The 72,089-nt window shown below is 44.3% G+C and overlaps 1 protein-coding gene across 5 annotated transcripts; it reads right to left on the bottom strand.

Moving 5' to 3' along the window:
• Positions 1-12,534: 12,534 nt before the first annotated feature.
• On the bottom strand, positions 12,535-70,417 carry ARHGEF37 (Rho guanine nucleotide exchange factor 37). 5 transcript variants are annotated; one of them, XM_037801853.1, is made up of 14 exons: positions 68,713-68,748; positions 67,831-67,909; positions 55,136-55,332; positions 53,851-53,974; positions 41,284-41,431; positions 32,865-33,064; positions 31,159-31,289; positions 30,363-30,467; positions 28,436-28,546; positions 25,252-25,581; positions 22,684-22,812; positions 19,423-19,618; positions 17,789-17,946; positions 12,535-15,544 (listed from the first exon to the last, which is right to left on the bottom strand). In XM_037801853.1, exons 3-14 carry the CDS (start codon positions 55,319-55,321, stop codon positions 15,335-15,337), a joined length of 2,028 nt encoding a protein of 675 aa, XP_037657781.1. In that variant the 5' UTR covers positions 55,322-55,332; positions 67,831-67,909; positions 68,713-68,748; the 3' UTR covers positions 12,535-15,334. The 5 variants fall into 5 exon arrangements, with proteins under 5 accessions (XP_037657781.1, XP_037657782.1, XP_037657779.1 ...); XM_037801854.1 differs by lacking the exons at positions 67,831-67,909; positions 68,713-68,748 and adding an exon at positions 70,359-70,417; XM_037801851.1 differs by lacking the exon at positions 67,831-67,909 and having other exon boundaries at positions 68,713-68,824.
• Between the last annotated feature and the right edge of the window lie 1,672 nt (positions 70,418-72,089).

Here is a 72,089-nt window from a genome sequence, read left to right as displayed (position 1 = left end):
ACTACTCACAGAGTTATCCTGGGAGGAAGAACCCCAAGCAGGGAAGAGAGTCATTCTCAGGAGAGGTGGGATGGGAGCTCAATTCATTCAATTTTAGTAATAAACATTACATGACATAGCACCCTTCTACATGGAAACTGATTCTCAGCATCCTTTGGGTACCAGTCTCCTACTGACCACAATCCACATAGCTGTCCTTATATCCATCTCACGATTTTCCGTCTTGTTTGACCATGAGGATATCATGCACCTGTTTATCCACTGCCTTGTTCAACTCCAGACATCCTATGTCACTGTCATTTCCTTGTCAGAGAGGGAATTTAGGGGCTTACTATTGAAGAGGAGAGGGTACTAAACCCCTCACCTGTAAAGTCCCCTTTATTCCCAGGGGTGGACTGTAGGAGACTCACATTGCACTGGTCTTGATCCTTGGTCAAAGCTTGGCCATTAACTTGCTATGCCATTGTGAGCAAGTTGCTGGATCTCTCTGAATCCCATATTCCTCCTCACTCAAATAACCTCTGTGCTGCCCACCTGAAGGACCTGATTATTGGTTTGAACTAAGTTATGGTTGTAAAAAAAACTAGAAAAGACAAAACAGATAGATAAATATTAACAATAAGCAACTCCAGGGGGTTTCTGTGCAATCTTGGCTCTTCTGTGTCTGTAGTTGAGAAACAAGGTAATAAATAGGGTTCTGGTTCAGAAAAACAGCTATTAAATGATCTCTCTCTCTCTCTGTTTATCTCCCTTAATGCCCTCCCTCCCCCCGCCCCCAGACACACACACTCCTACCCATTCCCAGACTCAGCCAGGCCAGAGTGGAAGTGTTTTCACAAGTGGTAGCTCAGGACCCTTTTAGACTAGATATGCCCTACTCTAATAGCTGTGGTTCCAAGATCAGACCAAGTCAAGACAGCCTCTGGGTTTTTGAGGGGCTCTGGCTCCAGGCTTGAAAGACAGAGCATTTCAATCACATGCAAATCCCAGGAGGGTGTGGAAATGGGACCACAGATCAGGGAAGAGAGTGCACTGGGCTCCAGAGAGTAGTGACTGCAGGCCAAGTCAGGCAGCGCTGACCCCCTAGCTTAGCCGTGTTTACTGCCCCCAAGGGCTCCTCCAGCCCTCCTGCTGCTGCAGCCTCTGGGGTGCAAAGCTCAACTCTCCCATCTACTCACTATGGACCTTAGGCAAGTCATCAACCTATTCAAATCTCAGTTTCTTTGTTTGAAAAACAAAGATGGTAAGAGGGTGAGTTGTAAACATCGGGTTGAGCAGCAGCACAGCCTAGAGCAGGGGTTGGCAAACTGTGGCCCATGGGCCAAACCTGGCTCACTCATCTGTTTCTGTGTGACCTGCAAACTAAGAGTGTTTTTTACATTTTCAAATGGTTGGGGAAAGAAATCAAAAGAAAAATATTATTTTGTAACATTGGAAAGAAGGGAAAATTCAAATTTTGGTGTCCACAAATAAAGTTTTATTGGTACACAGTCATGCAACTCATTTACGTATTGTCTATGGCTGCTTTTGTGCTACAGCAGCAGAGCTGAGTAGTTGTGACAGACATGATATGGGCTGTATCATCTAAAATACTTATTAACTGGCCCTTTACAGAAAAAGTCTGCTGAACCCTAGCATAGGTTTTAGGGAGCAAATTACCTTGGGTTCAAATCTCTGTTCTATCACTTACTAATTTTGTGACTTCAGGAAGGCTACTTCATCTATATGTAACTCAGTTTCCTCTTCTGTAAAATGGGTATAACAAATGTTATTATGGGTGTCTTGATGACTAAATGAGTTAGTATTTGTAAAGCACCAGGACCAGTGTCTGCACACAGTAAACAGTATAGAAATAAGTAAACAAGGTCATGTATGTGGATTTGGTTTGGCCAGTGAAACAAAATCAGGAATAGTGGCTTTCTCTCTGGCATCATCTTTGGCAACACTTTTTTGTTAGGCATTCAAATGAAGACCTCAGAAATAAGATAGCAGAATATGCCCAGGGCATGTAGGGAGAAGGAAGTAGCTCTGTGGACAACAGAATCGGATTCCTACAGGCTCCACCAGGAGCAAATGCACTGACTACACCAGATGGTGATTCAGAGGAGTAGACCTAAGTTGTCAAGTTAAATGAAAAGTATAATGTACTGCCTCACAAGTGAATGCAATCTCAGGCTGCATTAATAGAAGGAGGTCCTGTAGAAAGAGGGAGGTAATGTTCTAGTTAGCCCACATCCTAGTCTGGGCAATTTAAGAGGGACATGGATGCACTTTATGGTATACTAAGAGCTTTGCATAGTTGCGTTTGGTGTCACCCCACCCTCATCATCCCTGGCCCTCAGGAGCAGCTGCTAAATGCTAGCAGCTCCTGTCTTCAAAACATTCTGTGATACAGAAGTCACATAACTCTCAGGTAGCCAAGGTGTGCCTGGGGGATGAGTCCTGCTGCAGGTCGAGTATTCCATTTTTTCAGCAGCTACTAAAACATTAACCTGGTCCCTGGGGGCAAAGTTTAACCTGTTTGGTCATTCCTGGGATGGCTGGTCTCGGGAGACCCTGCATCTCAGAGACTGGGTGGCCCGTGGCAGAATCCTCAAGGCCCCTACCGTGTGGCCCCAGCCTGATTTCCCAACCTTATCTCCCTTTACACATACACATCCCAGCCAAAGGATAGCATAGTTCAGCTTTTTCAAAACTGCATGCTATATTAGTTGCCTTCTGGTTGCAAGCGGCAGAATGCCAACTGAGACTCAATCAAGGAAAGGAAGTTATTGGCTCATCTGACTGAAATGTACAGGGTTGTGTGGCAGCAAGCCCAGTCAGATCCCGCAGCTTAGGATCGCTCTGTCTCCGTCTCTTGGCTGTGTTTTAGCTTTGTCCTTAGACCAGCTTTCTCCCAGGAAGTTGTAAAATGGTTGCTGAAAGCTCCAGACTCAAAGCTTGCAGCTCAGCAATCCCTGTGGAAATAGAACTTCTCTCTCCTAGGAGTTTGAACCCAAGGCCCAGCACTTGACTCTCATTGAATCAGACTGGGGTTAGTATCCACCCCAAATCAAGTCCTGTGGCAAAAGGCTATGAACACAGTGGTTGACTAGGCCTAAGTCACATGCTCTGGGGTGCAGGGGAGGAGATCCCATAAGAATTAGGGATGCCATGCAGGTCAGTGCCGCTTACCCCCCATGGCTTGAGATCAGGGGAGGTGAATCCCTAAAGGATGAATTAGAAGCAAGAGAGATGGGTGATGGGCACCAACAACACATGTCCACCACTGCACATGCTGTCCTAAGCCTCACAGCAACCCAGCAAAACTGCTCTTTGTCCAATGGAGGACAGAGGACAGTAAAGCCAGTAAGAGCACCTCTGACTGTTCTGAGACCAAGTCCTGTGTGTCCTCATCTCACCGGCTATGAGAGAGGACAGGAAAAAAGGATAAAGGAGCCAAGAGGAGGATTTTGAACGCTACCAGTTGACATTCTTGCAAGAACCACGACTAGTGGAAAGGGAGATGACTTTGGAACATGGGCCCAGAATCACGGAGGGAAACCCAAGGAGTTGGAGAGGAATCGTGCAGCAGACCTCTGTCCCCTTCCTTCATTTTGGAAGTCCTGAACTGTGCAGGTGTCCAGTAGCCCCAGACCCAGGGGTGATTCACGACTGGTGCAAGCCCAGCTGATGCCCCACCCCCTTGACAACGACAGGACTGGGTGTGGACCTGGGATGCCGTTCTGGGCAATGAAATGCTGAAGGCTTTCGGGAAAGGGTTTCTTCACTGATAAAAGGAACCACACAAGAAGAAACAGACCATCCTCCCATGCTGGAAATTGTCACGTCTGGAATTGCAGCACACATCTTGTAAGCAAGAAGAGAGCCCGCCTGGGCATGAGGAGGGCAGAGCAGAGAAATGGAAAGAAACCAAGCCCTTAATTATGGTTTTGAGCCCTTGGATTAACGAACCCTGGAGCCACCTTACTTCAATACTTCTTAAAATATGCTGTTGTAAATCCCCTTATTGTTTAGGCCCATTACAGTGGAGACTTCTCTTACTTGCAGCCATAAGCATGCTAAATGACACAAATAGGTCTCACTTATTGAGAAAGTCTCTGAGGAGAGAGGACATTTTCAAAGCACGTGGAATGGTTGAAAAAGGATGAGCTGCAGAGCCTCAAAGTCTTAGATCCATCACTTACCAGCTGTGTGTCCTTGAACACATTAATTTACCTCTGTAAAATGGGAAGAATAATATGTACTTCATCAGGTTGTTTGAAGATTGAGACCAGGTACAGGGTACTTGACATACAATAATACTGATGGTCATTTGCAGAAGGATTACTTTTATATGCACATCACTGACCAGGAGTTCAGTAATGTCCAAACACTGATTAATAAAATGATGACATCAGAATTTCCTTAGAAGCTTTTTGAAAAATTCAGTTTCCCAGACTCCATCAATGGAGATCATGACTGAATAGGTCTGAGATGGGGTCTGTGTACTAGTTAGAACTCTCTCAGTTGCAAATAGTATAAGCCCAATTCTAACTGGCTGCAGCAAAAAATGTAATATTGGCTCTTGGAGCTGAATAGCCCAGGGGATAAGCTTCGGGTATGGCTGGATCCAGGTACTTATTACCATATCACCAGGTGTTTGTCTATCTGTCTCTGTCTCTCTCTCATCCCTTATTGTGGCTTGCCTCTCTGTTAGCTCCATTCTTAAGCCAGCTGCTCCAAGCTGATAGCTACCAGCCTAGGGCCTCCAAGAAAAGAGTGCATCTCTTACTCTATAGCTCTGACAAAAGCCCTGGGGCTGCCTCTCCAACCCAGCTTTGGCTCCTGGGCTGATCACTCTGTCTGTAATTGTTCAGGCATGGGGAACATGGTCACCCCTGGAGTTTCAGGGGACTGCGTGGGGTCACAACCCAAACCATGTAGGTTGCATGTGGGGGAGGGATGACTCTCTAAAGAAATACAGGGGTTATCCTTAGGGGAAGAGGGAATGGCTACTGAGCAGGCAAAAACACCACAGGGCTCAGAATCTGCATTTCTTATCAAGTCACCCAGTTGGTTCTGACTCACAGGCAGTTTGGATACGACCGCAAGACAGATCACTGGTTTGGGAACTTATTGGAGCCATGGAATCCCTTTCTTCCTAGGAAATCTTAAGTAGAAGCAAATAAACAAAATAGACCAAAAAATGACCATGTCGTGATGGAAAGAGGGGCTTCGGGCCCTCCCACCATCCCCCAAGCTTCCCCTAGGGTACCCCAGGGGCTCCTCTGTGCTCTCTTTATAAACCACTGATTTCATTGTTTTCTGAGGCCCTTTGGGTTCTGATTTTCCATCTCTGCATTTGTTGTGACAGGGGGCAAGGCCTCAGCTTCCTGAATGCTATCCTCACCTCCGGCCCCTACCCCTACACTAGAAGCCAGTGCCAGACCAGTAAATAGGGACAAAAGGCTGGTGGCTGGCTTAGAAGGTGCGTCAGACGTGCCACATTGGATGCTTCTGGCTCTGAATGCCTGTCCTGGCCTGAGGCCAAACGGCTTCCTGAGCGCTGCAGAGCCTCCGGGCTCGGGGGCTGCGTGGGCGTCGATGACCCGCCTGTCTGCCAGTGACGGAGGGGACGGCGGCGGCGGTGCATCAATTGTAGCAGAGGGAGATGCTATGGGGACACACTGGCTGGGGAGACGTGGTGGAGGATGAAGCCAATTTCACACTTTATTAGTCAGTTCAGGGCCAATTGAGGCCATCCTGAAACTGGGCTGAGGCTTCAACTCTCCCTCCTCCCTTTTCCAGCAAGAAAGGCCTCTCTGGCCTGAAACTCTTCGTATTGAACGAACAGTGTTCTTGTCTGCTCAAAACCCCACAGCATTCAAACTAGGACTGGTGTCCCTTTTATTCTGCAAAAGAATGCTGCAGCCTAAGAGGCCTACTGGGAAAACAGTCAGGAAATTGGGAGGGCCCTTGAACCACACCATTCGTTCATTCATTCATTCATTCATTCATTCATCATCCTTTCAACAGACATGTATTGGGAGCCTACTATGTGCCAGCAAACTGAGCCGAGTGCTAAAATGTAAAAAAGAATAAAACAAAACAAAACCCTGTAATGTCTTCATGAAACTCTCACTCATTCATTCAACAGCTTTTTGCTAGGGATATGGTGTGAACAAGACAGACATAGTTCCTACCCTCATGGAACTGACTCACTGGGAGAGACCCACAAGTAAAAAGGCAGAGGGTAGAGTTACACACAGTACGAGCACCTGCACCAAGCAAGGAAGACTTCTAGAGGAAGTGACATGTAATGGAGACTTGAAGGATGACTTAGTTAGGGTGGCATGGGAGTGGTGTGGGAATGGGTGTTCCACCCAGATGGAAGAGCATGTGCAAAGGAGGGTGGAAGGAGCAATGTACAAGATTCAGAACACAGAGTTCTAGGAGGGGATGGACAAACAATTGCCAGACCATGGAGCCACGGTCATAAGCCATGGTAGGAGTGACATGGTCAGGTCTGTATTTCTGAAAGCTGACCCTGGTGGTGCCATGTGAAGAGCAGATCTGCCTCAATCAATTCCCAGGCTTGAGAAAGTTTACAGACCCAGAACCCTTTGAATGAGGGGAAAGCTAGGTGCCCCCACTCTTAATCTTCCTCCCAGCCTTCCCCAAAGGAAGTTATTGTTTTATTTAGAGATTAAGTGTGGTTTAAGGAGATACGTATGGGTGCCAAGTTGACAAGGGGTGGACTGTAATGGTTAAGTTCATGTGTCAACTTGGCTAGATTATGGTGTCTAGTTGTTTGGTTAAGCAAGCACTGGCCTGATTGTTACTGTGAAGATGTTTTGTGGATTTAAATCATCAGTAAGTTGATTGCATTTATGGCTGATTACATTTGAAAATCAACAAAGGAGATTGCCTTCAGCAATGAGAAAATTCTCATTCCATCAGTTGAAGGCCCTTGAGGGAGAACTGAGGATTTCAGCAGTCAGAAGGAAGAATTTACATCTCCACTTTAGCCAGCCAGGTTCTCCTGAGGAATTTATTGAAACTTTCATTGGAGTTCCCAGCTTGCAGCCTGCCCTATGGAAATTTGAGACTTGCCAATCCCCACAGTCATTTGAGCCAATCCCTATAGTAAATCTTATAATATTTACACACACACACACACACACACACACATCCTGTCCGTTCTGTTTCTCTGGAGAACCCTAATACAGACAATAAACAAATAAACAGCAAGAAATAAGAGAGAGTGATAAACTCTATCATGAAAATAAGATGTCGATGCCCTAGCGAGTGTCTAGACGGAGTGGCCAGGGAAGGCATCACTGAGAGCTGACGTCATGCTGAGACCTGCATGGCGAGAAGCAGCAGCCATTGGCAGAGCTGGGGGAGAAGTGTCCCAGGGAAGGGAACAGCCAATGCAAAGGTCCTTAGAGTAATTAATAAATACAAAGAAAGCAAATGTGGCTGTAGCACACTGATCAAGTGGGAAGGTGGTACAGGATGAGTGGAAAGATACTTGGGACCCAGATTCCACAGGGCTTTTTAGGTCAGAGCAAGGAGTTAGGATTCTGTTCAGTTTTAATCAAAGGCATGTTCTTCTCTAATTTCCTTTTTTGAAGAATTACTCTGACTGCTCTATGGAGAGGGGACTAGGGGTGAAGGACAAGGGTGGGAACAGAGAGACCAGTCGGGAGGCTCCTGCAGTGGTCCAGGAGTGGAGTGAATGGAGATGGAAAGAAGTGGACCAATGTCAGGAAGGTGTTGACGGTTAAGTTGACAGGCCTCACTGAAGGCTGAATGAGAAGGCTTGAGAGGAAGAGAGGAATCAGGGATGAGTCCCAGGTTTTTGGCATGAATAACTGAGTGGATGATGGTGCCTCTTACTAAAGGAGGAAGACTGAAGGAGGAGTGCCTTGGGATTGCAGCAGGGGTGGAGGGAGGGGAAAATCAAGAGTTCTGCTTGGTCTGACCATGAGCAAATGGATACCAAGCACTTAGCATGGGGTCTAGCAGAGAGACGTTTCCTCTTGCCAGATGTCTGTTGGCTGAACAGCCCTCACCTGATGCTGACCTCCTTCTACCCCTGGGGCCCTTCCAGGTGCTGATGGCTTCCAGTACAGGGAACAGCCTTTCTCTAGAAGCAAGGCCAGACCTGTCCAGGAGGAGTGGGAGGAGGGTGGAGATCCTGAAGAGAAGGATCCAGCTCTTTCCTCCAAATTCACCTTCTTTCCCTTAGGGTTCTCTGTACTAGTGTGGCATCCGCCACTCCATTCTATGGTATTCAGGAACCACTAAGACACACTGAGTTTCCAAAAGAACTTTACTGCCTACTGAGGAGCCAGAACAAGCCAACAGCCATGGAGACTCCAACCAGCACAAGTCTAGACAAGTTTCCAAAGTCTGGGTGTCTGATTCTGCAAGCCCATACTCTGGCCCCAGACTCCTCACCTGGTTTCCTTGCCCTGAGCTCCCTGCCTCCCTCTCCAGCCACCATTTTGCCTTCCTGACACCATCCCCTCAAGAGCCGGTCTAATGGCCATTCTGGCCCAGAACCAAGATGGCAAAAGGTTTCATTTCTTGATCAGTTGGCTGAGCCTGCCTGGAGCATTGTGTTGAGAAGGACGCAATGCCTTCTCAGGCTCTGCCTTTAAGAGTAAAATGATCGGTTATCAAAGCCCTGCACCTGGGAAAGGGACAAGGTCGCTAGTTGGATATTCACTGACTCTGTACCTTACAGGGGAGCTAAAGAAGTGTAGAAGTCTGTTGGAAGAGGAAGTGACATAATTCAAATTCAAGATTAATTTGATGACAAAATAACACGTTACATCCATATTGTAATACATTTAGGAAAACCAAAAGCATATGATCTTCACAATACAAACCACAGAAAGAAAATCGAGACAGAGTTTCAGGCTGGTAGCTGTGCTCTTCAGGGCAGGGGTGGGGGTGATGCATGACTCCTAAGCAGAGTATCCTGCCTGGGAATCTCTGGCCTGGCAGTGGGGACAGCTGGGGTAGGGGGTGGGGGATAATGAAGACAACAGATGCTGTGATTTTTCCCATTGTCAAAGGGGATCTATACACTCGCAATTCCTTGTGTGTGTGTGTGTGTGTGTTTGCATGAGTGTAATTATGTTTGTATTTTTATTTTATGGTTGCCATTCTGACCCAAGTCTTTTTTGGGGTGTGGGGAAGGGAATAGAGATAAAAAATTTGAAATAAAACATTTAGAAATATGAAGGGGAAAAAAAAGTGGGAGATGGGTATACTCACAAAACTCCCACCATTGCGGCAAGTCTATCTACAACTGCACTGTCAGCAGATTGTGAAAACGTCTTGAGAGACTGTAGTAATTCAAGATGGCTGACTCTAATCACAAGAGAGTATTTGAGGACATGGTCTATGTTCACAGGGTAACAAACTTTAGCCTATTAAGACTCTTTCAGTTTTGAAACAGTGAGCTGGTATTTTCCAGAGAGTTCCAGGTGGTGAAGGGTCAGGAACGCAGGCATTAGGGGAAAGGCTGAAGGCACAGGGAGTATTAGCACAGAGATGGAAAAACTCTGGCATGGCATCACTCACTGCCTGCAAAGTCTGAAAGGAGTATCGGGGAAGAGGGAGCAAAACTGGCTTGTGATCAAGGATCAATCATCTCTTAAGCACTTATACATCCCAAATAGGATGCCAAATGCCTCCATGCTGTATCCTATTTAGACATCCCCCAAACCCTTTGAGGTAGGACTATTTCCTGGTTTACCCACAAAGAGGAAAGTGAGGTTTCAGAGAGATTAAGTAACTTATTTAACGAGGTCAAACAGCTGTTAAAGGTGGAACCAGGGTTTTGTATTTTGCATGTGAAGTCTGGGCTCCTGACCACCACCCTGCCAGACCGCCTCCCTTTTTATCCCCCAGCCCACCTTGGTCACTGGGACCAATCCTTTCCCCAAATGGGAGGGTTTTAAGCAGCTCTAGGCCAGCACCACGATTCAGTGTGAAGTCCCTTGGGCTGCTAGCTGGACCCTGACCTGATGTCAGTTCTCACCTCGGTGGGCTTGACCCCTGAGCCCCCAGAACCTGGTCCTTGAACTCCAGCCCAAAGACCGGGACTGCTGCTCACTCCCTGACCTGACTTTGATGTCTGTCCTTCCTGGATGCTAGGAGATGCCTGCCCCCAAGTGCCCCACTGGGACTCTGCCTGCTGTGTCACCCCACACACCCTGGAATCGCCGTTCCCTCCCAACCTCACTGCTCCTTCACCTGGTTCCACCCTCTTTTCATTGGATCTGTGTCCCCAGCCCTGACTCCACCCCAGGGGAGAGGTCTGGGGCCCAAGCCCCACTGCTGCACCAGCTTGTCCTGTAAAATGCCTGCAGAATGAGGTCCATAATGGCTGGTCGTGTTGAGATTGTGCTTGTTTTTGTTTGTTTGCTTTGTTTCTGTTTTTAGCTTGCGGCTTTTGAGAACTTCCTATGTGCCAGGCACTAGTTAAGCATGTAAAGTGGATTCCCTCATAATCCTCAAACAGTCCTGTGAGTTAACTAACAGGAGCTGTGGTTATACTATTCATGCACTGGTCTGTTCCCAGACCAGAGGCTCTGCTGATGCCCCTGGAAGCCCTGAGACCTCAGAATCAGGACGGGCAGACTCTTCCCTGGCCAGAAGCCCCATCCCCACTTCCCATCAGAATATCTGGAACCACAGGGCCGCCATTCTGATGTGGCAACAATTGCTGGAGCCAAGAAGCTGCAGCTCCTTATAGGAATGTGCACGTGCAGGTCCAAAACAGTCCCCACCACTCCCTAATGCCCTTCACCTGGCCCCTCCTCTCATTTGCACTACCTGCCCAGGCCCCTGGGCATTTCAGCTGGACCCCAACGGCGCCTCCCACCCCCTCCCTCGGTTTATTGATAGCGCCCTGCTGCCACCTGGTGGCCACAGTTCACGCCTCCTAATTGCTCATCCAACTGTGATGTCCTGAAGTCATCCACCACCCTTCACATTCGCTGTCTCATTTAATCTTCTCACCCACCCTGTGGGGACAGGAATTGTACCCATTTCACAGACGAGAAAACAGAAAAGGTAAGTCCAGAAATTACAGATAATAAAACAGATGAGCACTAAAACCCTCTGATTTGAACACTTTAAAAAGCATAATGCTATGGTATGTGAACTGTATCTCAATAAAATTAATTGAAAAAAAAAAAAGAACAGATGACCAAGATTAAATGAATGGATTGTTTAGGACCCCAGCTCCTTGAGATGTTGCTGAGAGTGGGCTCCAGGTCCTTCCCATCCCCCGGCCACAGCAGGCCCTCAACTGACTTCCATGCCAGGAGTTAGGTCCTAGTGGAAGGAGTTGGGGGCCCTCAGGATAACCCAGAACTCTGCAATCAGTGGGGAGGGTAGGATAAGCTGGGGTTCTCATCAGCCTCTTCCCCTAATGAATCCATGAGGAGTGAGTTTTCTATTTGCCTGTGCTCAGGTAGGCCTTGAAACCCTGGTTTTCTAAGGCCAAGTGCTGGGCATTTTTCTCTGCAGCAGGCTGCCTCCCTGGGTGTGAGAAGACTTCTCTCTTGCCTCTGCTTTCCCCAATGCTAACATCCCACAAGGCCCGGCACCAGCCTCACCTCCTCCAGGAAGCCTCCCTTGACTGCCTCAGCCCTCCCCATCTCTCCCTGTCTGAGTGCTTGGTCCTGGCAACCCCTCTGGGGCCAGATGACTGCTTGAGACTCATCTGTCTTATCTCCCCAACTAGCCTGGAGGTTCCTTAAAGGCAGGGGCTGTGCTCCGATCCTCACTGGGATATTCTCCTCGGCAACATTTATCGAGCAGCTATCACTCAAGGCCCTGTGACAGATGCTTAGGGACACTCTGGGATGGGTCCTCCCTGCCCTCGGGAAGCGAGCAGTTGCCATGGGCACATCAGGCCTGCAGTCAGAGCCTAGCCATCTTCGGAAAATACATCTCTCTGCTTCAAACCCTTTAGAGGCTCCCTAGTGCCCTCAGATTACACCAACCTCTCTAACTCATCTCTCACTGCAGCCGTCATACCCCTCCCCACACGCAGGGCTCTAGCCATATGGCATTTTAGTTTCCCAACATGCCATGCACATGCTCATCTCTGGGCCTTCACATTGCCCTCCTGGCCACCTTCACCCAACCCCACTCATTTATTGGGCTTCATGTTGCATATTATTTCTTCCTTAGGCATCATGTCTGGGTCAGGGGCTGGCCCCTCCCCTGGGCTCCCCTGGCACCTGTTATTGCCCTATCCTGACACCTACGCTGCATGTGATTGACGGCTGCCATGTCTGTCACCCTCACCAGACTGCGGGCTCTGAGAGAACAGGCCTCCATCTGTCTGATTCCTCACTCTATCCCCAGCAGCTCAGGCCAGCCCCTGGAGGCACACAGGGTGCACAGGAGACACTTATTAAATGAACAAGGTGCCATTTATATACGCAGCAAGTGTTCAATGAATAAACAGCACACCTAGATTACCCAATGGTTCGTGTCACTCAAATTCCAGAGACGTTTTCATCTTTGAAGTCCTTTATTCCCGGCAATTCACATGGGTGACTCACTGAGCTAGTGCTCCTCAGATTAACCAAGCATTCTTTCATCTTTCTTTGGTACTGTAATCTGGTCTTCACGGCCCAAACTGGGTTGGGGCCCAAAGGGTTAAAGAGGACTTGCTCCATTACGGGGAGCAACGGGCACCCTTGTGAATCAGTCTTCAACACCCCAAACTCTTGTTCAGTTCACAGACAAAAATCTTAGCAAATTTAGCATGTGACAGCCTAACAGTGTAATAAATAAATAAGACACAGTGTAGTGGTTCTAGGCATTGGGTGGGGGGGAGGCACATTATGCAGAGCTCCCTGGAGAAAATTCAGGCCATTCTCCATCTTCTCAATATGCATTTGCTCACCCTTCGGTGGCTTTTAATCTCATTCCCTAGTCTATGAGAAACTATAACCCACATGCTATGGAATACATTTTTATTTGCCCTTCATGAGATAGACTTGGTTCTGAGCATATTTAGTTCTCTCCCTCATGCCCACAAGAACATCCAATTTGTGTTCAGCTCCCTTTTAATGGCACTTAATAAATACACATTCTGGGACCTGACAGAACAGGCTATCCTGTTGAAAACCGCCTCTAAAGCTGTCTGTTCAGCAGAAGACTTTCGAAACATCTGGTACCAAGCTCAAGCAGGGCATGGGCTTGCTAACAGCTCACAGCCATCTCGGACCCCAGGTCTATCTCAGGCAGCCATTATGGCATCTCCAGAGCAGAGGTTCTCAACCCTGACCGCACATTAGAAGCCCCTGGGGAGCTTTCTACCTCCCCTCGGCCCAGGCCACACCCCAGACACATGACGTCAGCATCTCTGGAGTGGGAGCCAGGCTTACAGCTCCCCAGGTGACTGCAGGGACTGAGAGCCGCTGAGCTGGAGCCTAGTGATGCGAGCACAAGCAGGCGCTCAGTAGGCATCTGTGGAACCCACAGATGGATTGCCTGTTTTACTTTCTGCTCCCCTAGGCTTCCTGTTTTTATGGGAAATCTGAGCAGGAAAGAGAAAGCAAAATGAGTCCACAGTACCTTGTAAAGCAGATTATGGAGCTGGGAAAGGGATTGTGGGCACTGAATTTCTCTTGTATTATGAAGGGTATTCATGCTTTAACAAGCCCAGAGCAGGTAAATTACAAACTGACACAGACATGTATATAATTTTTAAAAGCCCTTCAAAAACCAGCGCTAATGGCTTTAGGCACTATGGTTATAATAACATGGAAATGTTCTTGGAAATAAGTCTAAACTGCCACCTGTTTTCACACACACTCTAACTTGGGTTGGTTCCAAACTGTAATTTATACAAAAGCCCACACTGGATCACCTTTTCCCCCTTCTGTGAAGCTTGCACTGGCTTTGAGCCCAAAGCAACATACAACCTAGACATAATGATCCAACAGCAACCCAAAATTGCTCCAGTGGGTCAGTCTTCCCCAAAGAGAAACTTTTTTGAGGAGCATCAATTTCCAGGTTCTAGAGAGGGACGGCAAATAGGTTTGATCTTGTTTACCAAGTTCAAGAGATTGGCAAGCTGGAATGCAGTATCGAGAAGGATCCTGAGGTGGAACCTGGGTTTATGGAAAAGGGCGCCATGTAGACAAACAATGCCTGCCCTGCCCATGGGAACAGGGAGTGGTGCATGTGTGCTTGCGTGCCTGGGCCAGGGGATGCTGTTGCAACCTACCACCAAGGGTAATTTACATTTGTTTCTCACTTCACAGTTACAAGGAGCCTCCACATCCTTAGCCTCAAGTCATTCTCACCCCAGCATGGTGAGGGAGGACTTTATGGTGGGAGACCTGAGGTTGTCTCACATGTCTAAGCCTCCACAGCCAACCCATCATATTGCTCCTCTGCTCCCCCAGGCCTTCCGCTGCTTCCTGAAGCCACCGGGGATTTCCTGCTGGTTCCCCTTTGCCCCAGAAACAGGAAACCTACCTGAGCCATTACCTAACCTTCCCCACCCAGGTGGCTTTTAATCATCTACTTCACAGAGTTTCCTCTATGATTTGCATGCCACTTTGGCTCCTCATCCAGAGAAAGCAGCTACAGCGTACAGCTGCTGCCAACAGCCCCATGCACCCTCAAAATCCCTTCTTCCCTGGAACAGCTTCTGCATGGGCCCACACACATTCCAGAACTGTGACTTGACCACACCTCACCCAGTGCCCAGCCGAGTCTCCTGGGAACCCCACCCACAGCGCCCCCCTTGAGAGGGCGCCCAGCGGTTCGCTGCCAAGATAATTTGGCTCCCAGCATGGAGAAATAAAAGGCGACTGCTCAACTCTGGTGTCTCCTGATACTACATCTAGGGAATGAACTGTCAGGCCAAGCAGCTCTTGACTTCCCCAGCTCCCCTCCCTGAGACCACACAGCAGACAGGTAACTGTCATCTGGGCAACCTCTCCAATGGGCAGGCAATGGTAATGTTGGCCATGTGCCGTGTACATGTCCTGGCCAGTCAGCTAGAACCTGCCGGCCAGGGTGCTGGGACCCCAGGTGGGAACTACTTCCTTATGTGGACATAATGGGAGCTCCCGGCTGGAGCCTGGGAACGCCACAGGGCCTTTTGTGCCCACCCAAGCCGTACTCTGGAAGGTCCACCCACCTCTTCTGGCAGCCTCCTGGGTGCCCTTTCTCCAGCCCTGACCTGCCCTTCCCTTCCACACCCATCTCTTCTTTGTTCCTTTACCCTCCCAGGGTGACAGTTCATACGCCTTCCCCATGCCGGTGGCAATGTGAGCTCCAAGAGGGCACCCTAAGAGGGCAGACTCCAGCCCCAGGGAGCTGGACTTGGGGCCCAGGCCAGGAAGCTGGAAGGCACATATCCCCTCTGGCCGTTCACTTCCACAAGGCTCCACTCCGTGTTCCCCTTCTTGTCCTGGGCCTCCAGGACAGTCACTGGCTGGCCTGCCTGCACGGTCACTTCGTGGCTGCTTCTGGCCACAAAGGGGTATACTGCCACCACCTGAAACAAAAGGGGAGCAACACAAGGTAGTCAGGGTGGGGAGACAAGACAAACCACACCACAGAGGCTGTTCACCCAAGTTCCTTCCCACCCGACTCGCCCCACGGCTGGCCACACGTCACCTCCAAGTACATCCTCAGTGCTAAACAGAAGAACAAATTCTATTACTCCTGCTGCTGAAACTTACTATGTGGCAGGCACTGTTCTAACACTCCCTGGTTTGGGTTTTGACAATTCTATGGTCCTATCTGCCCCAGTTTTCAGATAAGGAAATTGAGACTCAGAAACATCAAGGACAAGGAACTCATTCAAAATCACACAGCAGAGCTGGAACGGGAGCCCAGGCCTCCCTGAGCGGGAGCTCTCGAGCCTGCCGCTGCCACCTCACTGAGCAGAGGACTCAGCGCCCTTTCCCTCCCTACCTCCCCAGCTCTAAGGGTTTCATCTGCCCAGGCCAGTTTCCCCGAGTAGAACAGAGACAGGGGATTGAGCGGGCAACTTGGTTACTTTTTAGGAAAAGGCATTTAATTGAAGAAAAAATTGGATAGGAGGACATTTGTTAGGCTAATATGCAACTTCTCTGGGCATCACTTTCCTCATCTGCAAAATGGAGTAATGACACCCTCCCCTCACCCCCACCCCAGTTAACAGTGGGAATTTAATGAATGAAGGCGTGTACAGATAGGGCTTCACACAGTGCCTGGAACACAGTAAGGGCCCAATAAATGCAGGCGGCTTCTTTATTTTCACCATTACTGCTATTATTATTAGCCAAGCCTCAGGAATAAGAAGCAAGGAAGGGGGTGGTCCTACGTGAGTCCCATGAGCCCTGCCAAGGACAATGAGGAAGCAGCTGATGTGTCTGGGCAGATAGATAACTGAACCAAGATAAGGGTCAGAGGCAGGGCCTTGACCTGAGTTTCTGTCATACCACAGGGCCCCAGGGCACTGCCCCTTTCTCTAAAGGTGGGCAGAGAAGGAAGGCCCAGCCCCCCCCCTTGGCTTCAGCATTTCCCCTGCACCCTGATGGGCAAAGGTGGGACTGGGCAGCATGTACTTCTACCCCTACCACCCAGAGAGGCAGAGGGTGGCTTGGCTCTCCCTCCCCATCTGAGCCCCTGAGTGGGGGTTCCCAGAGATGCCTCCCACACTGGCGGGAGCTGGGTGGTGGGGACAACCTTATCCCCTTCTCCAAAGAGGGTGAGGCCGGGGTTGAGTTGGGCAGCCAAGCCCTCTAGTGGGATCCTTGTGCAACCATCACCTCTATCTAGTTCTAGAACATTTTCATCACTCCAAAAGGAAACACAATACTCATTAGCAGTCAATCCCCATCTCCTGCTCCCCTCCACCAGCAACCACCAATCTACTTTCTGTCTCTATGGATTTGCCTATTCTAGACATTTCATATAAATTGACTCATGTAATATGAGGCCGTCTGTGACTGGCTTCTTCCACTGAGTAATGTGTTCAAGGTTCATTCATGTTGTAAAATATATCAGTACTTCATTGCTTTCTATGGCTGAAAAATATTCCATTGTATGGATAGACAATACTTCGTTTATCTATTCATCAGTTGACAGACAGTTGGGTCGTTGCCACTTTTTGGCTCTTAGGGATAATGCTGAGATGAACATTCATGTACGTGTTTCCCATCACCTTTAAGACACAGACTGACATCCTCGCCCAGGCCACGAGGCCCTGCTGGCCAGGCCCCTGCCCACCCTCCCCAGCAGCATCTTGCTCCACACTGCCCTTCCTCTTTCCCGGACATGCTGGCTTCAGTCCATCCCTCACATACCCCTCATCCTTGCCTGCCCTGGGCCTTGCATGTGCTGCACCCTCTCTCCGGAGAGCTTTCCCTATCCTCACCCCAGCACGCCCCTTCATCAAATTAATTCCTAGCACAATGCCTGGCAAGCAGTGAATGGATAAATGAATGAATGAGGGAATGAACGAAAGAAGGAATCCCACTTGCCCTGCTGGTGGGGTGGGGAGAGGATTAGTTCTCTGTTGTTAATGGGGTGGGGCTGGGCGGTAGGGAGAACATGTTGGAATCTGCACCAGGACCCATTTCTCCTGGTCCTACACTGGCCAGGACACTGGTGTAGCCACTGATTAAGCCCCCAGCCTCACCAGTGGCAGCCCCTCCAGATGGGAAGAGTGTCCACCATGAGAGCAAAGAAAAATCAAAGCCGCTGTCCAGGTGGCTGCGGGGAGGCAAGGCCCACCCTCTCCCAGACTCACCTGGGTCACAGCTGGGACAGAGGGGACTGGGACCGGGGTAGGCTCTGGTGTTGGCTGTCGGAAATCTTTGTGTGGCCCCGCCTGCCTTCTGAGCGACTCTTCACCAGGGACCACATGGTACAGCTCCAGTTTCCCAGCTGGCACATACCCCCGATGTCCTAGAGGGTGTGCAGGAGGTCAGTTCTCATCCCTTTTAGTGACAAGGAACTCAGGGATGCAAAAACCTCCAATCTAGCTGCTGAGCACTAAAGGCGACCTGAAAAAGTCATCGAGGAGCCCCCTACATCAGACACACTCACTGCTTCTAGCTTCTGTCCCCCTCAGTGTCAGGGAGCCCATTCCCTACTGAGGCAGCCTGCCTGCTCCACTGCTTGGACACAGGTAAAAGGTCCCTCCTTTCGCTGGTGTGAAAAAAGCTTTCCCGGGGCTGGCACCACTGGCTCCTGCTCCCCTCTCGGAGGCACCCAGAGCAAGGCTGCTTCCTACCCCCAGGGCAGCCTTTCCCAGGTGGCAGAAACTGCTTTTCTCCTCTCCATATACCCCCAGTTCCTTCAAATGCAGCAACTATGCTAGTGCTGTCCTGGTTGCCTTCGTTAGGAATGGCTCTACCTTCCCAAGAGCTTGCTAGGTGCTAGGACGGGCATTTGATTACCTCGTATTCACATCAGCTCTGTTATCTCCATTTACTTTTGAGCCAAGAGGTGAGAGAGGCTCCGTAACTTCCCTGGAATCCTGCCGTTGGTAGTGTCAGAGCTGGGATTCAAACCTCTTGGCCCCAGCGGCCCTGCCTTTATTCCCCATTCTGTTGTTTCCCCAATTTGAGTCATGACAGTGCCCTTTCGTGATTTCTGTCTGATTTGCCCTGTTTCCTTAATTTTAAAATTGACTCACTTTTTAAAACTTAGTCTTGTCTTTTATGAATAAATACGTCTTATAGAAATAAAATCATGGGTTTTATGGACCAGTTATATTTTTTCTAATACACATTAATATATCTAAGTAATAATTAAAATAAATACTGTCTGTAGGGGGAAAAACTGTCCACAGATCCCCTAACAATAATCCTGTGTAACACACTCCCTGCCTTGGAAAACACTCCACTGGGCCCCACAACCATCTCCTGTTGGATTCCTGGGGCCACCCTGCCTCCAGCCCTGCTCCACTGAGGCTCCCAGACCTGGGCAGCACGGCCCAAGGGGTGGCCAGTGCAGAGGGGCAGGATAATCACCTCCCTCCTTCTGGACCTCAGCTCCTGTTACTGCAGTCACAACCCAAGCATCCCTTCTCCAGCCTATCTCCAGCTTTCAGAGTGTTGCTGAAGTTCTCTCCGTATATGCCCATCTACCCCAATAGTTTATAAGGTCCCCAAAGCAGGGTCCTCATCTTGCACAGCACCCAACACAGAGTAGATGCTTGATAATGGATGCTGCAATGAAAGACTGAATTCCTCTTTTTAACATTTCATACACTACTGAGTCACGCTAAGTCCTAGACTGTGCCCCAAGTCCTGCATCTGTCACGTGTGCCCACCCCCTTCCTGGACTTGCACAGCGAGACTCTGGCCTATAAGATGTCCATGACCCCCACTGGCTTCCCCAGAAGGCAAGGAAGGGCTCACCAGCTCCCACACATACCTCCGGTGTCCACCAGCCAGCGGCCACTATTGCCTTTGGTATCCTTGTTTTGAAGGAGGGCCACGATTTGGCCCCGTGGCAGAGTCAGGTCCAGTGTCGCAGCCCCGCTGATGCTGCTAGTCACCTGGTACAGCTTTCCCGGCCCATACCTGCTCAGGAGGGCCTGCACCTGGCGCTCGGCCCCTGGAAGGAGTGGCTGCGAAGAGAAGGGACACAGGTGCTTGAGTTAGCATGTCAGTGCTGGTGCTGACATTTGTCCATGCACTGAGAACCAGGAGCTCGGGTCTGGGCCTACTTCTGCCGCTTGTGGCAAGGACCCATCCTGACTGGGGCAGCCCTTTCCTTGCTAGTTGATGGCTGGATTGAATGGGAAATACAGGCCTCAGAAGACACCTCTAACTTAACCTCTAAAATCATTCCCAGGTCTCTAGTTCAAGTTCTAAAACTTCTGCTACAGAACTCCTAGGATTGGGCCCTCAATGCTCCCTATATTATCAAGCCAAGTTATCTGTGCCGGTTTGAATATATTATGTCCCCCAAAATGCCATTTTTTTTTATGTAATATTGTGTGGACAGACGTATCAGTGTTAATTAGATTGTAATTCTTTGAGTGTTTCCGTGGAGATGCGCCCCACCGAACTGTGGGTGATGTCTCTGCTTGGATAATTTCCATGGAGGTGTGGCCCACCCATTCAGGGTGGTTCTAAATTAAATCACTGGAGCCATATAAATGAGCTGACAAACAGAAGGAACTCAGTGCAGCTGAGAGTGACATTTTGAAGAGGAGCAACAGCCAAAAGGGACACTTTGGAGAATGCACAGAAGCCGAGAGAGTAGCTGCAGATGAAAGACAGTTTGAAGACGGCCATTGAAAGCAGACTCTTGCTCCAGAGAAGGTGAGAGAGGACAAACACCCCAAGAGCAACTGAGAGTGACATTTTTGAGGAACTGCAGCCTAGAGAGGAATGTCCTGGGAGAAAGCCATTTTGAAACCAGAATTTTGGAGCACACACCAGCCATGTGCCTTTCCAGCTAACAGAGGCTTTCCAGACACCATTGGCCATCCTCCAGTGAAGGTACCCGATTGCTGATGACACTTTATGGCCTCAAGACTGTAACTTTGTAACCAAATAAACCCCCTTTATCAAAGCAGATCCATTTCTGGTGTTTTGCATTCCAGCAGCATTAGCAAACTAGAACATTATCCTACATGAAAATGCAGCTTAAGGTCTTTGAACCCCATGATGGTGAGCTTCGTGCGGTCATCTTATTCAGTCGGCAGAGGCCCCAACATGGGAAGCCCTCCCACACGTGTGAAGGAAGGAATGCTAGTTTTTATTCCATTAGCTTTTAATCTACAACTAATCATTGAGCACCTTTCATTTACAAGGCTTCGTGAAGGGTGTAGTGAAAACAGGAGAGCGTTTTGCCCAGATGGAAACTCTCATGTCACTGGGGAGTGATTCAGGGGCATTTTCAGCTCATCCAGAAATCTGGCATTTTCTTTGCTTTTCTATTCACTGCTTCCAGCAAAGCATCAATAGAAGGAACCTTTTTGTAAAAACAAGAAGAAACTAAAATCATTAAATATATATTTATAATATGTATTCTCCTTATGTTTTCACCATGTCCTATTTAGTTTTCTCTGGGTGGGGAGGCAGGCCCAGGCACCTTTAGGGTCATCTGGGCCCAGACTGCCATAAACCCCAGCTCCAGGTGGACGCCGAGTCATGATCAGGAACCAGGAGACCTGATGTTTTACACAGGCCCTTAAGCAGGCGATTTGGCAGGTTTTTCTCAGAAGGTGGTGGTAGCCTGAGCATAAAAACCTGGAGTGTAGGAAACATCTGCTTGCTTTCTCCAGTCTGGCAGGCCCCTACCAGGGCCGAGAACAGCAGCGCCCCCTGGAGGGATGCCAGGGGAAGGCATGTACAGACAAACCACTGCTCCAGTCCTGAGCCGCCACCTCACTTCTGGGGGGTCCAGTGGATCAGGAATTTATGTGGCAGGTGTGGTGGGAGGCAGGGCTGGGGAGGCAGGGGAGTGTGGGTCTCTTCCCATCAGTTTGCAATCTACCTGCAACACACACTGGGATGATGAATGTTTTCATTTGTTTCTTCTTGTTGCTCTTCTGTGTTTTCTCATCTTTCTACAATTGCTTTTGAAATAAGAAAAATGTCATCTTAATGTGTTTGAGGTGGAAAGAGAGAGAAGGTTTCCATACTGTAAGTGGCTGCTCTGTTCCTCGTTTTCTGCACCTGTGCTCTTTCCCCACACTGCAGGGCCCATGACACACCCGGTGGCGAGGCCTCTGCTCAGGCAGCAGCTGAGTGTGGGGTAGGAGCTGGGGCAGTTGTGGTCCAAGGAGGAATCGGCAACCCCGCCTGGCCCAGACTTTCATTGCTAATGGTCACTGATGTTCCCTGCTCTCTGGCCGGGCACAGAGGCCTCCTTTCTTGGCCTGGCTCTGCTGGGCTCCTTTCCTCGTCTCTCTTGTTCTCTAGGGTCCCCTTCTTCCTTGTGGGGAATCTGGGGGCTTCCTCCTGACCCTTCACCGTACACACGAGTCACACCTCTCATAGGACAAAGCCTAAGTTTCCTCAAATCCAGGTTTTGTCACACTCTGGGAAACCCTTCCCCCTACAGCTACTGCAGTTACTTTTAAAACATATACCACTTAGATGCACTCTTCAGGTGGACTGGAAGCGGCCCTTTTCTCATATTTTAGAGAAAATTAGTTTTTAAAAAAGGCATTTTGCCAATCAAAGCTTTTTAAACCATCATGTAGCTGAAATACTGTCCTTTACATTCAAAAAGCAGAAAGAAAATGTAAATGACTTCTTACTCAAATTTTTAATTCATATGCTGATATTTGAAGCAGGCTCAGTTAAAAGGAAACAGGATAAATTTTGATGAAAAAATTTGAGGAAGTTCCAGGTGACTGGATGTCAATGTCACCTGCCCATTATTATATCTAATTTCACTTGATATTAAAATGTTTGGCTTTTCTTATTCTCGACTCAAGAGTTCTGTCTACTCTTCTGTCTATTGGCCATGCAGAGCATGTGTGTATGTGGGTGTGTATCCCACCCCCACCCCCAACTCACAGACAGAAAGGAGAAAAGGAAAGTGAAAAGAAAATATTTCCATGGATAACAGGACACATTTGAAAAGAAAGGGGAAAGGAAAGTGGGGATTGGGCCTCACCCCTCTGGCAGGTGACAGACTGGACAGTTTTTTGGGGGGTTGGGGGGCACTTACTTGTATGGTGGAAGGTGGAAGCATTTTCTCAAAGTTCTCTTGGAAGGAGCGCAGCTGGTCACCGGTCTGGCCAAGCACGTCTTCCATGAGCTTCCTGAAGGCAGGCTCAGAGAGGAGGTGGTGGGGCAGCTGGGCAGGGGCACAGACACTGTCAGCAGAGCCTTTGTGGGGAGAGAGGGGTGGGGACACCCTGGCAGCCCACAATCCTAGTACAGGTGTGTTAAGATGGCCTTTTTTTGGTCACGGTCATCTTTTGTTTGCATCTGCCTACTGGCCCCCTTTCCTTCAAGAACATGCCCCTCTGTAGGGTCCAGTAGCATCGCCCCTTGGAGCCCTGCTGGTGCTCCAGCCACAGGACTGGCAGTCATGGCGTCCCTGCCTCCCATGCACAGCGGTCCAAGGACGGACAACGGACCCAAGCAAGGCCGATCAGCACCCTCCCATCAGATTTAGTAATGAAGGCTGAGGATGAGAGGGTCACTCTTCCTTTGGGTTATGAGTTGTAAAGGTACATGCTTGGAACTGTCAGTAGCCATCTCTTCCAGCAGGCAGAAAAAAGCCTGCCTGAGAAGAAAGCCATTGCAGAGAGGGGAACAGAGCCAGGGGATGGAGTGAGAGTCAGGCACTTGATTCCCTGCTTTAGCTAGTTTGGGTTGGGGCTATGTTACTTGCAACTCTGACTTCTGACTAATGCTCCATCCTGAGACCTTGGCTTTGTTAAGAATCTCCTGCATCTCATCAGATGCCTAGGTGTGAGTGAGACCCCATAGCTAACAGGGATGGGTCCTTTCTGCTTGTCACCCCTTATCTCATTGCTCTTTGTTCTGAACTAGAATCTTCCTACCCCCAGAGAGCTTGAGGTTTCTACCATGGAGGCCTCTCCCAGGCTCCACAGGGCCTGGTCCAGGTGAATGGACCATGGGACACAGAGAAGACAGGCTGGCACCCATCCTCGACAGGCCCTGATGTTCCATATTACAGGGCAGGACCAGCCAGGAAATGGGCAACCCTATGTCCTCACTTTCTGCTTTTACAAAGTCGACCCCCCCTGTACTGGCATCTGCAAACACTCCCTGAACGTCCCAGCCTAATACAAGGGGGATGGAGGCCCTAAAGAGAAAACTAGAGGGCTGGAGGCAAGTAAAAAGATCATGTAATCAGATTTACACTTCTGCCTTGAGGAAAGATAAATGCTTCCTTTTGCAGGATGGTTCAGGCCTAATTCAATGCAAGAAGAGTATCTGAGACAAACTGCACTAAGTGCTGTGAGGGCCAAAAAGAGGAAAAGCCCACAGGCCCAGCCCTCCTCAAGGAGGAGAAATGTCTTCATCAATCACTCTAAAAGGCAGGCTCTGATAAGTGCTTAGCAGAAGGACACCCTGAGGGCTACATCCAAGAGGACAGGAAAGTGAGTTCTGCCACCCAGGGAAGAGGGAATTCTGAGGGCTTCATGGGGAGACTCATTGATCTATCACCTATTTGGGGAGCACTATTAAGTGTCAGACGCTGTGAACGACACGGGGATCACGGAGAAGGATGTTCCTGTAGAGAGCAGCCTGTGCAAGGGACACACACGCACAGAGGAGCAGGCTGGAGGGCAGAAGCTGTGGGTGCTGAGTGGGATCGAGGGTAGGAAAGGCAGTAGAAGGGGCAGGGACATATTTTAGAGGATTTTTTCATGCAAAGAACTGGATGGGGAAAGCTGAGATGGGGAACATCAAAATGGTTAAGAGCCAGCATGAAGCCCAGGAGACAAGACAGGGTCCCAGGAGTATTTAAATCACTCCTGAGGTCAGACCCACAGGCCACTCAGCTCTGACAGTAGCATCATAGAGAGCGTGAGCTGGATGAGGCTGAGTGTTCTTTCCCAGACAAACCCCAGGCTACAAAATTTCAAAATTACAGTTTGTGCTTGGACGTTTGTCCAAACCTCTTTGCAATCTATTTATACTTCCGGGGGACAGCTCCTCTTAGAACCACAGGGTATTTGATCATTGTGGTTCAAAGTCCAGACTGTTGTGATGTAGAGCTGCTGAGCTTCAAATCTCACAAATAGCTGTGTGGCCTTGCACAAGCTACTTAACCTGTCTGTTCCTTGGCTTCCTTATTTTTGAAATGAGGATAATAAGCTGTAGGGTTGTTCTTAGTATTAAATGAGATGATGCATGGATGGGGCTCCGAACGGGTACATAGTAAGCACTAGGAGGTGACTTCTGGATAGAAATAATAGTAGCAACAACACTTGGAAACATTTACTCCTGACTGGGTCAAAGGGACCTTCTGTTCCTGTCACCAACTTCTACACACTCTACGGATTGGCTCCACTATTTTCCCACCAGAGCCTCTTACACTTCTGAGTCCCAGAGCCTGGGAACAGCCTGGAGTCCAAGTTCTATCCTTGCTTCCATGAAAGTCCCCAACCCTTCCTCTAAGCACCTCATGGGCTGTTTGAAAGGTTGAACCTCACCCCATACAGCCTCTGCAAACTGCTCGCTGCAAAGAGCTGGATGAAGGAGCTGCAAGGCCTTGCCTGACTGTTCACCAGAGGCACCCAGTCCCGGGCCTTACCTGGGCCAAGCTGCCCTCTGCCCTCTGCAGCACTTGCTTTGCAAAGTCTCTCTGGAGTGCCACGAATGTGCGCAGGATCTGGCCCAGCCACTGCGTGGCCAGCTGGTTAAAGTGCGGGAGCTCGGCCAGCAGCAGGGAGTTGAGTGCCTGGTACGTGTGCCGGGCCTCCTCGTCCCTGTAGGTCACACTGCCCACCTCTAACAGCTTCTCTCCCACCCGTTCAAAGTCCAGTAGTTTGTCCAGGCGCTTCTTGATCAGGTTCTGAGGGCCAGCCAGGGCTTTGGTCAGACTGCACAGTGGCTGCCACACGAGGCCTTCCAGCCGCTGCTTCTGTGGGGAGAGGTGAGATTGGGAGTTGCAAAAGGAAGTGGCAGTGTTAGAAGAAGGGGCTTTAGAGGAGGCAGGCCTGGGTTCTAGTCCCACCCTTGCCAACTAGCTGTGCTCTCTGGCCTGTTATTTAATCTCTCTGGGCCTCAATTTCTCCATCTCAAAAATGGAGACAATGGGCGTAAGGAGCTTAGCAGAGCACCTGGCACAGGGTAGGCATTCAGTATACATCACTTTCTAGTATCACTATTGTACAAAGATCTTGAAAAAAGACTTTGCACAGAATGGTGGTCAAGAACATCAGTCACTGAGTGACATCATCAACATGGTAACATAAAGACATCCCCTGGAAAAGTCTTCCATCAGAATCAACTAAAAAAGGGACAAATCCCCCTTGTTTGGAACTCTAGAGGATGATAGAGACTGGAGAAGGATTCCATAAATGCTGAATTGAAGAAAAAGAAAAATAATCTCCAGGATCAGGTAGGAGACCTGCCAGTCCGGACCCATCCCCATCACCCAGTCCCACATAGCTTAGGAGTTGCACAAGTTAGCACAGCCGGGGTCCCTCCTCCGTGGATGCAGACTATAGAGCTGCCCACCACAGACAGTTAGAACACTATGAGTATCCAGGCACAGGGACCCAAGTCTGCAGGGGCCCAAGCTGGAACACAAGCACTGAGGAGAGCATACAAAAGTGCCCCCACAGGGGAAAAAAAAAAAGAAACTGCTGCAGAACTGTTGGCAAGAGGTGTGCACACTCAGTCAGGTCTCTGCTGCACCACCTAAACGCAAAATGGACCTTTCGTGATTCACTCTATCTGGGTCCCCAGGGTGGGATACTCATTCTAACAGGGAAGAAACTGGGGACAGAAAAGCCTCACAGGGGTAAAAAAGGGGTGGGGGTGGGGGTCGCGTGGGACTGAACTGCTGTAAGTCAGGATAGGTCCCAGAACTGAAATGTGTAAGGAAAAAGGGACACTGAGTAAGGGAGAGACTTTAAACAAATCATAGGAGCTGGAAAGAAAGAATAGTCTCTTCAACAAATGATGCCGGGAGAACTGGAAATCCATATGCAAAAGAATGAAAGAGGATCCCTACCTCATACCTTCTATAAAAATTAACTCAAAATGGATCAAAGATCTAATATAAGAACCGGGACAATAAAACTCCTAGAAGAAAATATAGGGAAGCATCTTCAGGGTCAGACGAACAATTTGCCCAATTCCAAAATAGGCAAAAGACTTGTATAGACATTTCTACAAAGAAGCTATATAGATGGCTAAAAAGGACATGAAAAGATGCTCAACATCATTAGCTATTAGCGAAATGAAGATCAAAACCACAATGAGATACCATTTCACACCAACTAGAATGGCTACTATTAAAAAAAACAAAATTACAAGTGTTAGAGAGAATGTGGAGAAACAAGAACCCTCATTCATTGCTGGTGGGAATGTAAAATGGTGCAGTCACTGTGGAAGAGAGTTTGGCAGTTCCTCAGAAAGCTAAGTTCAGAACTACCACATGACCTGCCAATTTCTCTAGTAGGTATATACCCAAAAGAATTGAAAGCTGGGACTTGTAAAGACACCTGCACACCGATGTTCATAGCGGCATTATTCTTAATTGCCAAAACACAGAAGCAACCCGAGTGTCTATCAACTAATGAATGGATAAATAAAATGTGGTATATACATACAATGGAATATTATTCAGCTTTAAAAAGGAATGAAGTCCTGATACATGCAACAACATGGATGAATCTTGAAAACATTATGTTGAGTGAAATAAGCCAGACACTAAAGGACAAATATTATATGATCTCACTGATAAGACATAATTAGAATAAACAAATGCACAGAGTTAGAATCTAGAATATAGATTACCAGAGGACAGGATGGAGGTAGGGAATGAGGATTAATGCTTAATTTGCAAAATTTCTATTGGGGTTGATAGTAAAGTTTTAGAAATGGATGGTGGTGATGGTAGCACAACATTGTGAGTGTAATTAACAGCACTGAATTATATATGTGAATGCAGTTAAAAGGGGGAATTTTAGGTCATATATACATTACTAGAATAAAAATTAAAAGAGAAAACAAAGGACTGTACAACACAGTGAACCCTATTGTAAATGATGGACTAAAATTAATAGTACAATTATAAAAATGTTCTTTCACGAATTATAACAAAGCTATCACACTAATGCACTGTGATGATAATAATAGGGTAGTATATGGGAAAAAAGTGCACCCTAACGTAAACTATGAACTACAGTTAATAGTACAATTATAATATTCTTTCATCAATTGTAACAAAGGCACCACACTAATGGAAAATGTTAATAATAGGGCGGGGGTACATGGGAACACTGTATTTTTTACATGATTTTTCTGTAAACCTACAACTTCTCTAATTAAAAAAAAATTTTAAATAAAAATCAAAAGCCAGATTAAATCAGGAAAAAAAAAAAACAAAAAAACAGTTTTTGGGGCTCAGATCCCCGTTTGCCATTGACCCTCTGTATAATCTGGGAGGACACCCTCTCTGAGCCTCGAGCCCTTAACTACAGAATGGGGCACTTAATCGTATTCACCCAGAAGCCAAAGCCATCAAGAGGATGCAATGAGCTAACACATGTAAAGGGTTTAGCACAGTGCTGGCACATAGTGAGACTCTATAAACGTTAGCTGGGGTTATTTTTACCAGTAAAAGGCACCAGAATTATCTCTGCCTGCCGACCACCCAGGCCGGCTTGGATACAACAACCATGTAAAGTGTCTGCCTTCTAAACGTTCTCTTAGGCTCTGCCCCCTGCCTAACAGAGGAAGGAGAAAGGAGAAGTTCCACTTACCAACTCCAGGAAGGCTCCAAGCTGAAGGTCTCTCGCCAGGTGGCAGTACTGTGCCACAGGCCCCTCGGGGATGTCCAGACCGTATTCATGTGGCCTGAAGCAGAGGGAAGCCTGGCCGCAGGGCAAAAGAGAGACATCCAATCACAGCCCTTCTTTGCCATCTTATGCCTGAATCCCCTGTTACCGAACCCGGGAAGAGGCTGTCCAGTCCCTCTGCACACCTCCAGTGACAGGAGAGCACATGGTCTATTCTATCCACGGACAGCTTGGATAACTAGAAAGTTCTTCCTTAAACTAAGCCAAAACTTTTCTCCCTATTCCAGTGTTTTCCGAGCTTCATACACATGCATACTACCTTTGTGAATTTTCCTTATATCTATATTCTATGTGTTCTATTAACATTTTTCTTTAAATCTACGAAGTTTTCCTATTTAAATCAATGCAAAAAAAAAAAAAAAACTTTATGCTACTATAAAGAGAAAATGAGTAATAGTTGCCATAAACAGATGTGTAAAAACAACTGCTATAAAAACAGAACAATGCTGTTCAATTCTGGCTGGATGTCGTTGCCTGATGAAGACTCCCAGCCTGAGGCTTGCTCTGCTGTGTTAATGACATACCAGAAAGAGAGGCTTTTTTTGACTCAGTCGGGGGATTAGAACAGAGAATCACTTTCTCACGATGTGATTCCACATTGTTTGACACCACACCTCTGACTTGTCGGTGAGTCCTAATGCTTCCAAACATCCATCCTACCCTGCAAAGCCAGACTTACCTACCATGTCCCCCCCACTCCCCCCCCCACCCCATTTATCTTGCTCAAGAATGAACACTTTCAGGTCCCTCCACTCTTTTTCAGGACATGGCTCTGAGTGCCTTCCCCTTCCTGCTCACTGTGCTGTAACAGGGTCCCTTGCTATTCAGATCCTGGAACTGCGGGACCCTGGAGGGAGCAGGACTGAGCAGGGTGCTCTGACCCACGCAGAGGAGAGAGGAACCACGACCTCCCTTCACATGCTCCCACCAGTGCCAGCCAAGATCCCATTATCCAAAGATCCCATCATCATCTCTGACCCAGCTGGTTTGTACAAATGGATGTGGCTGACAACCAAGCCACGGAAGGGAGCCAGGGTCAATGGACTGAATCATTGTCAGATGACAAAGAATGGAAGGGAGATTTAGGTGCAAGGAAGTGCTGGATGGGCACACAAACTGGTGGCTCTATGGGCTGGATGCAGTTTGTAGAGAATGTTCTCATGGGTCTGCATCACATTTAAACATTTATTTAATCAGTTGCTCACATTTACAAATCAGGAGATGGCACCTAAAAGTCTGAATTTTAGGTTTTTGTTTTGTTTTGTTTTTCCTTAAAATCAGAACAGCTGGCCACACTGGGCCCACATTCTCAACAACCTGTCAGAGTCAAGTAATGACAGCCTCTTCAGATTTTATTCATTTGTTTGTTCATTCATTCATTCATTCTAATTCCAAATATTATTATATGTTTAACTCTACTGAAGAAAGTCTCATAAACAGCCTGTTAGACATTAGGCTCCTATTGCCTCATTCATATACCTGTGTATTTCACTTGATGATATTATCTGCCTGGCCCTTAGGCACCCGAGTTTGTGACCTCTGCTCTAGGTGCTGGTCTGGCAGGGTCCCTCTGGAGGGCTTGGACCCCAGTGAGTTCTCGGGCCCACAGAGAATCTACCCATGAAAGTCCACGGGGCTCAGAAATTGCCCACAGCCTAGCTGTTGGTTGGCCAAGGAATGTTGCCAGTGATCCCTCTTCTGGCTTGCGGCAAGAGACTGGATGACCTCATCCATTTGGTTCTGCAACTGACGCATTTGCCAGCTTGTCCAATGGGCCCCACCTGGGGAACGCAGTCCCCAGCCTCGTGCACTGACTCTGCAGGAGCCTCACCTCCATATGGTCCAGGTAAGCAGCCACGTTGTTCTTCAGCTCAGTTGCACACAGCGCCACCCAGTGGAATCTCTCTTCCAAGTCATCGAATTCCTTGTCTTCTGTCTGAAAGTGGTCAAAGTCATGCGTGTGGGGACTGAGAAGATCCACAAGGGGGCAACGGGCACCCAGCACCTGTGTATGAATCTTTTCTGGGGACCTCTCCACAGAACCACCCATCACAGATGCTCCTCCAGCCCCAAAGCTGAGCACAGTTAAGCTTGGCAGTTCTGCAACTGGACCGTGGAATCAGACACACAAGCATGTGAGTTCTGGTTCATTCACTTCCTAGCTGTGTGATACTGGGCAAGCATTTTGCACTCCTTAAGCCTCTGTTTTCTCATCTGCAAAAAGGGGATAATAAGAACAACCACTTCACTGTGAGAAAAGTAAGCACGCAATCAACATGAGTTGCTACTAATAGCTATGTGAGGCTGGTTCCTTGCCCAGTCCTGGAGATCAACTCTGCTACCTGGGTAAAGAGGTCCCAGAGAAAGAGTAGCTCAAGACCCAGTGAAAAATCTGTACACTGGCTTTCAGAATCAGGTTAGAGTCCCACCTCTGCCTCTTCCTGGCTGTGCAATGCTGGGAAGTTAACTTATTCCCTCAACTTCTGTTTCCTCACCTCCCAAAGGAGTCTAAACACACCTCCCCCTCCAGTACGCCACCTTCCCCTCCCTTCTCCCCACCACTGCACAGAGTCTTGCTCCTTGGGGTATGCATGACTCGTGAGGCACAAGTGTGAGGCCACACTCACCCTGGGCACCAGCCCTGCCTCCTGCTTCAGCAGCTGGCTCAGCCGGGTTGTCTTCTTGGAAAGAGTGTGAGTGTTGATGCGAGCCAGCCGCTCCCGAAGGCTTAGCTGCTCCACCTTGGTGTACTTGGAGGCTGCACCAACAGAGAAAGGGAAGAGCTTGGTGACCAACTCAACAACTCAAAGCCCAGGAGAGCAGGCATCCCTGATAGAATCACATGCAATTCATAAGCAAATCGTGTGGGAAAAGCACAGGGCCAGAGTCTTCAGCCTGAGGTTTGAGTCCTGGCTGTAGGTGAAGAGCTTTTTGTCAACTTGACTTTGGCAAGTAGCCACTTCTTGGGGCCTCAGTTTCCTCATCTTAAAATGAAACTAGCCACCTCACAGGAATGCTGATGTATTTTCTCAAGGAGAAGGACCCAAGTGAGACGTGACTCACCTGAAGTCCTAGACCAGTTTTAGCCAGGCCAGGTTGGGAACCTCACTTTTTAACTCCTGGCTCAGTGTTCTTTCTACTGATCTGTCACCTCTCGATCTAGATGGAGAAGGAAGAGGGGAGATCTGAAGCTGCCAGAAGCAGTGTGGTGTGGTGGTGAACAGTTTATATTCTGGCTCTGCCACCAATTCTGAGACCTCGAGCAAATAACTTAAAGCTCTCATTTTACCCTCTGTGAAATGGGGCAACAGTGCCAGCCTTAGAAGGCTGTTGTAAAGACTACACAAGATAATGAATGAAAAGACATGGCATTATAAACATTAGCTAAATCATCATTATTATATTGCCTTAGTCGTGCAATTGGGTTTCTCTATACTCGGGATACTGCTTCATTTTCCAAACCTTTCTGTTTTAACAACCCGGAGGCAGAATTTTCTTCTGACACATAAGTGGTCTTTGCCTCTGCAGCATTCACTTCATTTCTCCTCCAAGGTGTCACAGCCCTGTGGTTGGATGGCATTGATCTCACTCACTTAGGCTCAAGGGGTGTGTACTGATTGTTCTAAGCCAATCTGCATAATCACATGCCCCCAACCACAGTGACTGGTTCAAAGATGGGCACATAACACAGGTCTAAGCCAATCAACACATACCACTCCCCTAACCATGGTGATTGGTTTAGGGTGAGCATATGATCCAAGTGAAGTTCAGTTTTAATTTTTTTTTTTTTATTGTTTAGTTTTTTCTTTTTTTTTTTTTTTTACTGGAGTAATAAAATATACGTAACTTAAAATTTATCACTTTAATCATTTTTAAGTGTACAATAAGGTAGGAATAAGTACATTCACAATGATATGAAACTATCACTACCATTTCCAGAACTTTTTCATTATTCCAAACAGAAACACCATACCCATTAAGCACTAACTCCCTCAGATTTCATTTTCATGGTTAAAGGAAGAAAAGTCCTCTTTTACCCTGGAGGGCATGCTGTGCAGATATGAGTATTGGAGCAGCAATAGCCATAGCATTTTACTACTTTGAGGAAGCTAGCCTGAAGATGAAGCTAACATATGGTAAAGAGCAGAACCAGGAGAAATACAGGAAATGGAGCCAGCACCCTGATCAAACCCTACCTGAAACCCACATTATCTCTGGACTTAAGTTACAGGAGCCACTGCACTCTCTTTATTGGCAAAGCCAGTTTGAGATAAGTGTTCTGTAACTGGATGCATTCTCGCTGACATATTCCCTAAACACCCCAAGTCCTTACCCACTTCTTTGCGCCTCTTGTACTCATTGATGTTGGCGTTCACCTCCTGGAGGGCAGAGGTAGCCCTCTGAAGGATGGGGTAGGCACTGGCATCAGGGAGTGTGTTCTCCAGGATTTTCTGCAGCAGCAATGGGTACTTGGTAATCCTCTGCAGAGGTATCACCAGTAAAAAACTGAGGCCTGAGGCTCCAGCTTGCGGCCTGAGGGAGAAGGCTGGTGTTAGGTAGGTAAAGCCCACCCTTTGGGGCACCAGGGGGCCTGGGCTCTACTCCCAGCTCTGCCATTTAACTTGTTACATGATCTCAGGCAAGTCACCCTCCCTCTGGGGTCCTTGGTTTCCTCTTCCATAATCTGAGAGATTTACATGTTAGACAGCTGCTGCCTATTCTGAGCTTGTCTTCTTTCTGGGTCTTGATTCCCTATCTAGACCAAACCTAATGGTCAGTTCTCTGTCCTCAGCTTATACAACCTCTCAACAACTCAATACACCCTTTCTTGAAATACTTTCATCTTTTAATCCCAGAGATGCCCTCTGTCCTGCCTCCTCCCATACTCCATTGTATGGCCTCCTCTGGGGCCTCTCTCCAATGCTGGAGTGCCCTAGGGCTCCTCTCTTCCCTCTCTTTCCATGTATGTTCTTGGGAGCCTCATCTAGTCCCATGGTTTTAAATTCATCCCACATCTAGATTACCACCTTCAAACCTTCAACTTCCAACTTTAGGGGCAAAAAAGTTCATAATATCTGTAATTTACTTTAAATATTTCTGCATAAAAATAGGCGAAGTAAACAGCAAAATGTAAACATTTGTTAATTTTAGGTGATAGGTGTGTGAGAGTTCATTACACTATTCTATTTTTCTATTAGTCTGAATTTTTTCATCACAGAAAAGCATACTAAAAAAAAAAAAAAAGCACTGGAACTAATGGCATTGAGGTCCCTTCCACATTTGGTGCACTGATGACTATTTCTAGTCCCCTTCTTGAAGATACTCAGACATTGCCGAAAGAATCTCCCAAGTCAATGGCATCAGAGAAAAGGCTCAAACAGTCTTTCCTTCCCTCTGGCCAGTCTTCCGAGAAACCCACAGGGTCTACTGAACGACCAACTGTCCAAGTGTGCCTCCTACAAGAAGACTCACCCATGCCACCTGGGACCATTCTCTGGCCCCTCTCCCTTAGCATCTTGCTTTCCTTCCTAAGGAAAAATCACCAGACCAAATGTCCAGGGAAGATCAGCCATGAGGCTAAGAATAGGAAGAGCAGATGGGAGCCCCGTCAGGGCTGCAAGGGATGGGAGGAAGGATGGAGAAGAGCACTGCGATCACCTGGCTGGACATGCCTATGCTGACCGTCTGCTCTCACCAAACCTTCTTGGAGCTTTGCTGACTGTGGGCAGGGGATGTGGAAATAGTAGTTAGCTATATGCAAAACTTGGTCCTCTCAGCTTAGCTTCCATGGGCAAAGGCCAACTGCCCCATAGGGACAACTGTCATCCCACAAATCAGAGGGCAGGGGGCCCTCAAACAGATGATCACATACCTTCCCCACAGTCTTCAAGGAGTCGTTACAGAATCCCGGCAGCCTCTCACATTTACAGCCTTTCTAAGGTAATTTGGGGAAAACTTCTTATTCAGCCTTGCTAGGCAACAAAAATTGAAAGATAATACCCCAAACTGTGTGAGTGTGAGAAAACTGGCCCACTTAATTCCCGCAGTGGGAATATCAGTTGGCAAGATCTTTTTGGAGAGTAGTTTGGCAATTTGTGAAATAAATGTACAAGCCCTTTGCTCCATTTATCCACTCTAGAAATGTACCCAAAGAAATGCCAGCTCAAGTGAGCAAGAATAAAGGTAAAAGTTATTCAGCTGCTCTGTTTATGATAGCAAAAAAAAAAAATGAGAAACAACCAAAATATCCATTAAAAGAGGAATGGTCAAGTAAACGATAGTCTATGAGCTGCCCTGGAAGCAATTCTATGCAAACATTAAAAAGAACATGGAAGAATTGTTCATATTGTCATGAAAAGTTATTCATGGCTATGGAAAAATGAAGTCCTAGAACAGCATTACAGGATGAGCCGCTTTAAAAAACTCTCTTCGTCTGTCAATGTCTAGAAGGAAATTTGAAAGGAAAATGTTAACTACCAGGGGGAGGGATGGGGAAACGGGAGAACAAGAGAGGGCGGGCAGACTTTTACTTTTTACCTTATATACCTGTGTACTGTTTGAATTTGTTTTCCAATGAGAATGCATCATTTTTATATTTAATACAAAAAAAATAGCCAATAAAAGCAAAGGACCGTTATTTGCCTTCTCCAAACACTGATGCCTCAGCTGTCATTCTGGAAGCACCGGCGCCTTATTCTGGACTGACCCTCCCCTGTAAGGCAGCATCTTCTGCTCTGCAGGGTGCTACCATTCGGGTGGTACTACCCAAAGGCCGAGCTTCCTGCCACGTGCCAGGGCCCAGCCTTTGACACCTTTGTAACCGAGAAGTTAGGATTTAACAAATGATTATGACTACTGAGTCATTGTATAGATATTTCTTTTTACTTTCTGGTGAATTTGAAAAGCCAGATGGAAACACCTGAAACTGCTGAACTGTAGTAACGACAGTATAAACATACAGCCTTTATCTTGTGACCTTGTTGTCGGAAATAAAGCGGTACCTGTAAGGGAATAAACGCTCTCTCGGTTCTGGAGGAGAAAAGAATTTATTTACGATCTTGCAAGATAGGGCGTCCAGCCAAACAGGCTGGCGCGCCAGAGGAAGAGAATGGCAATCTTTAAATCTCCTATTCCTAATTCGCAAGTCCCTCCCTTGTTTCCCCATTGACTGGGTACTACAGAGGTTACAGCCTATCCGAGAACACTAACTAATTCATCCTTTGAGATTTTAATTTGTACAGCCTATCCCAGAGAGCCAACTAGCTCATTATTGAGATTTTGAACTGATCAGCCTATCCCCCCCAAATTTTTAACTTTTTGCTATGAGTTCCCGCCTCTGATATTACCTCATATCTCTTTACATTCCAGTAACTATGGTTACTTTTCCATATAAGGAGCAGGCAGATTCTCTCTTCTCTTTGTCTGGGGCTTGTTTAAACTGGTTTTGCCTCCATTTCCCTTATTCCATGCTGTCTCTGTGTGAAAACGAAACTTATTCCTTTCTTACACTTGTGATTGTAAAAACCTTGTGACTGACCCTCACTTGTCCCCCCCTTTAACTGGTTTTTCAACTTTAGAGTCTTAAAATCACAAAGACAGCCCCTAATGTTCATGAAGGAACTTGAGTCAGCTCAGAACTATCCACTGACTTGTTCTAGAAATGGTTAGCTTTGTTCTAGCATAGCTCCACTCCTTTACATTTGTAAACTGTAGCTGCTTATACTTGTTATTGTAATGGTAACAACTCCATTTCCCCTGGTTTGAATCCGTAAAAACCTTGAACTTCTTAGACTTGGGGAGACAGATTTTTAGACCAATAGGCAATCTGATCTCCTGCTTTGCACCTAGCAATAAACTTTCTCTTTTTGAAGCTCCGGTGTCTCAGGAATTGGTCATTTGAATGTATTGGGCAGAGAATGCAGCGCTCTTGATCTGCATCACCTTTGCCCTCAGGTGGGAAGCGCTGCCTTCAGGGACAGGATAAACTGAACACACACACACACACACACACACACACACACACACACACACACACGCACACACCAGTGCCATTTATCCTAACTGGCTGAGAAAGAACTGTTTATGGATGGTGTGGTCATTCTAGCTGGCCAAGCTCCAAAAAGAATCCCACACCCATGGTCATCAGCGCAGGAAAGCCAAGTTTGATGTTTCAAATGAGAGGAGATCAAAAGCCATGCTGACAGGAAGAATGTCCTTCCTGGTGCCTCAGACCAGAGGTTCTCAGCAGTGACATTTTGGAAACTTGAAGACTAGGGGATGCTACAGGCATTTAGCGGGCAGGGACCAGGGATGCTGCAGAAACAGTGACGTTGGGCCTGCACTATGGAGAATTGTTTCATACTCCATGTCCCTGTGAGCATTCAGAGACCAATGGGCCCCTTGAAATGTGCTGTAATTTCAAGAACCAAGATGTCTCTTACGATGCTGACACCACCCAGTCACAAATCATAACATGGGAATAATTTTGACAGGGCACAGTAAATAAGGCCCAGATCATTTGCAAGAATATTTTATTTCCTCATTTTATCTGCCTGTTATGTTATCCCTACTTCAATTACATTATTTACTTCTTTCTCTTATCACACACAAGGAAGTCAGATTTATTTTCTGTGGTATAGGGAAAAACTTGGCTAGTGTTTGTCTCTAGCTCCTGAGGGAGTAACCTCCATTTCTCTGGAATTTACCATGATAGGAGTGTCTTCTGTTATTCATGGTGGCCCTGGAACCACACCTGATAGTTCATATGCTAATGATACAATGGGTGGGGCCAGCCACACCTGTGGTCTTCTGATGGGGGTTGGTCACACCAGAAAGACCAACTATGTGATTAGTGGGGTGGGGCTTTGAGCCACCTCCTGCCAGTCCAATGTCCTTGACCTTGGGAAAAGAGGGTACTGCAGACTGAGTTCAATCATGTGGGCACTGACTCCACCAATCATGCCTACAAAATGAAACCCCATTTAAACTCTGGACACCCAAAGTTTGGGTGAGCTTCCGAGATTGATAATATCTATCCCTGTCCCCAGAGGGTACATCTTACTGACTCCACCTGGAGAGGACACTGAAGCTCATGTTTGAGACACTCCCAGACCTCCTCACCCTATGCATTTCTTCTTCTGCTGCTTCTTATTTGTGTCCTTTTACAATAATAAACTATAATTGTAAGTAAAGTGCTTTCAGTGAGTTCTGTGAGTTGTTCTAGGGAATTATAAAACCCAAGAATGTGGTGGGAATCCTTGAATTTTTTTGTAGGCAGTTATTCAGAAGTGCCTGTGGCCTGGGTCCTCAAACTTGTGGCTAGAGCCTGAAGAACAATCCTGGAGAGGAGTGCCCTTACCCTGTGGCATCTGGCCTCATATGAGGGAGCTGGAGTCTGGATTGTCCAGTTACTGCAGTGTTTGCAGATGGTGTTGGAAGCACTGTTAAAAGTTGACAGAAGCTTCTGAAACCTTTATATTATCATAACTAGTTGTTATTCAAGGGCCCACCCATTCTCTACTCTTTCATTTTTCTGTACTTCTTGTACAGACGACTTCTGATGTTTTTTTCCCTCAAATCCAAACTTATTCATAATACGTAGGTGCAAACATCTGACTGTTCATTAATCTTTTATGCCCAAGTGTTTGCATATTGGAATGCATATTATTTCGTTACAAATTATTTTCTATTTATTTCTCCTATGTATTATATTTAGGTAATGTCGGTTTTTAAAATTATGTATCCAGTAGGTTATATATATTTCAGGATATATATCAGAATAATACGTTTATTTAATATTTTCTATTAAAAAGGGGGTCACTGGGACCAATAGAGTTGATAACTACAGTGTAGTCTCAGAGAAATGCACTGCTTGCCCAGCCAAGATAACTATAATAGCTGGGATTTACTGAGTGTCACTTGTATGCAATGAGTCAGTGCCCCCATGAGGTGCCATAATTACTCTACACATAAGGAAACTAGGTTCTGAGATGTGAAATGGCTCTCCCAAGGTGAGAAAGGGGCAGAGCTGGATCCCCCGGCCAGGGAACCTGGCTCCAGAGCCCATGAGAAAAGCCCAAGCCAGCCTGGGTGGGAAAGACCACAGTGCAGAGCATGTGACAAACAGCAGCCTCTTGCCAATCAGGGCCCACAGGCACAGTGTTTCCAAAAAGTCTAAACTAGATAAAAGTTTCTGGCTTCTATGGAAAAAATCAGACGAATTATGGCAAGTGGACCCACATTCTTACATGGCACCTGAGGGAGCTGGTTTGCCAAAAATGGCTGCAATCATTGCCATCCCTGTATCCACACAACTCTTTGAAGGTGACTTTAAAACTCCTCTCACCGGGAGTCTATTTCCTGCCCCACCGAGAGTCAGGGCTGGCATTATGACTGTGTGTCAGTTCTGAGCCAAGGCCTCCCTCTCCTTCTCAACCCTGTGACTACCACATGAACAAGCTTGGGTTTATTTTACCTGCTGGAAGATAAGAGACCATGTGGCCAGAGCTGAGTCAGCTCATGTGTCCTTGACACCTGAGAGAGCCAAGATCAGCAAAAGTGATCTACAGTTGACCGAAGACATGTGACCAGAAGAATCATTGAGCCGAGCCCAGATAAACGGCTAAAATGCAGAAGTATGAGCTAAATAAATGCTTGTTTAAGCAACTATATTTTAGAGTATAGTCTTTTGCTATGCAGTAAAAGTCATATATAACACAATCAGATGAGGCTGAACGACAGCTGCACTCTTAACACAGGGTCTGTGCCCTCCAGTTTGCCCAATGTCCGGTGTCTTGCCTCTCTCACTTCTGTTACCTGCCTGACTCCAACAGCAGTGGATTTACTGACCTTTGCAAAAGCCTAAGTGTTTAATGTCCATGAAGGGATGAATCAAAATGGGAGAAATGGGTGTAGTTTCACTGGAGGTAGAGAAGGCCACTGGGCTAGATATTGGTACCTGAAAAGGTGGCTTCAGGGGAAAAGAAAGGGTATGAGGGAAGAGGAAAAGAAAAGGGAGAAGAGGAGGGAGGTAGTGGGAGACAATCTCATCTTCAAAGACCTAAGTCTATACTGTCTTTCTCTTGGGTATAAAGGGATTGTCTAAGTAAGATTAAAAAGCAAAAACAAACAAACAAACAAAAACCTCTGTCCATCCCACACTACTGTGATTTCCAGAAAATCTTCCTCCATTTAGTGGGCTTCTCCTGAGGAAGATATAATCCCTCTTAAAACAGAAAAGGAACAGAAAAATTCACAGGAAAGGAAATGCAAATGACTCTTAAAAGTAAAAAAATTTTAAAAATTAAAAAAAAAAACTCTAGCTCAATCACAACAAGAAAAATGCAAAATAAAACCTTATCAAGACACTATTTTCATCAGTCACATTGGCAAATATCCTAAAGTTTAGTGACACATTCTGTTGGTGAAGCAGTGGACAAACAAGCACTCATGCATTGCCGGAGGGAATGTAAACTAGTGCAAACTGTACAGAGAGAAATTTTGCAATGTTTATCAAAATTACCAATAAATATTTCCTTTGACCTAGAAATTTCACTTCTAAAAATTACCTTACACATATACTTGCACCTGTGTGAAATGATATATATTCATGAATAATCACTGTGACATTTGTATTTAATAATGAAACAAACCAACTGTCCATCGATAGGAATTGGTTAAATAAACTGTGGAACAACAAAGCAATGGAATAGTATGTGGCTGTTAAAAGGTCATGCATGTACATAGGTATTGAAATGGAAAGGCCTCCAGAATATAAGTGAAAAGAAAAAAATATATACAAACTATCATTTAAAACGGGGGAAAATAAGAGTTATGTATTTGTATTTGCTTGTGTATGCATAGAGAACTCTAAAAAGACACATAAATTCAAAAGCAGTTACCTTACCTTTGAGGGTGGGGTTAGTAATTGGGTGAATGAAGGGACAGGATTAAAAAGAAAATTTTTTTACCATATATATTTGGACAGCATTAAATGTTTGAACCATGTGACTATTACCCATTCAAAAATTTAAATTAGAAAAAAAATTTTTCCTACATCTGCCTCCCTTGAGCATCCATCCACTGGTGCCAGTTCTGGCCTGAGAGGTCACCCAGGGTAGGTCTGACCTTCTCCCATGTGACAGGACTTCAGTCCTCTGGAGAGAGGACTTCCCAGGTGACACACACCTGCTTCCTTCCTCTGTTCCTTGCAACACCTGGTTCCTAACACCTCACTGCCCTTCCCTGCAGTGGTCATGACTGCAGTCCACCAAATGTTTCTGCTTTTCTGCTTTCTGGACAAATGGTATAGCACTCCTGACCTCCTGGTATTTGGATGAAGCCATGTGATTAGCTCTGGCCAATGCATTATGAAAAGTGAGCGATATCATTTTGGGACTGAAGTATTTAATTGCTAGCGTAAGACCCTCCAGTGCTCTTTTTCATTTTGTCACAGTTACTGGCAACATTCCAGAAAGTGGCTGCTGTCAGCCTGGGTCCCAGAGAAGGCATGATGCATAGCCGAGCCCCAAGCCTATCTGTAATGAGTATGGAGCATAAGAAAGATATAAACCTTTGTTGTTTTAAGCCACTGAGATTTTGGAATTGTTTGTCTCTGCAGCATAACCTAGTCTATCCTGACTGACACAGGTACTGATACTGAAACACCCCCAAAGCAGTGTGAGCAGTGCCAAGTAAGGGTGAGACTTGGGGCCAACGGCGGGAGGAACACGCTCACGGGTCATCTTACTCACACCACTGCCTCGATGATGCCCTGGATCTCCCGCTGCAGCTCTGGCTCCTTCCGGTAGGTCTCCACCAGCAGCAAGGCCTGGTTGTAGCTGACACAGTAGACCTTATAGACCCGCTCCAACTCCTCTTGATATTCCAGGAATAAGTTACCTGGTAGAGAAAAAACATCAAGGAGTTGTTCAGGGTGAAGAGGACCCCCATTTTCCTCGGAGGCAGTAAGCTCTTCAGCTTGGGGTCAGCCTGCTGGGCTTAACCAGCTGTGTGACCTTGGGCAAGTTACCTCATCTCTCTGAGTCTTAGTTTTCTCATCAAAGTTTCATAAAGTTGCTGTAAGGATTAAATAACAGAATGAGGTAATACAGCTCAGGTTGACACATTGTGAGTGCTTAATAAATGGTAGCTTTAATTACAGTAATAATGACAATGCTCACATTCGTACGGTGCTTTTCAGTTTACAAACATGCTCGTGATGTCAGCCATTTTATTTTTACAATTACTGTGTATGGCAAGTACAGCTATTAATGCCCCAGTTGACAAGGACATGCAGTAGCACAGTACAGGTGATGGAGAGGGTGGGCTTTGGGGTCGGAGAGAGCAAGGGCCAGAGAGATCTCCAGTGAGCCCTTTCTCAGTCGCGTCACCTGGGGCAAGCCTATGGGTCGACCCCTCTAACTCTCCATTTGCTCATCTACAGGATGAGAATAATAACAGTACTCATCTCCAGGTGTTATCTGTGAGGATTAAATGAAAAAATGTATGTAAAGCACCTGACACAAATTTCATTCATTCATTCTTCAAATATTGACTATGTGCCAGGCACTGTTCTGAACTCTGTGACTAAAGCAAAGTTCCTGCCTCAGCAACTTATATTCTAGTTGGGAAGACAGACCATAAGTATATATTAAACACACACACACACACACACACACACACATATATTATTATTAATTTTAAAACTTTATTTCTGCAAAGTCAATCAAGAGCTGTTGGAGGGGAAAAGGATAAAGGGAATTCTTGCATATTTCGGAACAGCAAGCACTTAGTTGGAAAAAACAAAGACTTAAAACAGTTGAATCAAAGGCAGTATCCTGCTACTTGTATTTTAAAACAATGTTGTTCTTTCTTAAGCAACATCCCTTCCTTCCGTAATAGCTACAATATGATACAGACAGTACGTAATAGCTTGCTTGAAAGTGCCAGAATCAGAGGGTAAAGAATGCCATATGCCATCCCACTTGTTTCCTACTATACAAAACCTTTTGGGTGCTTGGTAAGTCCAGCATTCATCTGTCCATCACCCCAGGGCAGGTGGGATCAATGGACCACAGGAAGCCCAGCTGACCCTACAGCCCACAAAAGCCATGGGTGGGACGGTGGGACACATCAGATGGTACCCAGAGCAGTGTGGTCGAGCCCTCAGCTGAGACCCCCACAGTGAGATTACCACCCCAGGACCAAACCCCTTCCCCGGGGCCAGTCCAGCCCGTTCTCAGAGGGAACTCTTGAGGAAGAGCCTCCAGAATGAAGGAGAACATGACCAGAGAGAGCTCACCCCAAAACTGCAGCTAGGAGAATCTGCTGGGGAGATCAGCCCACAGACCCTCCCCAGGAGATGCCTTGGGCTTGGCTAAGAAACTCAGGGTGGTTCCCACATTCTTTCAAGATGGGGGTATCCTCAGGAATGGGACTGGTGCCGAAAGAACTGGATCATAACAAGTCTTGCCAGGACAGGAGTGTTTCAGTAACTGAAGGGCAGAGGAAGGCAAACTCCCAGAGAGCAGAGCTGTCCAAACAGACAGAAGTACCAGGACACCAAAGTAAAGGCTAGTTTCCTCCCCTCTTTTCCTTCTACAGTCACAAATTAGTAAAGAAGTGACTCCTGGCATCAAAAGAACACTCTATCCTCTAGTTGGGATTAGGCAGGATGATCAAGAACTAGGGCTCTAATGTCCAAAAGAGCTGGGTTCAGAGCTGCCTGGCCATGCTGTGTGGCCTTGGGAAAATTACTTAACCTCTCTGAGCCTCAGGTCTAACTTTAGTAAAACAGGGAGAAGAATCATAACTAACAAGTAACAAATAAGAATACTCTCACAAGATGTTGAGAAAAGGCCACTCCAGGTTAAGCACTCCGCGTCATGGCTGGCACAGGGATGGGTTAGGCTCATTGCAATGAGGCAGAAATCAAGGTTCAGAGACATGAAAGAGCTTGGGGGTGTCAGAACCTCATCTGTCAGGCTCCAAAGCTCCTCTCTAAACCACTAGGCCTGCATTGCCCAAATACAGTAGTAGCCAATCACACGTGGCTATTGAGCCCTAGAGACATGGCGAGTCAAATTTGAGATGTGCTCTCAGTGTAAAAAATATACTGGATTTCAAAGACATCATACAAGAAAAAAGTAAAATATTTCATTAATAGTTTTTATAATGATTACACGTTGAAATATGCTTTGGGAAATAGGGCTAAATAAAATATATCATTAAAACTAATTTCACCTTCCTCTTTAATTTTTTTTAACTTGCGTACTCAAAACTTTTTAATTACGTTGGTAGCTCGTATTATATATTTATTGGACAGCACTGCACTAGACCATGGGGCTTTCTGGTGATAGGAACCTGTCCAGGAACTCCTGGGAATGTCCAAGTTCTATTGGAATTGTTCATAAGGAAAGAGCACCTGACTCATTTGGGAGAAAAAAGTCAATCTTGTCTGAGTTCCAAATTTTTTTAAATACTGTAGCCACCACATGGGTGAAAGGGCCTTCACTGCAAAGCAAAGCCTGGGAGCTGGGGGTTGGGAGGGGAATGGAGAGAGAGCTGGCAGAGCCAGGGCAGCCTTGACCGGGCACCCAGTTCCACCAAAGAGCAGAACGGTCATGCGGTTTTTTGTCTGTAGACTCTGCCAAAGCCAATGAATAGGGCTGTCAGATTTAGGGGAAAAAACACAGGACAGTCAGTAACATCTGAATTTCAGATAAACAATGAATAACTATTTTTTAGTATAAGTATGTCCCATGCAATATTTGGAACACACTTATACTAAAAAACATTATTCATTGTTAATCTGAAATTCAAATTTAATTGGGCGTCCTGTGTTTTATTTGGCAACCCTACCAGGGAAGCAGTGAAAGCAGCAAATGCAGATGTCACCAGATGTGCTAAGGAGACAGTGGCATCTTGACTCTGTGGGTCAGGCAGGCAGGCAGAAACTGACAAGCAAGGACCCTTAACAAGCCATGTTGAAACTTGGACCCATAGCAACAGAAGAACCTGACCACAGAGATTAGGGAATCTTAGAAAGCCTTCAGCCTACAGCTATATCAATTTCCATGCTAAAAAGAGGTAATCATTAACAGAAATAAGCATAAAATGATAAAGGGTGAAATATTTACCCCCAGGTAATTATTAACAGAAATAAGCATAAAATGATAAAGGGTAAAATATTTACCCACAGGTACTTTTAAAACATCTTATTCATAAAGTAATTTAATTTTTTATTCGTCTATCATTCACATTGCTATTTTAATAAAAAACTGTATTTTCAAAGGAAAAACAAGCATACAATAACAGAGTTTAATTTCACCCTCTACCACACCAAAGCAATTCAGTGTAGCAACTCAGAGCTCTGGTTCCAGAGTTCAACTGCCTGGATTCAAATCCTAGCTCTGGTTCTGCCTCTGGCTGAGTGGCCTTGACCAGTTACCTCCTCTCTTCCTCATTTTCCTCAACTGTAAAATGAGGTAAACTTCTCTACCTTTCAGAGTTGTTGTGAAGATTAAAGAAGTTAATACATGTAAACCAGAAAGGTACTTGCATTTAGTAAACACTCAGAATTTGGGGCAGATTTTTTTTTTTTTTTTTTTTTAATTAGGGAAGTTGTGGATTTACAAAACAATCACGCATAAAATACAGGATTCCCAGCACCTTGCACTGGTGTGGAATATTTGTCACCATTGACGACAGCATTTAAAAAATAATTGTACTATTTTTTGATGGTAGTTACCTTTGTTAAAATTCAGGAAAGATTAAAATTATACTATTATCTGTCATCCACAGTTTACATTAGCTGTATTTCCCCCGTATGCTACCCTATTAACACCTTGTATTAATATTGTACATTTGTTATAAGTCATGAAAGAACATTCTTCTACTTGTACCATTACCTGTAGTCCATTGTCTACAATAGGATTCACTGTGTTTTACAGTCTCAGGTTTTATATTTTAATTTTTATTCTAGTAATACATACATTATTAAGTTTCCCCTTTTGACCACCTTCACTTCTGTGGTTCAGTGCTGGATTACACTCACAATAGTGTGCTACCATCACCACCATCCCTTTCCACAACTTTCCCATCAACGTAAATAGAAATACTGTACAAGTTAAACATCAACTCCTCATTCTCTAACCCTAATCTATCTCCTGGTAACCTATATTCTAGGTTCTAACTCTTTGAGTTTGCTTATTATAATTAGTTCATTAACAGTGAGATCATACAATATTTGTTCTTTTGTGTCTGGCTTATTTCACTCAATACAATGTCCTCAAAATTCATCCAAGTTGTCACATGCATCAGGACTTCATTCCTTTTTATGACTGAATAATATTCCATAGCATGTATATACCACATTTTGTTCATCCATTCATCTGTTGATGGACACTTGGGTTATTTCCATCTTTTGGCAACTGTGAATAATGTCACATGAACATAGATGTGCAAATGCTGTTCAAGTCCCTGCTTTCAATTCTTCTGGGTAAATATCTATCTAGTAGCAGGATTCCCAGGTCATATAGTAATTCCCATACTTAGCTTTCTGAGGAACTGCCAAACTGTCTTCCACAGTGGCTGCACGATTTTACATTCCCACCAGCAGTTAATAAGTATTCATATTTCTTCACATCCTCACGGTGTTAGAAGTTTTCTGATTTTTTTACTGCAATGTTATTGAGATATATTTACATACCAGATTATCATCCAAAGTGTACAAATCAGTGGTTCATGGTATCATCATATAGTTGTGTATTTATTACAACAATCAATTTTTGAACATTTTCATTACTCAAAAAAATAAAAATAAAAATAAAAATTTAAATTTAAATTTAAAACACATCCAAAACATCCTATATCCGTTATCCCTCCCTATTTATTTTTTCCTCTTTATTTTCTTACTTATCTGTCCATACACTGGATAAAGGGAGTGTCAGTCACAAGGTTTTCACCCTTACACAGTCACACCATAAATGTTACATAGTTACACAATCATCTTCAAGAATCAAGGCTACTGGGTTACAGTTCAACAGTTTCAGGTATTTCCTTCTAGCTCTTCCAATACACTAAAAACTAAAAAGGGATATCTATATAATACATAAGAATAACCTCCAGAATGACCTCTCAACTCTATTTGAAATCTCTCAGCCACTGAAACCCGATCTTGTTGCATTTCTCTTCCCCTTTTGATCCAAGTGGGTACTATCCCATGGTTTTGATTTGCATTTCCCTAATCATCAGTGATGTTGAGCATCTTTTCATGCTTTTTAGCCATTTGTGTTTCCTCTTTGGAGAACTGTCTATTCAAGTCTTTCACCCATTTTAAATTGGGTTGTTTGTGTTTGTGTTGAATTGTAGGCTTTCTTTATATATTTTAGATATTAATCTCTTATCAGGTATTTGGTTTCCAAATATTTTCTCTCACTGAATAGGCTGTCTTTTCACTTTCATAACAAATTCCTTGGATGCACAAAAGTTTTTCATTTTGAGGAGGTTCCATTTATCTATTTTTGTTATAGTCGTTGTTTGTGCTTTGGATGTAAAGTCAAAGAAACCATTGCCTAACACAAGATCTTAAAGGTGATTCCCTACATTTTCTTCTAGCAGTTTTATAGTCAAGGTTCTTATACTGAGGTCTTTGATCCATTTTGAGTTAATTTTTGTTTATGGTGTGAGATAGGGGACCTTTTTCATTCTTTTGCACATGGATATCCAGTTCTCCCAACACCACTTGTTGAAGAGACTCTTCTTACCCAGTTGAGTGGATCTGGCAGCCTTGCCAAAAGTCTATTGGCCATAGATATAAGAATCTATTTCTGAACTCTCAATTCTATTCCATTGGTCAATATATTTATCTTTATGTCAGAACCATACTGCTTTGAGCACTGTAGCTTTGAAATAAGTTTAAACTCAAGCAGCATGAGTCCTCCAACTTCATTCTTATTTTTCAAGAGGGCTTTGGCTATTCAGGGCCCCTTACTGTTCCAAATAAATTTGATAATTGGCTTTTCTATTTCTGTAAAGCAGGCTGTTGGATTCGGATTACATTGAATCTGTAAATCAATTTGGGTAGAGTTGGCATCTTAATGATATATAGTCTTCCAATCGATGAACACGGTACGTCCTTCCATTTTTAAGGTCTTCTTTGACTTCTTTTAGCAATGTTTTGTAGTTTTCTGGGTACAAGTCCTTTACATTCTGAACTAAATTTATACTTAGGTATTTGATCTTTTAGTTGCTTTGGTAAACAGAATTTTTTCTTGATTTCCACCACGTATTGTTCATTATTAGTGTATAGAAACACCACCGATTTTTGCATGTTGGTTTTGAATCCTGCCACTTTGCTGAACTCATTTATTATCCCTAGAATCACTGCTACAGATTTTTCAGGACTTTCCATACATAGGATCGTGTCATCTGAAAATAGTGAAAATTTTACTTCTTCCTTTCCAATTTGGATGACTCTTCTTTCTTTCTTTTTTGGCCTAACTGCTCTGGTCAGAACTTCTAGCACAATGTTGAACAACAGTGGTGACAGTTGGCACCCTTGTCTTGTTCCTGATCTCAGAGGGAAGGCTTTCAGTCTTTCACCATTGAGTACGATGTTAGCTGTGGGTTTTTCATATATGTTCTTTATCGTGTTAAGAAGTTTCCTTCTATTCTTATCTTTCAAAGTGTTTTTTCATCCGGAAAGGTGCTGGATTTTGTCAAAGACCTTCTTGCATCTATCAAGACAATGTAGTTTTCCCCCTTCATTTTGATAATATGATGTATTACATTAATTGATTTTCTTATGATGAACCATCCTTGCATACCTGGAATAAACCCCACTTGATCATGGTGTATAATTCTTTTAATGTGCTGTTGACTTTGATTTGCAGGTATTTTGTTGAGGATTTTTGCATCTATATACATTAGAGACATTGGTCTGTAATTTTCTTTTCTTGTAGTATCTTTATCTGGCTTTGGTTTTAGGGTGATGTTAGCCTCATGGAATGATAATGTTACCTCTTGTTCAGTTTTTTAGGGCTGGTATTAATTCTTGGAATGACTGGTAGAGTTCACCTGTGAAGCCATCTGGTCCTGGGCTTTCCTTTGTTGATAAGTTTTTGATGACTGATTAAATCTCTATACTTGTAATTGGTCTACTGAGATCATCTGTTTCTTCCAGTCAGTCTTGGTCATTCATGTGTTTCTAAGAATTTGTCCATTTCATCTATGGTGTATAATTGTTGGCATACAGTAGTTCATAGCTTCCTCTTATGATCCTTTTGTTTCTGTGGGGTCAGTAGTGAGATCCCTCCTCTTATTTCTGTTTTATTAATTTGTATCTTCTCTATTTTTTTCTTTGTCAGTCCAGCTGAGGGGTTGTCAATTTTATTGATCTTTTCAAAGAACCAATTTTTGCTTTTGTTAATGCACTCTATGGTTTTTTTTATTCTCAATTTCATTTATTTCTGCTCTAGTCTTTGTTATTTCTTTCCTTCTGCTTGTTTTGGGATTAGTTTGCTGTTTTTCTCCTAATTCCTCCTGGTGTACAGTTATTAGTATTAGTACAGCTACCTCAGCTCTCTTTTGGTCTTTAATTTTTGCTCTTTCTTTTTTTTAATGTAAACACTTAGGGCAATAAATATCCCCCTCAGCACTGCCTTCGCTGCATCCCATAAGTTTTGATATGTTGAGTTCTCATTTTCATTCATCTCAAGATATTTACCGATTTCCCTTGCAAATTCTTCTTTAACCCACTGATTGTCTTGTTTAACTTCTGTATATACGTGAATTTTACAGTTCTCCACCTGTTGTTGATTTCTAGCTACATTCTATTACAGTCAGAGAAAGTGCTTTGTATGATTTCAATTTTTAAATTTATTGATACTCATTTTGTGACCCAACATGTGGTCTATTCTGAAGAATGATCCTTGTGTATTGAGAAGAATGTATATTCTACTATTTTGGGGTCCAATATTCTGTATATGTCTGTTAGGTCTTGGTCATTTATCATTTTATTCAAGTTCTCTGTTTCCTTATTTATCCTCTGTCTAGATATTCTAACTATTAATAAAAGTGGTGTATTGAAGTCTCCAACTATAATTGTAGACACTCCTATTCCTTCCTTCAGTTTTGCCAGTGTTGCCTCATGTACTTTTGGGTACTATGGTTACACGCACTAGTATGCATGATTGTTATTTCTTCTTGGTGGATTGCCCCTTTTATTAACATGTAGTGTCCTTCTTTGTCTCTTACAACAGTTTTGCATTTAAAGTTTATTTTGTCTGATATTAGTACAGCTACCCCAGCTCTCTTCTCGTTGCTATTTGCAAGGAATATCTTTTTCCAGCTTTTCACTTTCAACTTTTTTGAGTCTAAGGTGACTCTTTTAAAACAGCATATAGTTGGATCATGCTTTTTTTATCCATTGTATCAATTTGCATCTTTCGATTGGGGAGTTGAATCAATTAACATTCAATTTTATTACTGTAAAGGCAGCACCTACTTCAGCCATTTTATCCTTTGGTTTTTATATGTCATATCTTTTTTTTTTTTTCTGCCTTTCTTTTTACCTTTTTAGTTTCCCTTATGGTAATCTTCATTTCTTCACAATACTCCAAGTACTCTCTATCTTTTCCTTTCAGCCTATGGGATTCCCTTTAGTATTTCTTGGAGGGCAGGTCTTTTGCTAATGAATTCTCTCAGTTTCTCTTTATCTGTTACTATTTAATCTCTCCCTCATTTTTGAAGGACAGTTTTGCTGGGTAAAGAATTTTTGGCCGGCAGTACTATAAGGTCTCATTCAGTACCTTAAAAATATCATACCACTGTCTCCTCACCTCCATGGTTTTTGATGAGGAACAGGCACTTAGTCTCATTGAGGATCACTTATATGTGACAAATTGCTTTTCTCTTGCTGCTTTCAGAATTCTCTCTATATCTTTGGCATTTGACATTCTGATTAGTATGTGTCTTGCAGTAGGTTTATTAGGATTTATTTTGTTTGGAGTACACTGAGCTTCTTATACATGTATATGTCTTTCATAAGAGGTGGGAAATTTTCAGCCATTATTTCCTCAAATATTCTTTTTACCCCTTTTCCCTTCCCTCCTCCTTCTGGAACATACATGACACATATGTTTGCATGCTTCTTGCTGTCATTCAATTACCTGAGACACTGCTCAATTTTTTTCCATTCTTTTTCCTATCTGTTTTTCTTCTGTAAGATTTTGATTGTCTAGTTTTCTAGTTCACTGATTCTTTCTTCTGCCTATTCAAATCTGCTGTTGTATGCCTGTAGTGTATTTTTAATCTCCATTATTGTTCCTTTCACTCCCATAATTTCTGTTGTCTCTTTTTATATTTTCAAATTCTTCTTTATGTGTACACATTGTCTTCTTAACACCCTTCACCTCTTTAACCATATTTTCCTTCGTCTCACTAAACTGATTTAGAAGATTTGTTTGAAAATCTCTGATTAGTTGTTCCAAATTCTGTGTATCCTCTGAAGTTTGTTTTGTTTTCCTTTTTTAAAAAAATTCTTTTTGTCTGTATTGTGTGTGTATGTGTGATGTGTGTGTGTGCAAGTGTGTGTGTGTATATGTATCTTTTGTTTTTGTTTTTCCTGTGAAGTTTTAAATTGTTCCCTTGACTGGACCCTATCTTCCCATTTCTAAGTATGGCTTGTAATTTTTTGCTGATGTCTAGGCATCTGATTATCTTGATGAGTTTACACTGAAGGTCAATTTCTCCCACTTGTCTAGGGTTTTATTGTTGATTTTCTTTGTGCTAAGGCTCTTCTTTGACCCTCAATCCACCTTTTTTGTTACCTTTAGCATAGCCTGTGTTTAACTGACTTTTTTTTCAGCTCTTCTTCATCTGATTCTTGCCCTGGGTATGAGGTACAATTTTTAAGATTGCACTTTTTCTGCAATTGTTTCACCTCTGGGAAAAAAGTTTCCTTTCCTTTGTTCCTTTTCCAGGAATCTTCAAATGTTCTGTTTGTTTGGGTTTGGCCTCTGTAGTTTTTTACACTTTCATTGTCTCTAGCTGCTTTTGCCTGGAGGGCAAATTCTAGGAGAAGGGTCACCCCTAAGAGGACTTTTCCAAATCAGTATTTCCCAGTCAAAATGGGGTCAGGGACCCACAAGGGGGGCACAGACTGGCTCCAAAGTGCCCTGGAAAAGAGATCAGGAGGGGCACCAAAAGCCTTTTTGATGGCTCTCCAAATCTGTGTTTCCCTGGCCTGTCCAGCAAATGCAGCCCTTCAGTTAACTGTCACCCAGAGCCCTGAGGAAGTGCTGCACCTTTAAATCTCCACCGCCTCCGCCCCTGTCTAGGGTGGGGTTGACACAATGACTACCACTCCCTTTGTCCAGGATGGACTGAAACACTAACTCAGAGCCAGGACCCAGCAATCTGAATTTGCTAATCAAAAGCCGTGAACAGTGATCTGCTATGCCAACCCCTGTTCTTAGAGAAGAGGATTTTTATGTCCCTTTCTGTCTCCAGTGAGCTAGCCAGGGACTGGACCCCAAGGCGGCCCACCATGGGAGTGGGGGATAGGCACCGGCAGCCAGTGCATGGAGCAAGCTACTCACTCTTCTTTATCACAGTTTATCAGCTTCTTCCTCCTGCTCTTCCCCGGATGCTGCACAATGTTCTTCTGGTCTCTCGATCCCCAACACAGTTGTTTCAGATGGTTCCTGCCTGTTCAATAGCTATTTTGATGGAAGGACTGAGCCCTGGAGCTGCCTACTCTACCATCTTCCCCAGAAGTTTGTTGGGGTGGGTTTTTGTTTTTGCTTGTGTGTGCACATATTTTAATCCCCATCATCATCATTTACGTCTAGGAAAGGGTAGAAGGTTGGTGGTGTAAAGGCTGGGGGCATGGGTACCCTCACCCTTTCTTCCTCTTTGCCACTGTAGGAAAACCTGGTACCCATTCATCCTCATCTCCTGACTCCACCAGAAATTTTGTCAAGTGGCTCCAGAGCAGTGAATAGGAAGTAACTAAAGGAGAGAGGTGTAAAGTTTACACCCACTCCTCCCTTCTTATGCCTCACCCATCCTCTGGTCATCCCAACCATTCCAGAATCAGGAGACTCCCTTCATCTCTCACATGGGTAACTGTAAAGCCCCCACCTGGTGTCCCTGTGTTCTCACCACCTCCTCACAATCCAGGCGCCATAGCAGCCAAAGAGATCTTTTAAAAACATAAATCAGATCATGTCACTCCTCTGCTCAAAACCATCCAACGGCTTCTCAGCACACTTAGGATAAAATCCAAATTCCTCGCCATGATCCATAAGGCCCTGCATGGTCTGATCCCTGCCTGCCTCTTCTGTGTCATCCCCTAACATTCCTCCCTCACCAACTCCCTTGGAGCCACACCAGCGTTCTTTCCTCCCTTCAAATACCCCAGGCTCATCCCTGCCTCAGGGCCTTTGCACAGCTCTTCTCTGTGCTCCTCCTCCAGATCTTCTCATGGCTGGCTCCTTCCTAAAATTCAGGTCTCAGCTCAGGAGGCCTCCCTCGTACCTAAAAGTCATATCTAAAACAGCTGTTTGATTTTCTTCACACTAAAAATAACTACCTAAAGTTCTCTTGTTTATCTGTTTATTTTCCATCTCTCTTACTGGCAACCCTAAGCAAATAGAGGCTTGCACTGTGTTATTGATCCTGTGACCCCAGCACATGGAACAGTGACTGGCACACAGCAGGTGCTCAATAAATACTTTTTTTTTTTTCATTTTTTAAAATTAGAGCAGTTGTTTATAGAAACACCTTTATAGAAAAATCATGCAGGACACAGAGTTCTCATATTCCCCCTCCTCCCACCCTACACACACAGTTTTCCCTATTATTAACATTTTGCATTAGTTTGGTAACTTTGTTACAACTGAAGAAACAATATTATTATAATTATGCTATTAACTATAGCCCAGAGTTTACATTAGGGTGTACTCTTTGTGTTTACAATTCTATGGTTTTAGTTTTTTTCAATAAATAACTTTTGAATGGATGAATGTGAGAGAAACTGAGACTAAGATTCAGCTGTGCCACTAACCAGTTATGTGATCATGAGTGTTTCCCTCCCTGTCTCTGGGCCTTAGTCTCTGTCTGTAAAATGATGGGGTTGGACTAGATATGATTTGAGAGCCCTGTGGGCTCTGAAATGCTGCTTCAGGGATTCCAAAGGAGACTCCCACTGAGCTGCATTTCCCTGGAACTCTGGAGACAGTTCAGCAATGACCACACGCTGAGGACAATTCCATGGGAATCTAATGCTACAACCCCCTAGGTGTTCTGCTTACCAATTAGATTCACTTGTTCCTCTTCCCTGGAGTCTGCCTCTTGCAGTTCATGAAGAAATCTGCTGTTCACCTTGATGATATCATCAATGTTTGAGAACAGGACATTCAGATCTTCCTGTGGCAGCTGGAAGGAACAAAGGAGCCACAGGAGGTCATAGGAGTTCGGTAGAGTGACTTGATTCACAGACTTTGGAGAACAGTCACACCATAGGGGTCTCATCACTATTGGGAAGACTGACTGTCCCAATGGAATGTTTGCAAGTGATTAAAATTTTTACAAGTTAGGTATATTCATTACTCTGCAAGAAGACAGGAAGAGATGGACTGTTCAGCATGGGGTTTTATCCCAGGTCTGCTGCCAACTAGCATTTTTCTGCTTTCAGTTTCCCCATCTGTCAAGTGGAGGTGGGATTTGGACTCTTTCCAGTTCTGACATACTTGACAGCTACAGTCATTACCTTGTGATACAGTCTAGGCTCCAGCCCCAATTAACTGGGCTATACAACTGCTAGAAAAAGATGCAGGACATCTATTGTCATGGGCAGAAAAAGATGTCCTGCATGCTGGTCAAGTAGAAAAATCTAGCCATTGAACCATATCTAGAATACGCTCTTATTCTTTTAAAATATTTCAATATATAATTGTTTGTTTAATGCTAAGGAGAAAAATCCTAATTTCTGGAGGGGGAAACAAGAGCGGACTTCCACACTGCACATTATCTACTTTAGGATTTCATTAATTTAAGAAATATTAATTCAAAGTCCATTATTTATATGTTGAGAACTAGGAAATACTGAACTAAACAAAGCCCTCGCCGTAGTGGAGCTTACATACTAGAGGATACATGAATTTTTATAAACAGAGCCTGTAATATTTCTGAAATCAGAAAAAAAAAATGTAAAAAAAAAAACCCACACAAAAAGAGAATCCTAGCACAGGGATAGCTTCTCCCAATTGAGACAATTAAAATGTGGGTCCGTTTAAGCAATCTGTTCTAAACTTGACAAAAGGCTAGCTTATCCATTATCTCACCTAAGTCTGCAAGATGATTATTCCTGTCCCCACACAGCAAATGAACACAGTACGGCCCCAAGCAGTTGAAGTCCTTGCTGAAGTTTCCATGGCCCAAAACTGGAAGTACTGAGGCTGAAATTCACGCCTGTCAGACTTCACATTCACCTTACCTTCCCCTCACCAAGCCTGTCCCCGGAGGATGTGAGATCTCGCAAGTCGTGACCCACAAGGGTCCTGCCAAGACAGGCAGTTTGTGGCCCCGCGCAGGTACCTGCTGGAGGCGGCTGCGGATGTCCGAGGCACAGAGCTGCAGCATGTGCACGTAGGAGCCCTCGGTGTCCACGAGCTCCCTGATGGCCAGCCTCTGATGGAGCAACCGTCGGTCCTGAGAGACCTGACCTTCCCCATCTGGACTTCCAGTCCTCAAGGACGGCTCATCAGCCTCACTACCGGCCATTACAGCAGGTTCTAGGAAAGCCAAAACACTCCAATTCATTTTCAGGGCACTCTATTGGGACAGCTATCTCTAATCCAAAGACAGCGATTCTCAAATGGCCTGAAAATATCTTTAGCTGCACACAGAGTCGAGATGAACTGTTGATTAGCATTTGTGGGCAGTATCTGAACAGTCTTCAGAGGTAGAAAATAGCTCAGATAATTGCTGACATTTTATATTCATTTCCCAGGATTCAGACGATGTGCTTGCCTGGCTTTTCTTCTCTCTCTCCCTGGCCGCCCCCGGCTTTTGACCCAGATTTCTTTATTCAGTCCAGCTGGGTTTCTCTTGTCCTCTTTTTCCCAGTGGTTCCCTTCTCTCCACCTCCACTGCCACTTCTGTGCCATATGACCTATCACTGGGCTGTTTTAATAGCCTCTTCAACCAATTTTCTGAATTCAAACCCCTCTCCCACCTGCTCCTCACCCTTTCCCCCTCCCTGTTCATCCTGGACAAGCTTCCAGTTTCAACTCCCTGAAACAAAGCTTGTGATCCTGTTACTCCCTGCTGTAAGACCTCTGAAACCTCCCAGCTATTCTGTGGTCCAGCTCCAATATCATTTTCCTCTCCACAGACCTCGTACTCCAGCAAAAGAGTTGTGTTTCTGCAAACACACACGTTGTCATTTCCTGCCTCTGCTTTTGCACCTGCTGTGTTCCCCTCCCACGTCCCTATCCTTCAATACTCAGCTTCTCTAAGACCCTTCCTGCCCCTCCCAGCCAGATGTGCTTTTCATCTCTGAAACTCTCAAAACCCCTTTATCTCTAAATTTTTAAGGTATACAAGGCAATATTTCTGGGTTTCTCCCAGTGGTAACATCTGCAAAACTCGACTACAATATCACAACCAGGATACTGACATTGATACAGACAAGAACATCCCCATCACCACCAGAGTCCTTAATGTGGCCTTTACAATCACACCCTTTTCCCCCAAGCTCCTCCTCAAGCCCCACAACCAAGAATCTGTTTTCTATTTCTACAATTTTGTCATTTCAAGAATATTACATAGACGGAATCATACGGTATGTAGCCTTTGGGGATTGGCATTTCATTCACTCAACACAGTTCCCTGCAGAGTCATCCAAGTTGTTGCATGTATCGACAGTTTGCTCCTTTTTATTACCACGAATCTGAGATTTTTTGTCTCAAAAAAAAATCTGAAGCAATTATGGCAAACATGTTAAAACTAAATAAAGCTGGGTTGTAAGTACAGGGGTATTTGTTATATTGTTCTTTATTATTTTCTGGACGATTAAAATGTTTCATAATATTTAAAGTGGCAGCAACCACATTCAACTACGTAATTGGGGTATTTAAGTCTATGCCTTATCTTCTCAGCCAGACACAAAGCTCTTGGCAGCAAGATGGGTACCTATTTATCTGATGCCCTCCTTTATATGCCTCACAAACCATAATTAATATGTTTTTGATAAATAAGTGGTTCTTTTGGATGTATCAGTAGCAGCTGAAGTTTCTGTCCTGGGTCAGATAATATGTAAACAGTGAGTTTGGGGAGGGTAAGATTGTTCAGAAGGCAAAGGACCCAGAAAGGCCTGGAGTGATCTGTCTGATGCCCAGCTCTGTCCCAGCTCCTGTGCATGGCCATGGTCTGCTGATCTTTCTTTGGCCTGAATCACAGACATCTGCTGCCTTGCCCACAGCATTTCCAGAAAGAGCCCAGCAGAGTTTCAGGAGAGCTATTCAGATTCCACTATTCAGAATTGTTGCTAAATCAACTAAAGTGTAAGTAATACTTTATAGAGGACTGCCAGATATTTAAAATGGGATTAATTTGCACATAAATGCATCTTAGGTTAATTACAATCTAGACCTCCAAGGAGGCCTGGCAAAACCTCTCTGTAGCAATGTTTTGCTAGTTTTTAGTTGATAGCCTATGTAATTGAAAGAAACACATTTTTCACTTCTTTAAAAATATTATATATTATTTGGCAATAAAAAGAAATGAAGTACTGATACAAGCCGCAACATGGATTGTGGAGAGCCGCTTCCCGGGTTGGGGCCTAGTGGACGGGCCGCGACCTGCTCTAGAGTTAGGGCCTGTTGGACACGCCGAGACCTGCTCTCGAGTTACCCCCGCCCATCGAGTGAGCCAAGATGGCGCCTGCATCCCGTTTCCGCATATGACGCTTAGGGCGGCGGTTGCCTGCTAGCCTATTGTACACGCTTACGTAGTGCCTGCACATTGGTTGTAACTATCGTATATAAGAAAGTGCCCGCGCTAGCCTCGGAGAGACAGCCCACAGGGAGCCGTGCCTGACGGCCGCATAGAGGTTGTTCTCCCACGGGGTGTAAAGCCTCGCGTGGAATATGTAACAGAGAAAGTTTTCTTCCTGGCTCCAGTAAAAGGCTTGCATTTACTACCGCTGTGTGCCTCAAGTGTTGGTTTGTCTGTGTCTCTCCCTCTTTCCCTCTGTTCTCCTTGCCGGCCGAGGACAGGACGCGTGGGACCGAGCGAGAGGGCGCCGGACAATGGATGAACCTGGAAAACATTCTGCTAAAAGAAGAAAGCCAGTCACATAGGATGACAGATTGTAGGATTCCTTTCATATGCAATATTCTGAACAGGCAAATCTGTAGACGGGGAACTAGATTAATGGTTGCCAGGAGCTGGGAGTATGAGGGGAAAGTAGATTAATGGTTGCAGGAGTTGAGAGTATGAGAGAATTGGGGAATGGGGGAAGGGTTAAAGGGCAAGCGGCTTATTTTTGAGGAAATGAAAATGTTCTAAAATTAATTGTGTTAATGGTTGCACATCTCTGTGAATATACTAAAAAACCACTGAACTGTACACTTTAAATGGGTGAATTATATCTCTATAACAAGTACTGTACAATACAAAATGCTGCTATGTGGAAAACTGGATCTGTCACACATTGCCGGTGAGGATGTCAAATAGTACAGTCACTCTGGAAAATGCTTTGGCAGTTTCTTAAAAAAACTAAACATACACTTCCCTTATGGCCCAGCAGTGGTACTCCTGGGCCTCTATCCCAGAGAAAGAAAGCTTACGTCCATGCAAGAAACCGTACGTACATGGACGTTTACGGCATCTTTATTTTAAGAGCCAAGAAACCGAAAACAACCGAACTGCTCTAAGGCAACTGTGAAACATCCATATCACGGGCTACTTGTAATAAAAAGGAACAAACTCTTGATACAAGGCAACAACTTAGATGGCTTTTGAGGGAATTATGCTGAGTGAAAAAGACAATCTCAAAAGGTTACATACCATATGACACATTTATATAACATTCTTGAAATGACAAAACTACAGAGACGGAGAACACATTAGTGGTTGCCAGGGGTTAGGGGTATTGTTGGGGAGGGGCTTTGGTGATAAAAGGTAGCACAATGGAGACCTGTGTGGTGATGCAATAGTTCTGTATCTTGACTGGCTGGTGTTACCCAAATATACACACATGATACAATGGCACAGAACCATCACACCCTTTATACCAATGTCAATTTCCTGGTTTTGATAATACACTGTATTTAAATAAGATGTAACCACGGGAGGAACCTGGGTGAAGGGTACACAGGTCTTCTCTATACTATCCTTGCAACTTCCTATACAACTATATATATTTCAAAATAAAGTTATAAGCAAAAATATATATATATATTACATGTTTTAAGTTATCCACTATCATGGCAACACTCTCAGGACAAATACATGCAGAAGCCTGGGAGAGCAGGCTGAATGCCCTTGTCCCCTTCCCAGGCTGGCCTGATAAGGAGACTGTCTCAGAAAACATTTGAGAAAACATGGCTTTCATTTTGGTGAGTAAGGTGCCTGACCAGAACTGGAAAAGGACTCTGCACAGTGCAGTCCTGTGATCTCTTAGATGCTGTGTGACAGGCGATTAAGAACTAAAATCAGTCTGGCACATAGTAGATGCTAAAAAAATGTCTGTAGAGTGTGCTGCAATTGATGCTTCTGCCACAGCTGCTGCTTCTGACCCTAGGATAGGATAAAACGGGTTAATTCTAGACACTCTTCTCCTGTGTCCACACTGGCACAAAGGGATTTGGGTGCTTATGTATTCACTCAACAAATATTTGGAGCAGCTACCACATGCCAAAATTTTTGCTGGATTCTGGGGATATAAATTTAACAGGAAAAATAGCTCTACCATAAGATTAGTGCATTTAAAATATCTGGTTATTTGTTCCAAGTTTCATTTCATTAAAAGCAGAGAAACTAAAATGTTACAGACACCCTGATTATATCATCTCTATTAAGACAGAAGTAACAAGAGGAAATAATACTCTGAATGTAATTCTGACCAACCAGCGGAACTGAATGGAGAAATGGAGGTAATAAGGAAAGGTAAAACTGTCACCCGAAAGTTCTTTCAGAGGGTAAAATGTGCTTGCAGATAAGGTTGAGCATCCCTTAGCCATCTGTTCCAGGTTTTAGAGAGGGGCCGATGTTTTTAATGGGGTTGGGGAAGTGGGGAGGAAGACTTCCAGTCTAAGACTGTAGGCATGAGGGTTCACGGAAGGCTTTCAAAGGGAAGCTCAGGCAACATGGTAGCAAAGGACCCTGTTCAAGAAGAAACAACTATAGAAATACGAGTGGCCAAGGAAGGACTGTGGCTGACAAACCTGGTGTATAAAGATACATGCGAAAGTCAGAGGGGAAAGTCTTGTATAAAATGTTTCTGGAACTCCAAAACCCAGACAGAGCTTGGATGAACAAAATTTAAGAATAACTTCCAAACCCCCACTATCCTTGCCAACTCTATTTTAAGAGTTATGTTCAGGGAAAGTAAGAGATAGGCCCACTCTTTGATGGCTTGGCTTTCCTCTTCTTGGTACAGAACCATCACACCCTTTATACCAATGTCAATTTCCTGGTTTTGATAATACACTGTATTTAAATAAGATGTAACCAAGGGAGGAACCTGGGTGAAGGGTACACAGGGCCTCTCTATACTATCCTTGCAACTTCCTATACAACTATATATATTTCAAAATAAAAAGTTTATGGGAGGCACTATGAAGATTAGCAACTCAGGCTCTGGAGCCAGAAAAGCCTGACTTCAAATTCTGGTTCTGCAACCAGCTGGCTGGTTTTCCTAGGATAATTACATAACTTTCCTTATAGGGTTGTTGTAAGATTTAACAAAATAATCCATGTAAAATGCATAACATAGTGCCTGACACATGGTGGGCTTTCAATAACAGTAGCTATTGTTTTAGTTTCTATTATTGGTAGCCTGGAAAGGATAGCATTACCATTGATCAGATGGACAAAGAAATTGTCTCAGGATACTTGGTGGATCTAGATGCACCCAAGCATATTCAAGCAAATAGTGAAAACAGCTATTTGTAAGTAAAAGAGCTCTGCACCAGAGTCTGCCTGAGAATGCAGCTAACACTGAAGAAACGGAGCTGAGAGATGGAGAGAGAGACTAAGCCCTGTTGCCATCAGTTGATCCAGCCACGACAGAGACCGATTCCCATTGCATTTTTCATTTACATAAGCCAGTGCTTTCCCCTTTGGCCTAAGCCACGCTGAACTGGGTTTCTGCCACTTGGATAAAAGGGATGGCATCAGCCATTGGAAAGGGAAACAAGAATCACTTGGATACAGCATAGATTAACAAAAATTTAAGTCATGCCACACAGCAGTCACATCTATTCCTGAGTTTTCTCTGTTATTTCTGAATTCTGAGATGATTTGCTCTTTGTGTATAACCTGGTAGTTCCCTGGAACTTTGGGTATCTGTGTAACACCTCAGAGTTAGAGTTTGGCAGCTCTGAAAGTCAGCATTACTCCATGTGCCAGTTTGGATGTATTATGCCCCCAAAACGCCATGTTCTTTGATGCAATTTTGTGGGGGAAGACATATTAGTGTTGATTAGGTTGAAACCTATTAATTGAGTGTTTCCTTGGAGATGTGACTCAATCAATTGTGGGAAAGACCTTTGATTGGATAATTTCCATTGAGGTGTTACCCCACCCATTCAGGGTGGGTCTTAATTAAATCACTAGAACCATATAAAAGAGCTGACAAACAGAAAGAACTCAGAGCTGCAGCTGAGATAGACATTTTGAAGACGGCCATTGAAAAGTGACACTGACACTCTGGAGAACGCCATTTTGAAATGCAACCTGGGAGCAAGCAGATACCAGCCACGTGCCTTCCCAGCTAACAGAGGTTTTTCAGACACCATTGGCCTTCCTTTGGTGAAGATGTATTTGTGTTGATGCCTTAACTTGGACATTTTCATGGCTTTCAGACTGTAAATTTGTAACCAAATAACCCCCCTTTATAAAAGCCAATCCATTTCTGATATTTTGCTTAATGGCAGTATTAGCAAACTGGAACACTCCACACAGCAGCTGTTAAAGAAGCTGAATAAGAATTCAGACTCATTAAAGATATGAATGAAACAGACCTGGTTAGGACTAAGGTAAATTTTATTTTATCTATTTTTTTTCTTTTTTTAATTCAGTTTTATTGAGATATATACCCTACAGTCATCCATAGTGTACAATCAGTTGTTCACAGTACCATCATATGGTTGTGCATTCATTACCAAAATCAATTTTTGAACATTTTCATTACTCCAATACCCTACAGTCATCCACAGTGTACAATCAGTTGTTCACAGTACCATAATATGGTTGTGCATTCATTACCAAAATCAATTTTTAACATTTTCATTACTCCAAATAAAATAAAATAAAATAAAAATTAAAAATAAAAACAAGAATAAAAATACAAGTAAAGAAGAATACCCAAAACATCCCATCCCCCCATCACCCCTATTATTCATTAAATTTTTGTTCTAAGGTAAATTTTAAAACTTCAATTTCTGTTTGAGACCAAAGGAAGGCATGTTTATCTGATCCAAAATTAAAAATTTCTTAACACACTATCTAATTTAACCTGTCTGGTCAGTTTATTTAAACAACCTAAATACATGGAACCTAGAATGGAGAATGAGATCCTATTATTCTGTCAGGTTATTGTAATACCTGGATACAGTCCAGACCATTTTGGGCAGAAAAGGAAAAACTATTTGCAAAGTCTACTTGAGGGACTGGGGAAAAATGTAGAACTATTAAATTTCCCCACCTGGGGAATTCCTGATATTCTCTCAGGCACTAGGGACTCACAATGGATTAAGCCAAGCCCTAGATCTATAGGCTTGCCTTTATGAAACTTATTTCTTCAATGGTGAAGCTAGGCCTGCATGTAATTATGCCTAAGAGTCACCTCCAGAGAGCCAAGAGGTCATTCTGGAGGTTACTCTTATGCAAGCTTTAGCCAGATATTGCAAATTACCACAATATGGCAAGCCCCAACCAACAGTATTCCTGAAAATCCTAGAGAATGCACTGGGCCCTATCTAAGTCTCTATAAAAGTTTTTCTTAGTAAGATTATTTTTTTTGGAAACTTAAGGCCTCCAGATTGATCCTAAGCCAGATAAGCCCTGAAACCCAGAGGTACCAGTCTCACTAAGAACATCAACTGTTTCATGCCTCTACCCCATAAATTCAACACCTCTTTCCAGCACGAAGAAGTTAAAATGGTCATTGCCCAGATATCCCCAAAGATTGAAAGATCAAATGAGAGGGAGGCGGTGTAAGTGAGAAATTTGGATTTAACAAATGACTGCCAATACTGACTCATTATATAGATATTTCTTTTTACTCTAGTGTTTTAGAATGGCCAGAAGGAAATACCTGAAGTTGTTGAACTGTTATCCAGTAGCCTTGATCTTTGATAATGATTGCATAACTATATAGGAAAAAAAAAAGTCAATTGCCCATGTTTATATAGGTCTACTTCTGGATGTTTTGTTCTGTTCCTCTGATTTATATATCTATATCTCTCTCTGACAATACTACACTGTCCTAGTTAACCTACCTCTATTGTAAGTCTCAAAATTGGGTAGAGTGCAATACTAGTGATCAATAAGAGGTAGGAGTAAGGGGTATGGGATGTTTGGGGTCTTCTTTTTTCTTTTTATTTCTTTTTCTGGAGTAATGTAAATGTTCTAAAAATGATCATGGTGATGAATACACAAATATGTGATAATACTGTGTACCACTGATTGTACACTTTGGATGAACTGATGGGTGTGTGAATGTATCTCAATAATACTATGTTAAAAAAAAAATCAAGTCATGCCAGGTGATCCTCATTCCCTTACAGAAAGTCAACTAGATCAGTAGATCAAACGATAAGCATATCTGGAGCAGCAAGGTGTGGGCAGCCCCTAACAACATCCTTATAAGGAATAAAATGGGGTGATGGAAGCTCTGGTGGGGGGTCGCAGCAGGACAGTAAAACGGACTAAAAACTGACAAAACTACCAACTTCAAAAAGTGTTGATCAGTGTTAATCTCTGGACTCTGCCTCATTTTATTAACAATATCCATTAATTCTTTGACTGCCTTCCATCTCTAAGACCACCCAAGTCTAACCCATCACCCCACTTTTCTCATAGACCACTGAAATAACCTCCGTCCTAGCAGCCAGAGTGGAGCGGTCTTTTTAAAACACAAAAGTGATTACTTCCCTACTTGCAACCCAGAGAAATCTTTGATGACTCCTATCCTCTCTTCCAAAGGATCACTCCTTCTCCTGATAATTATTTTGTTTTTCTATGTTTTATTATTTACTGGTTCAGTCAACAGAGTGTAAGCTTCTTGAGCACAAGGAGGTCTCTTTTATTCATCAGTGTATTATCTAGTGTCTAATTCAGATCTGACACATAGCATATGCTCAATTAATTGAATTAAAGAATAAATTATGTAGATGAACACTGGCAGAATAATGATCAAATTGCCAATAAAATTGTTATGAGTGGAGTGAGACTAATATGATCATACACAACTTGGGTTCTTCTTGGAAGTCACCAAAAAGTCTGAGGTGGGATATGGGATAGCTACTCCCACATAACCTCAGTTCTAGATTATAATGAAAGCAAGTCTCTAATCAAATTCTGCCACACACATTGTCATTTCCTAAACTGGTTAGCAAACAGTTCACACAATCCGTTGTATAAGCTTGAAGTCCCAGTTCTCTATCCTTGTAGGGGCTCTAACCACATTTGTCATGAAAGCCTCACCCAGGGTAGGCATGACAATATTCCAAAAGCAGCATCCTGTACCCTTTTGGATAGCATCAGGCAACCAGAGTACTTAGAACCAATGGCTGCTCACTCAGGACACTTAAACACCCAGCCTTAGGGAGCAAGCCATTCCTAAAGGTATCGGTTATGAGGCTTGCTAGATCCTCACATTCCATTCACAGAAGGATCAGGATTACCTCTAAACTATTTTTGCTAACCCGTGTTTCTTGAACACTGCTAATTCCAATAATGAGTGGCCATTTCTCATATCCATCATTCTGATAAATAATTCTCTAATTTTACCAATGAAAACCTACTTATGACATTCATCATACTAATGATCAAAGCTTCTAGTGCAGATTGTAAAAGAAGGTAAAAGAAGCTTCTATAGCAGCAGCCTCTGGAGTGGGCCTTTCTGATGGCCTGCTGGCTGCTTAGCTGGCAGGGTGCCTCTCCCTGGGTGTAAGTTCTGGATAAGGGCATCTGCCTGCCTGGGAAATGGTTGCTTAAGCCAATATATACACTCGTGTACATTTATACCACACTGTCTACGCTGAGTGTTTTAAAGTAAATTATAGACAGCATAAGAAAGCTGTTATGAGAAATAGTGAGATTGAATGACAATGTCAGGTTCTCAGACACTTGACAGAATTGTTAAGTTTCACATGACAAAATTTAACAAACATAAAGCCCTGGGCTCAAAAATGACACTACGGAAAAAGCGTTAGCTTTCCCCCAGGCTTTTCCCTTAACTAACTGTGTGTACTTAAGCAAGACACTTGACCTTGATGGGCCTCACTTTCACCTTTAAAATGACCGCACAATGGATAAGGAATCTTCTCTCTCTGACATTCTCTAAAGCCATGATTCACACGAGTCAGCACTGAGATTTGGTTGTCAGAAAAGTTACAACAATCTTAGGGAACATCAAATCTTTATTTTGTGGGGGTGAGGAAGGCGGGGAAATCATGTATTGCTTTTTAAAAAATAGCTTTACTGAAGCTTAACTGATATACAATAAACTGCACATATTTTAAGGGTTTAATCTGATAAGTCTTGACATATGTATATACCCATGAAACCATCACCACAGTCGAGACATACACATATTCATCATCCCCAAAAGCCTCCTTTTACCCTTTTGTAACCCAGCCCTCTTGCCTCTCCCCACCACTCCCCCATCCCCAGGCACTCACTGATCTGATTTCTGTCACTGTAAATTAGTTAGCATTTTCTGGAATTTTATATAAATGGAATTATACAACAGGTACTCTTTTTGTCTGGTTTCTTTCATTCAGCATAATTATTTTGAGATCCATCCATGTTATACCAAGTAAAAATAGTTTGTTACTTTTTATTGCCTGGTAGTATTCCATTTGTTTATCCATTCACTGGATAAACAACTGGTTGTTGCAATTTGGAGCTATTGCAAATAAAGTTGTTACATTTATTCATGTGCAAGTCTTTGTAAGAATGTATGCTTTTATTTCTCTTGGGTAAATGCCAAAGAGTCCAGTGGCTGGATCACCTGGTAGGTGTCTATTCAACTTTTAAACAAACTGCCAAACTGTTTTACAAAATGGTTGCACCATTTAACATTCCCACCAGCAGTGTTTAAGAGGTCTAGTTCCCTGACATCCTCATCAACACTTGGTACGGTCAGTCTTTTCATTTTCAGCCATTCCAATAGGTATGAAGTGATATCTCATGGTTTTAATTTGCATTTCTCTAATGATTAAATGATCTTGAGCATATTTTCACCGTGCTTATTTGCCATCCATAGATCTTCTTTGAATATGTTTTTTTAAATTAATTTAAATTACAAAAGAGGCACTCGCTCATTATATAACAAGACAAAAAATACAGAAATGTATAAAGAAGGAGTTCATATCACTCACCACAAATTTCACAGAGAGAGAGAGAGAGGGAACCAGAGTACATGGTACATAAGAATCACCAGGAGCAATTAAGCATATAGATTCTTGGCCCTGCTCTGGAAGATTCTGATTCAGTAGGTGAGGGGTAAGGCATTTCAATAAGCCCCTAACTAGGTAGTTCTAATGCAAGTGGTCTGTAGATCATTCCTTGAGAAATTCTCTTAATCTTGTCCTGCTAAGGAATGGCTGAAGGAATGAAGATAGTGGTTCCGGAGGGAAAAGCACATGGCAGGGTTCACAGGCTGCCTGAAAGAGGGAGCAGATTTGCTCTATGTTGTCCTATAGAGCACTAATAGTTTGGAATTACATGATCAAATCAGATAAAACTTTCTAACAGAGCTACTATGAAACAAAATCAGGCCGAGTGAGACAAGAGACATCCCAGAAACCACACACACACACACACACACACACACACACACACACACACACACACGTTCACCTGGAGGAAAAACACCCCTTTAAAAATACAAGGAGAGGAATGTAATCCACCAGACAGGCAGTGTGTGCCATAACCCAAATTAAATAGCAGTTGTTTGTCCTAAGCCGTATTTCCCTGGCTCTATTTACAAGGCCTAAAAGGGTAGAGAAAGGAACACAGGACTTTTTAAGAACGGTTCTTTTTATAGATAGATTGGCCTGTACAGGCCCTGTCCTGACAATTGCAAAAAGTTCTTAAGCCTGTCAATAAACAAACAATAGGTTTTGAGCAGTCAAGCTCAACAAATGCCATTTTGCTTCAGTTTCAACATCCAAAGACACCCCCTTGTTAATTAAATAAAAAGGCATTTATTTGATGTGAAGCAGAATCAACCAAGGCACTGTTTAACACAGTGATCCACTAATCCAAGGGGATGCAAGCCAAATGCCAACAACTCCCATACCCTGGCAGAAACTCAATGAGCCTCCACTGCTGAGCAATTAGGTGTTGCCCAGGTCTTGCTTTATCTTCCCTTCTTTCCTCTCATTTAAAAACAACCTACACAGGTACTGGCCCCATTTGAAAGAGGCAAGTGAGGCCCAATCAGATTCCTTGTTAGAATGTCTGGTAGTTCTCACTTTCAGTATTTGATTCAAGGTCAACTACTGAGTGTAGTACATTATTGCACCCCATTTAGTTGCAGTTTGTAAGTCATAACAGTGTGGACTTTATATTTACCTGTTTATATATTTTTTTTAATTTTTAAAATTATACTTGGATGCAGCCCAGTTTCTTCCAGGTCAGCACCTTTTCCTAATTGGCCCAGTGGTGGTTCACAGAATTATGTGTATTAGCACTCTTACTGAACATCTACCATGTGTCAGGCACCGGGCTTTATATTTAATTCTGACATTAACCTGAACAATGAAGCAGACAATCGTATCTCCATTTTACAAATAAAAACTGGGCTTTGGAGATGTTAAATGACTTGCCCAAGATTGCCTGGCTAGCAAGGGTAGTATCAGGCTATTGTCTGGATTCACAGCAGGTACTCCTTCACCAGCTGTTTCCCTTTAAAGGAGGAAACAAACTGCTCTGAAACGGCTTGGCCTCAGTGCCAGCATTCAGTGCTTCCCTACTAGAATTCTTCATGTCAAATCTGAACCAAATCCAAGGTTATGTGGGAATGACTCTGAGGGGAGTGGACCCAGATTTCTAAAAGGTCAGTCACCCAAAAAAGGTTAAGACCCCAGAGCTTTGGAGCCAGGCTGTCAATTTTTCCACTCCTCTGGAAGTTTCTGGCACTCATGGAGCACATTAAGGGGGAGCCAGACATTTTGGCTTCTAGTCCCAGCTTTGGCACTAATTTTTTGAGGGCCTTTGGCCAAGTCACCTTACATTATGGACCGCGATTTCTGTTCCCTTTTACTCTGGCCTTGAATGCATAATTACATTTTCCTTGGCAAGGACTCTTTTCCGTTGTTTGGATTTTTCCATTGTTTTAATGTATGTATTCTTACTTATAAAGAAAAAAAAAAAAATATGCCCCACATCCTATATGGAAGCAGGCAGGAATAAACAAACATATACAAAGAAAAATAATTTTTTCTAGGCCAGCTAACTTCCTTGGGCCTCAGTTTCCCACCTGTAAAACTACTCGGTTGAGTCACATGGGTCAGTTTATTGCATTCCCATAAAGCTCAAAATACAAAGCCAGCCATCAAGCCAGCCGGGACCCAGGAGTCCTCCTGCGCTCCCCACGTCCTGCCTCTCTCTCCCCCATCTCCCTTTTCTGATGTGACCAGCAGCTGTTTCCCGCACCCCACCGCGGCTTCCCCTGTCGGCCCCGACCCCATTCGCCCGGGCTGACTCACCGCGCACGCAAGGTGCAGGCGCTCGGCTCCCGGGGCTCGCTGCGACCGTGCCCAGCAAGGGTGCGGGCGGGCGCGGCTCTGCCCACCCCGCTGCGTGCGTGCGCCGGGAAGGGGGCGGGGGGGGCTCCCGCCTTTGTTAATTGTCTTTCTGGGGCCAGGTTGTTTTCCACTCGCTGCTCCCGGGAGTTGGCCCCGGCCGGAGTGGCCAGGCGGCTGCAGCGACAGCCGTGCCCTGGCCGGCAGCCAGCGTCAAGCTTTGCAGGCGGATTTCAGCGCCGCACCCCGGGCCCAACCCACGCGCGGCGTCTTATTAAGCCGCCTTCTCCTCGCCTGGGCTCGACCCCGAAAACAGGCTCCAGTCCGTGGGAATGTTGACCCCTGAGTCACTGGAAATCCATGAACCTGCCGAATCACCGAACTTTAGGGCTGGGTTTCGATTTAATTCTGAGTCGGCGACCCGAGAACCCGGGGTTCTTGCCCCAGACCTCTTTGGGAGCTCCCTGTGCCACCTCAGACCAATCTGTTGGTCTCCCGGCACCTCATCCTGGTCTCACGTCTTCTATAACGTGAAGGTGTTCATCCGTTTTCTCATTCTACTGCTACTACAGGCAACTGCTGTGGCACTGAGGATTAAGAAATCAACACGACAGACCAGGCCCCTGTGGCCCTCTCGGGGCTCCTGTCCTAGTGATGGATAGGACATTGAAAACATCATTGGAAGTGTGATAATTGCTATGAAAAGTTTGGAAAGTTTCATATTGGGACAACCACACCTTGTTTGTGGGCTCAGGAATGGACTAGATTAACTTTAAATCCTCTGAGTTCTAACATTCATTCTTACTCGCATTATTAGGGCTGATTATTTATTAGTAGTAGTAGTAGTGTTACTACTATGTGCCAGGCACTATACTAAACTTGCAATGTCTCATTTACCTCATTCACAACTTCTCTGAGATAGGTATGGTTATTCCGATTATTCTCATTCTAGAATGAGACACTGAGGCAGGCAGAAAAAGCAGTTTGTCCCTAGTCACATAGCTACCAAGCAACAAAAGGAGAATTGAAATTCAGACTGAGTCCTCAGGGTGCTTAACCACTACTCTATACCCATAAAAATATGAAACCAGGTTAAAGTTGCATCTTGGATATGATAGATGAGGACAACTGAAGGGCAAGGGGTAGCTTGAAAAAGAAAAAGGAAAGGGAAAGTCGAGAGCTTTCTTAGAGTTATTTTATGGATTGGACTTAACCTGTGTGGCCACAGAGATCACTAGGATGGATTGGGGAAAGCTACTGGGAGACACATTGCAATTCAACGTAAGGAAGAACTTTTCCAAATATCAGAACATTTCGAAAATGGTACTGGTTGCCTGGAAAGAGGGTGCATCCTGTCACTAAAAGAAAGTATTCAAGCAGAGAAGCTTATTGGGGATGCTTCAAAGAAGTGTCAAAGAATCTAGATTCAAAGACTAGATTTGATCATCTCTAAAATTCCTTCCAATTCTGAGGTGTTTTAGTTTGCTAATGCTGCAGAATGCAAAACACCAGAGATGGATAGTCTTTTATAAAACAGGGGTTTATTTCACTACACAGTTACAGTCTTAAGGCCACAAAACGTCCAAGGTAACACATCAGCAATCGGGTACCTTTACCAGAGGATGGCCAATGGCGTCCGGAAAACCTCTGTTAGCTGGGAAGGCATGTGGCTGGCGTCTGCTCCAAAGTTCTGGTTTCAAAATGGCTGGGGTCACACCTTCATGGGAGTATCCCACCAAAGTCACCACCCACAGCTGGGTGGGGCACATTCCAAGCAAATCTAACCAGCACCAAAATGTCTGTCCCACAAGACCACAAAGATAATGGCATTTGGGGGACACAATACATTCAAACCGGCACATGAGGTTTTATCTACTCTACCCCATGGATAAGGAAATTGAGCCCTGGAGTGTTTAAGAGGCTTGCCTAAAGTCACCCAGGGTTGGAAGAGCTGACCACAAACCAAGTCCGACTCCTAGATCAGTAGTTGATTTGTTTGGGGATGCAATCTTGGGAGTGCTCAGAACCTCCGTTTATGCTCCCATAAATGCTGTGTATCTCTGTTTAGTTTTTTCCTGGGTGTGTGTAATCATCTGTTTTCCCGGTTTCACTTTATGCTACTAATGTCTTTTCAGGTATACCAACACTCCCTAGGCAATTGCTGCATTATAGGGGTCCCAGAGATAGCCGGGTCTCCACTCCGCTGGAGAAGTATTTACTTGATACTCTAAGGAGAAGGAGATAAACTGGATAATATTGTCATTTGAAACTGATGTTTCTTTGACTCTATTTTTAGAACTGGATTATCTTGAATTACATTTCTAAAGCACTGGCACTAATTCCTCCAACTCTCAACCTAGTCACAAATATTTTCATGAGCAGCAGTCTACTTGTCAACTTCATCTACTTGTCAACTTCAGAACAGGCATTCTTTTCTCAATACTCTGGAGAGCTATTTGTTTGGTTTTAACTGGAAACTTCTAAGAAAGATACCAAATGCCTTTTGGGATTGATTCCTGAAACATTGCAAAGAAATGGAATCATCTTGCCTCAGTGGCACTGATGCAAAGATAAAAAAAGGTCCCCTTCCCTACCTTCGACAGAGTTATCAATTTTTAAACTTAATCTTTTCTTTTTTTTTCAAAAGAAAATACACTTGCTTGTTTCAAAATTCAAGCATATACATGCCAGGATGGTAGTACAACATTGTGCATTTAATTAACAGCACTGGATTATATATTTAAATGTGATTAAAAGGGAAAATTTTAGGTTGTATATATGTTACTAGAATAAAAATTTTTTAAAACATAGGACCGTAGAACACAGTGAACCCTATTGTAAACAATGTATTATAGTTAATAGTACAATTTTTTTAAATGTTCTTTCATGAATTGCAACAAATGTGCCACACTAATACAAGGTGTTAATAACAAGGTGGTCACTTTGTCTAGTTTATGGATGGATGAGTAGAAAAATAGGGGAAGGAAACAAACAAACAAACAGACAAAGGTACCCAGTGTTCTTTTTTACTTCAATTGCTCTTTTTTAATTTCATTATTATTCTTATTATTTTTGTGTGTGTGCTAATGAAGGTGTCAGGGATTGATTTAGGTGATGAATGTACAACTATGTAATGGTACTGTGAACAATCGAATGTACGATTTGTGTTGTATGACTGTGTGGTATGTGAATATATCTCAATAAAACGAAGATTAAAAAAAAATAACAAGGTGGTATATGGGAATTCTATTCTATACAAGATTTTTCAGTAAACCTACAACTTCTTTAATAAAAAAAAAAAAAAAGTAGACATGCCAGGGTTATGGCTTTTTGATCTTTGG

Source organism: Choloepus didactylus, chromosome 13 (genome assembly GCF_015220235.1).
Source record: "Choloepus didactylus isolate mChoDid1 chromosome 13, mChoDid1.pri, whole genome shotgun sequence".
Lineage (NCBI taxonomy): Eukaryota > Metazoa > Chordata > Mammalia > Pilosa > Megalonychidae > Choloepus > Choloepus didactylus.
This window is presented reverse-complemented; position numbering and strand designations above follow the sequence as displayed.

What these genes read in the sequence shown, in the direction of transcription:
- ARHGEF37 (XM_037801854.1), bottom strand. Translation starts at nt 55,321, where the DNA reads ATGGCCGGTAGTGAGGCTGATGAGCCGTCCTTGAGGACTGGAAGTCCA. An exon ending in CTTACCTGGACCATATGGAG is followed by an intron (nt 28,547 to 30,362) that starts GTGAGGCTCCTG and finishes CCCTGCGGCCAG; the next exon opens with GCTTCCCTCTGCTTCAGGCC. An exon ending in TTCCACCTTCCACCATACAA is followed by an intron (nt 19,619 to 22,683) that starts GTAAGTGCCCCC and finishes TTCTCTTCGCAG; the next exon opens with CCACTCCTTCCAGGGGCCGA.